This window comes from Cornus florida, unplaced genomic scaffold (assembly GCF_030987335.1).
Source record: "Cornus florida cultivar Cherokee Brave unplaced genomic scaffold, ASM3098733v1 CherokeeBrave_3.0.0_Hap2_Chr11, whole genome shotgun sequence".
Lineage (NCBI taxonomy): Eukaryota > Viridiplantae > Streptophyta > Magnoliopsida > Cornales > Cornaceae > Cornus > Cornus florida.
The window spans coordinates 70,381,579-70,442,102 of NW_026775581.1; the positions used below are offsets into that span (position 1 = coordinate 70,381,579).

Sequence of the window (60,524 nt, forward strand, 5' to 3'; positions counted from 1 at the left end):
CACTATCTTGCAATTACAACTAAGAATGAAAATAGAAACTACCTACTTATCGAATTTACTCTTTATTTCCAGAATATCAAGCTTAACGATCACAAAGCAGTATCTGTTGACTCATTATGTTTCATGTTGGTCTGGTTTATTCTCAAAACTTAATATATTTCCAGCGACTCCTCCAAATGGCTAATTTGTAAGTTCCGCGCACTTTATCTAGTAATTACAACTAAGCATGAAAATAGAAACTACCTACTAAGAGAATTTACTCAGCAGGAAAAGGAAGTCAAAACTTAATATATTTCAGGAATATCAAACTTAACGATCACAAAGTACATCCTGTTGACTTAATAATATTGTATCATGTTTCATTTTGTTATGGTTTATTCTCAAAACTTAATATATTTCCAGTGACTCCAGTCAAATCTATTTTCTAGCACAGAAACCCAAAGTTATCTTCTCATTTACATTGCAAGACAGAGATGTCCCACCTTGCACACAGTTAATGTACATGCTCAGGACTTATGATTTCCTCAAAAAGCACCAAAACAGCTTCAGATAAAAATTTAGTATTCATTTCCAGTTAATTGACAAAACCAGTCTATTCTATTCTGTTAAAACCATAAATGAAGTTCTCCTTGGGGAGTTTAAGCAGAAGGAACATCCCCACCTGCCCAGCCACTACTGCTTCCCGCCGCTGTGGCGTAGAAGCGTACCAATGATATATTAAAAGTGATTAGGAATTAAAGTAGGATCCACACTGATTAGCCAACAATTTTCTAATTCCAAGCGCAGAAGTGCATTTGAGATTTCAGATTAACATCATGAGCAAAGTTCTTTTTGACACAACAAACATGCATATATAAAGTATATACACATAAAGCCCACACATATACATGAACATATATGGGCATTTCAAAAAGTATGATGAAGACGAGGATTTAATTATTTATCCATGAAAAAACTTGTCACTTCAATAACTCTATTTCTTTGAAATGTTTCAGACTTCTAGTTGAATTGATTTGTTCTCTTAACAAAAACTCTTAAAGCTCAATGCTATACAAAGAGAGAGACCATGTAATTTTTCCTAAGATTCATCAGAACTTGCATTCTCCATTGATTTAAATGGCACATCTAACCCTAGAGTTACTAAAGGAATTCAGGGTGACTGGTAGAGAACTTTATGTGAAGAAAATCTAAATCCCTTCCCCTCTTCATTTTTTGGTATTTCTTGAAGATCTATCAACCTCCAAGGCATGCTAGTTTTCAGTTATACTGCAATATTTACAAGGTTTTCCTTATTTAAATACACTAATAGTATATTTAAGGCCTGTTTGGTTGACAGATATTTAGTTAAGGTAAGGTAAGGAAACCACATAAGAAAGGAAAATTTGAACACTTCCATTCATACTAAAATGAGAACTAAAAAAAATAAAAAGTCAAGATTGGTTTGGGAATTTCAAAAAAAAAAAAAAATAACAGATAAGTACAATGGAATTAAAAAATGAACATTTATCCTTACTTCCACATTTTCATTTCGTGTCTGTTAGGCCAACAGGAGTTACAGGACTTGGGTTGGCAAATTTCTGTTCAAAACTAGACTGTACTACTTTGTTTTTGCTTTCAGTTAGAATATTGAATGATAGTGTCGGGTTAGTTTCCTCTCATCCATGAGAAGAATTGGTATTGAAGCTACATTCAAGGGCAAAAAGGTGATCTACAAAATCAAGTTATAAAGGTAAATTGAATGTATGCACACGCCAAATAAGGGTTCATGCATTCATCAGTTAAGGTTTCATAGATTTTGTGTTTGATTTACAAAAATCTTTTTTGATATGCATTATGAATTCTTGAAAACTTCTATTTTTAAAATTTTCTAGGTAAAACAAGTACGGAGGACTTCGACCAATCAAACGATTAGTTGAAGACTTCTGGACTAGTGTCAATCGATCAACGCTCTATCTCAATCGATCAAGCAATGCAGAATTGTAGTTTCCTTCTCAGATTAAAACTATAAAACCTAATCCGTCAGCATCTCTATTTTGTGTATAAATAAACATGTACTTCACAGAACCTATTATACATTGAGATCAATAGTCAGAAAGACATATATTGAGAGTGCATAATGTTTCAGTTTTCATTCATCAATAATCATATATTCTAGATTAGTGAGTGAGATACATGTGTTGAATAATCTTCTGTTGTTGAGCTTATTTAAATTTCAACACGAGTCGATCACTCATCAAAGATTGGATTCGATGACTAGCCTAGAAGATCAAAGTACTAGTGCAGAATCAGATTGCATGAAAAAGCATGATTTATTCCGAGAGCAGACTATGTGCCTGAAGACTTGAGTAAAAAGTTGGTGGGTCAGTCTAGGTCAAAAGGTAACTAGGGTTCTAGATATATGAACTTTTAACCTAGTGTTGTCTCATTTATACAATGGATTCTGTGGCTTTTTCCCTTGGGGTTTTCCCGTAATAATCTCTTTGTCCATTTTGTTTTACTTGTACTGCTTTTACATTATATGTTTGATAAATTAAATTTGAATTGCAAGATGGATTGAGTGTGTTCACATTTACCCTATTAAATTGGTTTCTGAATTATTGATAATCAAAAAATACTAATTTAGTTAAAACTTACAAAATTAGTTGAAGTTAGTTGTTTAAGCTAACCAGACATATTCACTCGAATCACTCCTTCTTAGTCTAGACCATGGGCCTTGTGCTAACTCCACGTCAAAGACTAACGTTACGGTCCTTTATTTCTCACTCTCTAATTTCCATGGTAACCAAACAAAGGAAAAGATCTCCTTTACATTGTCATAATTACCTTACTAAATCCTTGAACCAGACAGACCCACTCCTCTTATTGAACTTCATTTTCTTGATATCATCGTGTTTAATTATATTAGTTTTGCAGTACAAAATATTATCCACATGAAGTGATAACATCTATCTACAAGGTACACAACTAACTCCTAGTGAGAAATCAAGAAAAGGTGTAAGAAAAAACAGTAAAATAACTCACTGCATTCCTGGCTGACAACAAATCATTTTCCTCCTCAAAATGTAATACAAATGACAAAAAAATGATGGAATGAACAATCAATAATGAAGCTTTATTTATTTATTTATTTATTTATAGATAAGTAACAATCAATAATGAAGCTTTAAAGTGCTCGAGCCTTGAGGGAGACTAAAAGAAAATTCTGAGTCCATACAACCCAAAAAATGCTCAACTATTTACAAGTGTAATAAAATTTTGGGGGAAAATAAAACCAAAAAAATCAATCTTCCAAGTAAAAAAACATTTTGCTAATACCAATTATAAAAGCATAAATCCTAATAGAGCACTAAAGCCATTGATCAAATGCAATAACCATTAAATTTACATGAAAATACAGATCTCAATTCGATAAATTCGTATACATGTTGCTTTAACGAGAAACAAAATCTCAAAGATTTCATATACACCCCACAAGGGTAGAAGCCTGTCATATGCACTATATTCAAAAAGTTAAGTGTAAGCATAGACACATATTCACCATAAGGGTACTTATAAAAAAATTTATCTATTCCCATAGGCTTATAAGCCTGTTGTAAGCATTATGGCAAACAGTTCAGTAAATATACTCTGCATAAGGGTACAAGCCTATCATAAGCATTGTTTCCCAATAACGCACTATAGCATAGTTATCAACATGCACATACAACTAAAATTCAGTTTCCATGAATATATATATATAATTTTTATAAAAAAAAAGCAGTTTAGCTGATAAACATAAATGCCATTCCAACTAGAAATAGGATCCAAATGCCAAGTATATATCACCATAAGGTCATGAGTTTGTAGTACAAACTACATAGTACAAACTACATTCAAACAAATTAGAAAAAGAACCAAATTCGGCATACAATAAAAACAAATCTACATATAAATACAATCCTATTTCACTCAATTCACACATGTCCTTCCAAAATAACATTTATGATCTTTCATTTCCCTGGTAGGTAACATAACAGAAATTATAAAACACCACAAAACATATACACGGACAAGATGGTACTTCCTAATAACATAAATACACAACTTATGAATATAAACCAGTCCTAAACAATATGCGCAAACAAAATTTATCAAACATGTGTGTGTGCGCGCGTGCTCACGCAAACAAAGCTTAGAACACCAAAATTTAGATTCAATAAGCATAAATTCAACATCAAGTGAAGACCGCAATTCAGCCAAATTCATAAATTTGTAGAACATGAAATAGTCCCAGCTTCACCTGCAACTTGGATATAACAAAAGGGTAGCAATTTGCAACAAAACACTATATTCATGCAAATTAGTCAGGGCATCAATATCAGTACAAAATAAAAGCAAGTCTAAATATAAATTGAATCCCATTTCACTCCATTCACATATGTTCTTCACTCTTTTCATAATAGCATAAGATTATGTTTAATTTTTTTTCCCTCAATAGACAATAGAACTCTATTAATTCTCTAAATGTACAAGCAGGTCCTTTATAGTTTACCAAATCTTATAGAAGCACAACTTATAGCGTCCAGTCCTAAACAGTATGTTTAATCAAAATGTATCAAATGTGTGGGCGCGCACAAACAAATATTAAAAGCGTCAAAATGTAGATTTATTGTGCACAAAGTCAACATAAAGCCAACAATTTTCGTCAAATTTACATAGTAGTACGTTCAATATGAAATAGAATTCCAGATACTATACCACACATATTAATTCAAGACTATCCAGTCAATTCTCTCACCCACGGGCCTTGAGCTCGGCCAAGCGCCTCGTCAGGTCGTCCTCGTCGACTTTCTCCGAGCTCGGCACCGACACGGCGTGTGCCGCCGGCTGAGGCAGCCCCACCGACACCTCCAACCCATAATCATCCGCCACCTGCTGCATCAAACTGTTCACCTCTCCCTCCGGGGTCGACAGCGACGTGCTTCCGGCCATCGAGCTCTCCATAAACTCGGCCTGCACCTCCATGTTCACGAACTGGCGCTCGAACTGATCCATCGTCTCCGACATCTTCTGCAGATTCCCGGTGGCGAGCGTGGACTCGAGCGACTTCACGATCGAGCCCATCGACTTGCTGATCGTGGTCATCTTGGCCTGCGTGTCGAGCCTCGCCACGACGGCGTCGAGCCGGGAAGCCAATCGGAGATAATTCATTTGCTCGCTGCGCTTACGGATGGAATTCTCGGCGTAGATTCGAGCTCCGTCCATGTTACCCTTTTCTATGGCTTTCTTGACCTTGAGTTTCTCGGATTTCTCTTCTTTCTCGCACTTTCTCGCTTGGCGTTGGAGGCTCTTGGAAGTGAACTTGAGCTCCATGATCTGGTTCATCAGTTTCTCCGTGTTCCCCATCGCTTATTTAGGGTTTGCACGGAAATTTGGAGAGACAGAGATTCAAATCTAGGGTTTAGAGAGAGCGAATTGGGGATGGAATTGATTGTTTGATCCTTGACTCTCTCTCGGTCATTCCCGTTATGTACCTGACGACAATCGAGTGACCGTTGATTTGTTGGTGGGCCGACCTTGAGCGGGTCGATGTTAATGCAGCTCAACCAAGGCCCAAAATAGTCGTAGCCTAGTCAAGGCCCATTTCTGTAAATCTACCCAAACAATTTACTAGATTCGGGCCCATATATTCCCCAAACCATGAGTCACCTCAACATCTACAGAATAAAAAAGACCCTTTCCCGAGTCTTTTTGGTACTTCCTTTGTCATGTGTTGCACTGATGGTTTACTAAAATAAAGAATGAGATTAGAACAAGAGAAATCTAGGTCCTAGCATTTCTTTGTTGGGTAAAATCTGCCAATTGAGTGTTGGAATATCTATCAAGTTTTACTTTTACGAACTTTACCTATATTTAACCCAATCAACCAAAATTTATCCCAATTAAAAATAGATTAAAAAAAATTTTTAAATTGTAGCATTCAATTTCATAAATAATGTGTGTTAATCCCAAATTTTCAACCTAAGGTATTTCGATAAATTTGATGATAACAAGTTATTAGTGTGAAAAATGTGATATTTTACTTAAGGGTGATTAAAAATTCAAATGATAATTAGACTCGAGCAATCCAAAGCTCAATAGGAAAGCTCAAATGGCTCATGGTCATGGGACTTAAAACCTCAAAGGATATTGAAGATTAAGTCAAGACTATGGATGGTATAGCTAAGACTTTTCTAAAGTAATTCATGTAGCATTTGTTTAATTTGAAAGCTCAAGTCTAGGAAGTAAAAGAATTTAGAACCCATCCCTTGATTGAAAATACCATCTTAAGGTCTCTAGGATCATTGACTTGGTCCAAACGATTCACCTTGTAAGGGCAAAGTAGTCTATTAACTTAATCAAAGTCAATTTAATCCTTAGAAATTTCAAAGACTTGGGGCTCGTTTGTCAACCGCTATTATTTCGTGTTTTTGCTATGATCCGAAACATAAGCAATGTTTCTTCTTTAAAGTGTGTTCAACATTATTTCTAAGCTTATTTGATAACATAAATTTACTGTAAGATTTTTGAAAGCAGAAACATGAAAGCATGTTTGGTAAAAAGTGTTACAAGTTTGAAAAATTGAATAGTTAGTTAAAAACGTTATTTTATAAAGAATTTTTTTTTCTTTTTAATAGAGATTTGCTACCGTGCGAATACAAAAAAAATAAAAATAAATAAAATCATTTTTTATGATTTTGATTTTGGTTTCAATTTCAAAAGCGGCTAGGTGCTATTCAAATGACAGTAAACATTACCAATACACTTGCTAAAGCTAGCCCGTTAGATGTCTATACGACCAAAATTGCAAAGGGGTTTATGCCAAAGGAGTCATATACGTCTATATGGTTCTTACAGACATCTATATATATGTTCATCATCCGGCCTTTAACTGAAACTGAGTAATTTTTTGTAAATTAAAAAAAAAAACAAAACAAAAACTTTTGAGAACTTTATTGAATTGGGAAATTCTCTTAAAAATCATATTGAGCATTTATACATTCGTGATCTAGAGTTAGAAGTTTCATCTTTGGTTCATCTATTACTCTGTTTATCTATCCATTGAGGGGATGGATATTCGTTGTTGTATTAAAAAAGTTCTCCATATTTGAAAATTGTTGTAAAAGGGTTGGTGTAACTTTTGAAGTCTAACTATTTAAAAAAACTAAAAATTAAGTACTGAATAAGTTGTTTTTAAGTGGTAATTAAAAAATAAATATTTTTTAATATTTTTTAAAATTTTTAGTATTCAGCAAGTGATGTTTCTTTCACTTAAAATTTTATCATATTTTAGGCGGTGCAGCATTTTAAGTAATATTCAAATTACGTTATCGAACACACTTAATTGAATAAACGCTTAATTCATTCAAAATTAAGCGTTAAATTGAATTATCAAACAACACCTAAATGAAGAGTTCACTTAGTAAAGAGAGACAAAATTCTGAACCTTTATAAGGGTTTCTTCTTCACCCATGAAGGAGATTACTATGGTTGATTTGATATCCTCGAAAGATATTCTTGAGCTGTGGGGATAGGTAGAGTGTCAAACCACGTTACTATTTGGTGTTGCTTGCGTTTGCATTTTTCTACCCTTATCTCTCTTTTTTTTCATAATTGGTACTCACACACACATGTCTCCACTGAGGTTTAAACCCTTGACCTCCCTTTGAAAAGTAAAGGCTAATACTGCTAGGCACCGACCCGTTAGTACCCTTATCTCTCTTTACTTTTACCTTGTTTACTTTTAGTTTACTTACCCTTATTTTTTTAATACAAATGAATATAAAAATTTACATAGTTTCCCAAAGACCCAATTCACCCTCCTTAGGTCATTGTTTGGGTAACAATGTGATTTACTATTTTTAACTTTTGGGGTAGCATAATGGAATTTGCACAGGCTCTAAATTATTAGGAGAAGTTATTACATGGTTTCGAATGATTCATTTAGAACTGTTCACTATTAAGCATGTAAACAATTGTGTTAAAGGTGTGCAATTTATTTATTTATTTAATTATCTGTTTTGTTTTTCAATGATGATTAACTAATACTCCGACTGCATTTAAAAAAATTTCAAATCATTTGGATTTTGTCTTTTTTGTTTTTTTACATTGAGAAAAAACACGTGCTTTGTAAGATTATTTATTAATTGTGTGGCCCACATGATTTGGACATGTGATATATTTCATTAATTAGTAGTTAAGTAAATAGATATCGGATTAAAATTATATTATTTGGTCAACTTATGAATGACCTTTATGGTAATTAATTATGTTTTCCTATTTATTTCTTATTTTGATGGAAAGTGAAATTAAGATTACTAAAAGGAAAAACTGACCATCTCTCTGCCTTTATAAAAGTGCATATATCCCATCAATTATGTACGCTAATAAAACAACACGCTATAATTTTTATGTGTGCAAAAGGCCAAGAGAGATAAATTAGTTTCCACGCTTTGCCTAGTGGCAGTTTAGTTCGTTGTTAAAGAATCTCCACGTTGGACTTGATCTCAATGAGATCTGCAATTACAGATCGAGATATTTATATCTAACTATTTATTTATGCATTATAGGAATGCGAAAATAATGAAGTTCTAAGATTTTGGGGATTCATGTTTATTTGTGATAAATGCTTGATACAAATTATTAAAGTTTATATGTGGTATCAGAGCTTATAGTTTAGGGACTCGTTATTTTCTACTAAAGTTTACATAAATAATATATATACAAATTTAAAATAAAATTAAATATTTGTACTATGTACAATTTAGTTTTTTGGAATCATTGTGTAATATATGTTTATTTATTTGATCTGGGACTATTTGTGAAGTGCAAGGGTATTGTCATTGATTCCTGCTTCTGTGAGGTTGTGTTGTAAACTTGTACTTCATGAACAAATATATATATATCTATATATATATATATGTATCCAAATGTCCTGATGTATTTGATTCCATTAATAAAGTCTTGTCTGTATATCAATTATTGTTGGATGATTATACATATTCTATTTTATTAATTATTTGAAAAATTAATAAATTTTTATTTTTTATTTTTTTTTATGACCCAGAACTCCTTGAGGCAGGGCCCTTTGGACTTACCCCCATGGCGCCCCACAACTACAGTACCAGGTAAGCCGAGGAAATTGGAGACTAGGGAAGAGTCGAACACTGGCCAATTGGGTGCCAGCCCCGAGCCCCTACCATCACTGCCAAGCCCCCGGGGGCAAAAAATTAATACATGTATTTATTTATTTTATTACAAATTTAAATTTCTGAAATAATTTGTAAGTCTAGAAATTTAATTGAATATTATTGGACATACAAATAATTTATTGTTTTGTATCCAAACATACATACATGAAGGAAAATCAATTTTAAATTGATTCAATTATAATGTCCAAATCCGAAATAAATAAAAATATATATATGTTTTATTATATATATAAAGTAAAAGAATATTTTTTTTGAATTTTCGGACTATTAAGTTTCTAGATCGAACTTAACTAAACTTGGATCGATCAGTATGAGTATGTGTGTATAATGTTAAATGGGTAAATTAATAATTAATTAGTTATTAGCTAATTTAATATTCATATTATGTGAGGGTTAGTAGCTACCAAAGTGGCCCAGCCATAATAGTTGATGGATATTAATTTTAGTGGTACACATAATTGCAATATTTCATGAATTACAATACTTATGATTTTTTGTGATATTCATGAATATTGAGTTTATTTAATTATGAGAAATAATTCCTCAAAGGAAATTGATTTTCAAGTAATTAAATAAAAATTAAGGAGTTGTATGTATTTTTAATTGGGTAGATATAAGATATCCAAAGATAACTTAGCTGTTTAATTAAATAATGCATTACCAATTAAGGTATAATATAAATACAAATAAGTATCATTATTAGTGTTTTATAGTTGCCACTCAAAGGGGTACTATAGTTATACATTGTATTTATATTTTAAGTTATATATACGTGTTGTTAACTCAAAGCATTATTGTTGTGAGCATTTTATCCTATTATGTTTGTTTTATTATATCTCTTAATTCGCATGCTATATCTGTTCTGATTCTTAATAGAACTAACTTCTCATAATGGAATAGGTAAGTTAAGTTCAAAATTTAGGTGTGTTAAATCTTAATTTAGCATTTTAAATTGAGAAACATATTGTTATTATTGATAAAGACAGTGAGGAAGAAAAGATTCTCCATAAAGTTTGGAAGAAATCCAACAGATTAAACATTATGGTTATGCGAATAATTGTTCTCAATAGTGATAATGCTAAGGAATATTTGACTATAAGAATGTTTTCGAATTGTAGATAAATATTTAAAATAAAAATTATTAATTGATATCACTACTATACATTTTTATTAGTACTCGTACCATGTATAAGCATATTTTTAGATGACTAATGTTGTTACAAAATTGAGAACCTTATGGATGATTATGGATGAGAATTTTCTTGTTCAATTTATTCTCAATTTCTTGTCCGCTCAGTATGGGTCATTTCGAATTAACACTATTAAAACAAGTGGAAAGTGAAAGAATTGACCATTATGTTAATTTAGTAGGAGACAAGGCTTAAGCAACAAGATAATCATTATGTTCATCTCATGACTTAAGAAGTTATAAAGAAAATTGGGAAGAAGCTTGAAAGGGCATTAAGTGAGGAACACCCAAAAATAAAAGACTTTGATTAATCTATTAAAAGAAAGGAATGTAATAATGCAAAAGTATCATTTATGTATTGAACACTTTAGAAAGATTAAAGAATGATTCGAAAAGAAAGGCAAGTCTTTTAACTTTTGTATATTTCGAATCATTTATTAATATTCTTTCTAATACATGATAGGTTAACTTAAGTACTAATGTTTATATTTCTAAAAGATGCAAGGATTTCTTATGACCTAAACCACAAATTCAAATAAGAATTTCTTATTTATAAGAATTGGGAAAAAGTTTTGTTGAAACCATTGAAACATTTTGTTTAGTCTTAGATAATGAATTTTATTTAAATTGTTTTAAATTCTTTATATTTCTTCAATTTCCCATAATTTGATTTTATTTCAAAAAAATTATGTTAATGGTTTTTCCTTTAAATTTGATAATGATGTTTATTCAAGCAATTCTAATTTGTGAGTAATGTTATTCTTTTAATAATTTCTTTAAATTCAAACTTGATAGTTTATTTATTAAAACTCTTTTGATCTTCCATCATAATGTTAGAATTAAGCGTAACTCAATTAATGAAAATTCATTTATCTTGTGGCATAAAAGGCTGAACAATATTCAATGAAAGGTTAGGAAAATTAGTAAATGATGTGATTCTTCTGATCTAGATTTACTGATTCTATTGTGTGTGCGGATTGTATTAAGGGTAAACAAACCAAACACATAAAGAAATGAGCCACAAGAAGTCAGAATTTCTTAAAATTATTTATACAGACATTTGTATACCTTCTAATGTTCCATCTTTTGGTAGAGAAAGTATTTTATCGCCTTTATAGTTAATTTTTCACGTTATGGATATATCTATTTGTTGCATGAAAAATCTCAAACAATGAGTACTCTTGAAGTATACATAAATGAGGTTGAAAAACAACTAGATAGAAAAGTGAAAATCATAAGATCATATAGAGGTGGTGAATATTATGGAAATTATGATGAAACGGGTTAATACTCTAACTGTTTGCTGAATTTATTGAAATATATGGCATTTGTGCTCAATACACTTTGCTATACATGTCACAGCAGAAGCGTGTAGCTGAAAGGCGTAATCGTACTCTTACGGATATTGTTAGGAGTATGTTAAGTAATTTCTCGTTACCCATAACGTTGTGGATATTAAGTAATCTGAAGGGTACAAGTTTCATTATCCTAAACATAATACGAGAATTGTTGAAATCGGAAATGTCAGATTCATTAAGAATTGTGAAGTCAATGGGAGTGATAAAAATAAGAATGTGATCATTTAAGAAGTTAGGGTATAAATTTCTTTATCCATAACTTCTAAGGAAATAATTGTTCCTTCAGTTGTTGAACCGTATAACAAGGAATAACAATTGAATGATCAATAACTTCATAATGAGATTGTCACCAATGAATAGATTGTAGAAGAATCATAAGAAATAACATTAAGACGATCTCAAAGAGAAATGAGATTTGCTATTCCGGATGACTATGTGACATATTTGCAAGAATCTAACTTTGATATATAGTGAGATACACACGGATCCGGTTACATATTCACAAGCCATTAACAATAATGATTTTACTAAATGGATTAGTGCTATGAATGAAGATATTATAAAAAAACCTTCTTTCCAGTATCTAAGAAGGAATCTTTTAAAATATCATGCCATTAGTAACTTATTATGATTTAGACTATAATCTAAAAAAAGAAAAGAAAAATCTACTCTTTAAAAGGAACCCATTTCTTACCAAAAATTTTCTACCCAAAAATTCTAAAGCCAAAAAAAAGAAGTTAAAAATAAAAAGTACCATTTTTTTTTTTTTTGTTTTTATACAATTCCCATATGATTCATACCTCATTAACATCTCATTAAATTATCTTTTTTTAAAAAAAGTTCCATTATTTAAAAAGGAATCCATTCATTCCCAAAAATTAGTCAAAAAACAAAAGAAATAAAATAAATACACTACCAAATTCACGCCGCAAAAAAAGTTTCTTAATAAAAAATTCTAAAGCAAATGAAGTCCATATAGAACAACCTAAAGGCTTCACATTAGAGGGTAAATCAATATATGGATTTAAACAATCTTCCTAACAATGGTATATTAAGTTTAATGATACCATTATTTCTTTTGATTTTAAGAAAAACATTGTTGATCAGTGTATATAGTAGAAGGTTAGTGAGAGTAAGTTTATATTTCTGATTCTATATATTGATAATATTTATTTGCTAGTATTGATCTTAGTTTATTATATGAAACTAAAAGTTATCTCTAAGAACTTTGAAATGAAATAGATGGATGAGGCATCCTAATTGATAGGAATATAAATATTTCATGATAGGTCACGTGGATTTTTAGGATTGTCTCAGAAAGCTTATATTGAAAGAGTTCTAAAAAGATTTGGTATGGAACATTATTCAATCAGAATTGTTCCATACATAAAAAGAGATAAATTCAGCCTAATGCAATCCCAAAGAATGAGTTAGCTAGAAGGTAAAGAAACGAAAAATATTTCTTATGCATATATTGTGGAGTTTGATGTATATACAAGTTGGTAGGGAATAAAAGATTATATGCTCACACTTAGGAAGACATTTTTAAATGGTTATTTATTCCTTTTGGCTGGAGGAACAATATTATGAAAAAGTATAAAGCAATTTATTATTACTTTGGCCCTGTTTGGATTGGCTTTTCAAACGCTGCTTTTAGCTTTTTGGACTTAAAAGCTATTCTGAGTAGTATTTGACTAGTTTTTTAAAGAGCTTTTGGGTTTTGGAAGAGCGTTTTGGAGAAGCTGGTACCCCCCAGCTTTTTCAAAACGCTCTTTTGAAACAATACGGGAAGAGTTCAGGCATTTTAATGAAACTTTTTAAATGACAAGCGTACCCTTTTTATTACTTAATAAAAAAATGTAATTCCAAACGTGTCCCTATAAAAGTTCCTTTAATTTTCTTTCCAAACCCTAATAGTACTCGCCGCTGCCTTGACTAATCTGATCGAGCATTCAACGGGAAGGAAGCCCAGAAGAAGATTCTTATTTGGGCTCTTTCTCTTCTTTGTTTTTAATTTTGATAAATAGAAAGAAAGATCATGGGATTAATATGGAACCTACGAGAAAACACATAGATCTAATATGTGTATCCATAGCTACAATCTTGTCCAGAGTTGGAACATGAAAAATCACGTGCTTCAGCCCACAGAATGGGATCATAGTTCTTTGGTGGCAGGGTTAAGAATTCTTCAACCTCTGATTTGGGATCGGTAATAGGTTGGTTGGGATTGGAGTTGCATAAGGGCTTTCGCCTAGGTGGATCTCTGCGTTTTCTTGTTCTTGTAGGTTCCATACTCCCCTCATGATCTTTCTTTGTATTTACTGGAGAAAAAAAAAAGAAGCAAAAACAAAAACAAAGAAGAGAATCCCAAGGAATTATATATATATATATATATATATATATATATATATATATATATATATATATATCGCTGTTGCAATCATAGCTATATTTTGATTCATTCTTGGTTTTGATTTTTTTGTTTTCTTTCCGTCTTTAGCTTTTTTTTTACCACAAAATTGAATTAGAAAATAGGTAAACATGTATGTAAAGCTTCCTCAGTAAAGGCCACAGAATGAAGGAAAAAAACCTTTCCATCTTTATTCTTTAACTATTTTTTTCACCTCAAATTTGAATTGGAAAATAGGTGAACTTGTAAGGAAAAAAAAAGTAAAAAAGAAAGGTGAACTTGTATGTAAAACGTTGTATTTAATTTCCATCAAAGAATTTATAAAATGAGTTAATATATATGATGTTGAAAAATAATAATAATAATAATTAAATAAATAACTGTTGGTTAAATTATATTTGTCAGTATCATAGTTTTGATTGCAGCAGTATGTCGGTAAGTGTTTTGGACGCTTATTTTATCGGTTCATATGGTAAGAATGCTTATTTGATTGATTTTTTAGGTTTATTTATTATTATTTTTTCAATTTAGGTTGATAAACACTCCAAAAAAAAATATCATCTCCCAATATATATATATATATATATATATATATATATTTCATCTAAGGGCAAAATAGTTATATGAGTAATAAAAGAGTTTTAGTAAATATTTTGCCAAACAGAGAGAAAAATTCTTCTACCATTAAAAGCTCTTCTAAAATACAGTTCCACACACTACCATAGAAGCCAAATAGAAGTGATAGCTTTTACTTCTCTTTTTCTTCTTTGTAAAAGCAGAAGTAAAAGCCATGCCAAACGAGGCCTTTGTCTATTATGAATATAGGAATAGTCTTGGAAAAGACATTATACTTCTCATTTATAAACTATGTTGAATAGGTTATTAGTATTGTGGTACATGGAAGGGACTGTGTTATTTAGTGATATACAACCCTTATGACTCACATTAGTAATTTATTTACCATGGTATTTATGATGACCAACTTAAGGACTCAATCTGATTTATGGTGTACACTAATGACTATTTTACTAAAACACTATGGAAAATGATTTAGACATGTAATATATTTAATTAATTAGTGGTTAAGTAAATAAATATTGGATTAAAATTATATTATTTGGTCAATTTATAAATTACCTTTATGATAATTAATTATTGGTGAATATTTTTTTATTTATTCCTTACTTTGATGGTAAGTGACATTAAGGTTGTTAAAAGGAAAACTGATCTTTTTTCTACCTTTATAAAAGTGCATATATCCAATCAATTATGTACACTAATAAAATAACACGCTATAATTTTTATGTGTGCCAAAGGCCAAGAGAGATAAATCAGTTTTCACATTTTATCTAGTTGCAGCTTAGTTCGTTATCTCAATGAAATTTGTAATTACATATCGAAATATTTATATTTAACTATTTATTTATACGTTATAGGAACGAGAATAATGAAATCTATTTATTTGTGATAAATTCTTCTCACAAATTATTAAAGTTTACATACTTTTACCCACAGTTGGTTTGTTCAAACTCCCAAGTCGTTTATATTTTTGATTAAAACAAACTTTAGATAGCACTTTATTAATCCTTTTAAATAAAGGGGAAAAAAAAAATCCTTTTAAATAAGCAGACTCCCTTGTGTGAAAGATCGAAACTACACTTTGATCCCGACCTCCATCTTGCAAATACATCTGGTCTTACCCTATTCAATTCATTTACTTTCCCAAGGTCCAATTATTCTGTTCTTTTGGGACCATGAGCATTACCAGTGTGACCCCCAGAATTTACCTGATCACACACAGTTCCCAGCTAACCTGTCGTTTTGGTATTTGATTGGAGAACCTCCTGCCAAAACAAAGAAGGAATCAATATTATGCCATTTTACACAGACATTCTCACCCCCATCAAGTCATGGCACATTATATTCCTCCCGCTATTATGTTTCAAGGGATAATTTCACTGACATTTCTAAGATTTGGTCAAATATCAGTCTAAAACATCTTTCGAAAATAAAACATGACATATTATATTCTTTTTGATATTTTATACTGATATTTGACCAAATTTCACGGGTGTCAGTGAATTTCAAACTTTCTATTAAAGCATCTCTTGACCTGCAACTTGCAATTGCGCAGGTATATTATATATATACATACATACATATATATACAGACACTGATAGAGAGAAATGGGGTCACAACCACAAGTTGATGAAATGCCACTAGATTTGTCACAGAGTCCGATGATGCATAGACACTCGTGCCTCGCGACTCACTCGAATGATTACTTCTCAGAGACCAAACCTCGCAATTTCGCAAATACTGCCAACCACACCACGTGTCCACCTCCTTCTACTTCTTATGTGTCGATCACAGATAAAACTATTCCTCAATTTCAGTCTATACAGACATCTGTTCTCTCTCTCTCCCTCTATCTGTTTGAAGAAATGCTTCTTTTTGGTTCAACACAAATCGCCAATTCAGCAGAAACATAAGTATTTTGGTTGATTCAAGCTTCATTTAATTTCAAACAGAGACACCCAAATCACTATTTTGGCAGAAACTCATATTTTGGGTTGATTCAAATACACCCATTTGTTTTGTTTTGTTTTTTTTTTTTTTTTGTAGTTGTTCTGTTTTTTTTCTCTCTTGTGGGGTTATTGTGGGGTGTGAGGTGGGTGCGTAGGTTTGGAAATGAATGAGCATGGTGAGGAAGAACAAACGGCTTTTGAGATAGTGGTGGTGGTTCCAAAGAGGACTGTGAAGGAAGGAGATGAGAGCTGTGATTGTGTTGAGGTTCTTGTTGAAGAGTTCAGGAAAGTGGGGTTGATTGTAGACAGAGTTTTCGGCCTTCAGGATGAGTTTATCAAGGTTCAATCTTTACCCTCTTTTATATTACATGTTACATTTTCTAAATTGTAATCGATGTGTTATATATATAAATATATATTTATATATCTTTACAGCATATCTATGTAATCTTATATTAGAGTCACATGTAATAGTTTATAATATGGGTACTCTAGTTTACTCTTATGCGAGTCCTTGGCATTGCTGAAAAGGAAGATCTTTTAATTCATTCCATTTACTTTATTTGTGCCTTTGGTGTATAATTATGATGATTGCTAGGTTTAGGTGGCTGCCTATTCAACTGTGGATGAACTTTGTTCCAACATTGATAGTGTTCCTTTTTGCTTCCAACTAAATTATATATATATACACACACACACACACACACACACACACATACACCACTGGATGCTAGCTTGAGCTATATCTCCTTCCCCGAAGTAAGGTGTATGGTTCAAGTCCCCATTGGGTCTTAGGTGTTTGCAGACTGCAGGACTCACTACAAAAGAAATGGTAAAAAAGAAGTTTTGATATCAATCATCAGATTATTTCAATCAGAAGAAAATTAGGATTTTATTATTTGTTTAGCAATATAAGTAAAAATATTGGATGCTGTGTATTTCAAATGCTAAAGGCATGCAGCGTGTACGATTCAGCATAACTTTTCTTATTTTCAATTGCTTTCCCGAAGGCAACTTCAATACTTAATGTGGAGATTGGTCTGTTATAATCCTCAAGTAATATGGGAATTTGTTACTTTATTTTATGTTGTGAGTATCTTTCTTTCAGTTGGCAGCCCCGTTGGAAAAACTGGGCAGGGCTGCAGCCGAGTTGCAGATAAAGAAAAGAATTCATATCGGTAATATTTACAGAGTTCATTTAATCTTTGTTCTTGTGGTTATTTGATTTCAATTTACCTGTTGATCTTGATGTTTTGTTGTCCTTAACGAGTATCCCATCACTTTCACCAGAGAAGTGTCGTTGCTTTTGCTTATTTACCAATAAGATGATATTGATTTCAGGAGTGGATTTACCATTTGTGTGGGAAGAGTTTGAAGCTTTTGCCAGACAACCTGATGGTTTGTTGTTTAATTGGTGTGAACGTTTTCATTGCTACCATCACATAATATACGGCATTGTGAGTGACTCTCCATGTACCAACTCCATTGTCAATATTTTTGCATAAGCTTATTAATTCAATAATTTTAGTGTCCCAGATGAGCTCTGTGCTTGATTCAATCGCACAACACTAACACGGTGTTCCTTGGCTTTTCTAACTATGTGGGAATCAAAACAAACTGATTTTGTCTCGGAATTCTCTAGTTTTTTACTAATGTTTTTCCTGTTTTTCTTTCTATTTTCTCATGTCCAAGAATGACCCAAGGCTACATATTCATGGCATTCTGAGAGTTATGAATGAATTTGGAAATTAAGAGTTAAATTCGGAATAGGAAACCACAATCCTTTCATAAACTTATCTACAATGGATCGAGAGAGAGAGAGAGAGAGAGAGAGAGAAATCAAATTTTTAGAGCACCTTCAACTGGTTGGCTCTTTATTTGATTGATTGAGGCCATTATTGACCACTCTATCGGCCTTTAAAATCTTAGTTTGATCAATCAACTACTATATCAGCCTTTGCTCTGCTGTTTAGAAAGGGTTGCTTTGCCTCGAGGATAAATCAGTAAATATCATTTCATATTGAACTTTCTGATTAGTTTCCTAAGTAGTTCATTTAAACTTCTACGTCAAATCATTGAATGAAGTGACACAACGCTATAGACTTATTTAAGGTTTTTTTTCTTTTTTTCCCTATAAGGTAGGATTAACTTATTTAAGAGCTCTGTTCATGAAAATATCAAATATGATATTGTCCTAACAATTTATAATTAGGCAGTCAAATAAAGTTTTGCGTCTTTAAAATGAAGTCGGTAGGTCAAGGATACTCGATTACGCTGCTGCTGCTGTGCAGCTAGTTCCTGTTCTATGTTTCTGAGCTTTTAGTTGGCTTGAATTTTGGTGCTGGAAGCAACTTCATAATTTGCATTTATACATTCTACTAATTCCAAGTTCTAATAATTGGATATTGTTCGTCTACTCTGCTCAACTCATTTACATTGCTGTTTTACGAAGAAAAAGACATTATAGAACTAAATTTATGTTTGTCTATGTACAATTGAAGCAAGTGCCATAGAGGTAGAATTAATTCACTGTGGTACTCCTGACATTGAGTTATGCTGTTTACCATATATTTTAACCATGCTTCACAATGAACTTAAAGACTCAATTTCACAGGTGAACAAGAGCCAGTCAGTTATAACATTAAATTTTGATGGCAAAAAGTTCCACTGGAAGATTGGGGAATCTATACTGCAGAAGCTGGAATCAGAGGGCATTGTTAAACAAGTCTTTCCACTGCATGGTATGCTATCTTTAATATGTCACAAAGTTTCGTACTAGTGGCATGCAAAGTGAGATGAATACTATTTTTGGCAGATGAACTAACGAGGAAGCAGCTTTTGAGAAATTGGGCACTGAACTGGCGGGACATCACAATGCAGCCTATTGATGAGATCTATTCATATTTTGGGACAAAGGTGATTGTAATAGTGGTGCTAGATGCAAATGTGTAATCCATATTTAATTAAAGTTCTTGATAGAAAATTTCACAATCAAAATTTTTTAGTTTAATCATTCAATAGCTTGATATATATTGTAGATTGCAACCTATTTTGCTTTCCTTGGAATGTATACACGGTGGATGTTATTTCCAGCTGCATTCGGACTTGCCTTGCAGTTGGTTGATTTCGGGTGGGCTACATTACTTTTTAATCTTTACCATCTCTTAATTTATTCACATGCAATTTTGCTCATAAATCAACTCTCTGCTTATTGTTTTCATCAGATCATTGCAGTTATTGATGCTTCCTGTTTTCCTCGTAAGCATGGTACTGTGGGCCGTATTATTTTTTCAATTCTGGAAACGTAAAAACTCCGCCCTTTTAGCCAGGTAACTTAATTTGTCCTGACTGTTTTTGTGGATATCACAGTTACCTTTTGATGTACCTAGGCTAAATCTTTATTTATTTTTATTTCTGGTTGATATAGGTGGCAGATTAGTCATTCAGTTGGAGCAGACCCTGGATATAAAGGTTTTGATATGGAATGGAGTTCTCTTCAGTCCCCTGTGGAACTCATTAGAAAATGGTCAATCGATCAAACAAAAGGCAAAGAAGTAGTTCAAAGAGAGGAATGGTTTGGATGTCTAATGAGATTCAGAAATGATGCCATTGTTATCTTGAGTATCATATGTCTTCAGCTCCCTTTTGAGTTAACTTATGCTCATCTCTATGAGGTTATCGGGTCTGATATTTTGAAGTAAGCATGTAATCATATTGACTTGTATTTTTTCATGTTTCTCTTTATTGCGCTCATTCTTTTTGCAACTACTTAATTTCTTGATTTTTAAGTTCTCTCTCATCTTCGTTATGCTTAAGGTAGCATATAACTTTGGCTCATAAACTTGGCTTTGTAAGCCACTTGTTCTGCATTATATGATGTTTAACATCATTAGTAAAATAATTACTATTTGCATTTGAAAGAAACTACGCTGTCAAGCCCAGGATATAAGTCAGGGTCTGGGGGGCTCATTTGAGCTTGGTGAGATGTTACAATACGGGCCACCCATGGACCATACTGTAACCCAAGGAAGCATGGCATGGGTTTGCAGAAGTAGACCACGGGGTGCAGTCAAACCCCCATTTTGGCCAAGCGGACAGGCCCATCAATGTATTGAGGGTTTACTACTTGGTCAAAGGAGCGGTAGCCACTCCATGGCAGTATCTCAAACATGACCTATAGATCCTTTAATGACCATACCAATCTAATTGCTAATCCACTCTATCAAATTCATCAGCTTATAACAATCTAATTGCTAATTCACTCAAAGAACCTCATTTAACATGACCTATAGATCTTTTAATTACCATATCCAAGACAACTTGGAAAATTCTCCTGTTGTCAGTTCCAAGATGATTTGTTGTAGAAATCTACTGTTTCTGGAGACTTGTTTGTAAATGCACATTCTCACTCTAATTGATTTTATTTTTTATTTTTTTTGTGTGTACATGTCCTCCATGATGTCTAGATATGTACTTTGATAGACTTTGAAGTGTTGTTCTAGTGCAATAGCTTTCTTTTATAACTTTATCATATGCTTTCCTTTAGTCAATACATGCCATGTGGATGTCTTTCTCGTTTGATCCCTTTTCCTTTCCTTTTCTCTTGGTGTCATTCTTCGCAACGTACTTCATGACTTGTAATTTATGTAAGAAGATGGCTCTATTGCAGACCCTCTGGCATGAAGACAAATTTTACTTTATTTTTGGACTGAAAAAGGATTTTTATATTGTTCTAATATTTTCTTTATCACTCCGGAAGCTTTTCTATTGTTCATACGATAACACTCAGTTAAACCAAACAAAAGATGAGTGTGGTTTATGACCATGGCTCAGTTGTGCAGTTCCTCTCTCAAGCAAACATGTGCATCTTTTTCTTTTCCTTTTTTTTTTTTTTTAAAAAAAAATTTTCTTGGGCTACAAATGCATAGACGTTCTTGTGCAGTTCTCTACAAACATCATTGTCAAAGCACATTTACTATTCAATGTCTTTAAGCTCCCAACTTAAGCGGTTGGTGCTGGAAATTGTCAACCCCCTCTGTACTAAATATTTTTCTCTTATGAACCTTTATGAAGTTATTGCATGAAATTGTTCGACAGCATGACACTTGTGATTTCTTTTTTCAGGTTTGGGTTGACAGCAATATATCTTTTTGCCATTCAGTATTTTACAAAGATTGGGGGGAAGCTATCAGTCAATCTTATTAAATATGAAAACAATGAAAACACAGAGTATAGAGCTGACAGCTTAATTTACAAGGTAATAAAAACAGATTTGTACAAATGTCTAATCCTGAATGGATCTGAGGAATTTTACTTGACTTTTAAGCACTCTCTCTGCAGGTGTTTGGCCTTTATTTTATGCAGTCATATATTGGTGTTTTTTATCATGCACTTTTACACCGCAACTTTAAGACCCTACGCCAAGTCTTGATTCAGCGTCTGATTCTGTCTGAGGTAGCAATGGTTGATATATTATCTTTTCTATATCTAGGTTTGGCCTTTTGTGTTAATATTCTCTTGTGCTGGAAATGCTTTCCAGGTGCTGGAAAATCTGATGGAAAATTCTTTACCGTATCTCAGATACAGCTATAAAAAATATAGAACTGTTCGGTAAGCTTCTTCTGCAATTATCGTTTCTTCATCACTAAAGATTGTAGATTATATTGTTGGTTTACCTTTGTCATACATTAGTGGAATGTGGGCTGATGCATTGTTTCCTGTGTCAAGGACCAAGAAAAAACGTGATAAAGGATTATCATCTGGGAAGATTCGGCTCACATCTAGGGTAGAGAAAGAGTACCTGAAACCTGATTATTCTGCAAGTATTGGAGAGGAACTTGAAGATGGGCTTTTTGATGGTAATTTGCATTTTTTTCTTTTTTGTGACTGTCAACTAACATTTTGGGGAAGAGGAAGAAAAGGAAAAATAAAAAGAAAAATAATAAAAAGGAAGCGTTTGAAATCATATGAAGGTGTATTCACGCTCCAATGACTAAAAGTAGACGCCCTTCTCAAGTTGTAGCCACGAGTCTAAAGGATGCCTAGTTGGAATGGTTTGTTGTTATTAAAAAAGAAGAAGAAGGTGTACTCCATAGTTCATTGCTCTGTCTATTTGTGATGTTTTTTCAATTTGTTCTGTTTATAAGTCTCTCTCTCTCAAACACGCACACACACATTGCTTTAATGATGACTTCAGCTTACTTGATGTACTTGTGTGTTCCAATTCCATGGGTTTATATATTGTTTCAATATTTTGTATTTTAAATCACCCTGTGAAAATTCTTACTCATTTGCATTCATTAACTAAATACTCAAACCACGTGCAGACTTCCTGGAGTTGGCGTTGCAGTTTGGAATGATCATGATGTTTGCTTGTGCATTCCCCCTTGCCTTTGCCTTTGCTGCATTGGTAATTAATGCTTTCAGCCCTTTCATTCTGCAAATACTATTTTGAGCTGAGTAAATAGAAGTCTGGTTCATTGTGGCTGTGTTTGGCAGAACAATGTTACAGAAATCAGAACCGATGCACTAAAGCTGCTTTCCATGTTTAAAAGGCCCATTCCCCGTGCTTCTGCTACAATTGGAGCATGGCTAAACATATTTCAGGTACTGATTGTATTTTGTTGGTCTGAAAAGCACTCCGATGTATTTCCCACTTCAACATGTTTACTTTAATAAATTCCCACTTTAAAAAAAAAAATGTAATCACATGCAAACTAGAACTAGCTTAAGTTAAATTCCTATCGTCAATCAATGTTTTATGTTTTGTGTAATCTTTTCTTACCATTAATGATGCTTTGTTGGGTTGAGCTCCAAATTACAATAAATGTGTGGATAAGATTGGGGATTGTCTTCAAATTCTGGAAGCAGAACAGCTAGGTTGGAGGAGATGGGCTATTCCCTTTCACACAAACATAAAAGGCATGTTGCTGTCAAAATTTAACAAATCCATGGGCCAAAGGAATTAATTACACTAGAAACTAAGAAATATTAACATTCTTGTCAAGAAACACACACACCTACTTTTCCCCTTATGGAGACAACCCTCAAACCATCTTTCAAGAGGAAATGCCAGTATGTTATGGCTCCTGCCATTGCAGGGTCTCCGCATGCGGAGAGGTTGTTTCCTTGTTTCGAATCTGCGACCTCCAGGTCATGATGGAGCAACCTTACCATTGCACTGAGACTCGCGTCGGCTACGGCCTTTGGTGGTAAAACATATTAACATTCTAGGCTTCTCTTTTTGCTTTTTGTGGCAAATGGGTACAGTATACATGATAGAATAGTAAAACACTGTATTAGCTAGCAACATTTGTAATTCCTGTCAACAAAAAATTTTCACCAAGGGAGTGACTGATCCACCCCTAGCTTGATGGATGGGTGGTCCGTGCAAAAATAATAACTTTTGGTATCATGCTCTTATAACATATATCCTAATTGGCACGCTAAGGGCAGATTATATTTTCACCAAAAGTAGAGCTCCAATTTTTTGTATTTATTTATACAAGATCCTATCTTTTAAAAAAACATTAGTTGTTCTGCATTAAGTGTATTCAAAATTTTCTAGATCTTCGTTTTCTCCATTCAATTGCTTAGTAGTTCCCCTGTATTTCGGTTTTTCAACTCTTTAACAATGGGCTATGTTCTGAATACCAGTTTCTGATAGTGATGTCTATCTGCACCAACTGCGCACTCTTAGTATGTTTATATGATGAGGAAGGGAAATGGAAAATAGAACCCGGACTTGCAGCAATCTTCATCATGGAACACATCCTCCTGCTGATTAAATTCGGATTCTCTCACATTGTTCCTGAGGTGATCATTTTTACTCTTCCTCTTCACAAAGTCTGCGATTCAGGCCTGCATCTTCTAATGACTAGGAACCTTTTTCAATAATACAAAAATGATTATCAAGAACATGTGAAAGTATAATCTTTTCCCTCCTTGGCAGGAACCCGCTTGGGTAAAAGCCAACCGAATGAGGAATGCAACACAAGCTCAGGACATGTGCTCTAAGCAGCTTCTGAGAAGCATTTCCGGCAATGAAAAGTTGTTTGCTGAGGTAGCGAAGACCGAGTGATGAGATGGACTTGGGGACGTATACGACACTTCCCCTTCTCAACTAAGCCTTGGTAGAGAAGCTCTCTCGAGAAAGAATCAAGAAGCTGATGTTGGACGTTACCATGTCTAACGTGGTTTTTTGGTATTTCGGGTATGGTATTAGCACGGTAGAGAATCGTGTTGCAAATGTTTTTGTTTTAGCATGAACCAGTGTTGTATGATCAAAAATAAAGTAAGAACAGTTCTTAAAAGATCTGTTAGCTCTGACATCGGTTTAAACCAACCGAATTTATTTGACCTTGCTTCAAGTATTTCTACTGTAAAATTAATCATCTTTCAATTGATAAGCCAATGAACTCCAAACCTGGTTTTTATTTGTTTTGAGTATTTGAGATTGTTTACGCAAATTTAATTTGTATTTTCACTTTCTTGGGAAAAAAAAAAAAAAAAAAAAATGAGAAACCCCATTTTCGTCTAGAGTTTTAACATTTATTCCACAGTGATGATAATGTTGTCTCTGTTGTTGTTGACCAGAGAACAACTAAGCAATTGAGTTTTGGGAAAGCAAAAAAACAGGTAAATAATGTGATATTAATGTAAACTGAAGCCTTTGTGTACCTCCAAGGTCTGGTTGCATAATTTTCATGCATACATAAACCTCTCAAAAATGCTTTCAATCTCTCACTCTGCAAGCCAAATCTTACATCATCTGAGTTTGTATATACGTCAAGTGGGACTTCAACAATGTGTCTCAAATGCAGATAAAATAACTCCATTGTCATCGACATTCGGTGGCTTGCTCCCACCGGAATCTGAATCAGCGACCAGAGCTTCCGTAGCCATGAGAGCTTTCAGAGCGACAAGAACTCTCAGAGCTCTCAGAGCGGCGGGAGCTTCCAAACCGTTTGCTGACCTGGCGAGCATAAGCCACAACAGCTTTAGCCCATCTCTTGATCTCATTCTTGAACTTCTTCGAATCAAGATGTTTCAGCGATTTTATCCCTGGCTCTACCGAAATCTCCATGAAGGAGACAAACCGGTTAACACGTTGACGCTTTGCAGTGTCTTCCCGCTCCACAACCTCGCCGCTGCTCGGAGACGAAGCTTCTTTAACGGACATGTCTATGGAGTTCTCTCCCATTTTCTGAAGCAGCAGCAATGTGGTACATAGGTTGCTACAAAGCAATTTATACAGAAACATCATGGTATTCCAATGCGTGTAGGGAACAACTCCATTGACCATGACTTTTCACCATATTCTGCACATTGGTGCTTTTGAATTAAAATACCTGGGAAATTAGTACCAATTTCAAACTAATTTTCTTTTAATTCTATTTCCAATGTCACAACTTTTTTGAGATGGCAAAAGTGTAAATATATTTTGGAAAAAAGATATTAATGAGAACTTCCTCCTTACCTATAATAAGGAACCTCCTCCTTACAACTGACTTGTTCATGATTATATTAAAAAAATAAAAATAACATATTTTTATAGATATCAAATATATTATCAATATAATTCGATCATATCATGTCACGTGAGGAGGAAGAATGCGATTTCTCCTTATAAGTAGAAGGAGGGAAGTATTGTTTATATATAAAGATATATTTGTATATATACATTATTTTATATGCAATGTTTTAATTCAATATATCATATAATAATTAATAAGCTTTAATAAAAGTAAAACCTTATGTATATGGTACTACTAATACAAGATAATAATAGTCTCTTGAACAATTTGGCAACATGTTGTTGGGCAAGTCACTCAATCGTAAAATAAGAATATACTGTAATTTATAATTTTGACTTGGACTACTTTTAAAACCATGTGGGCTATTAGGTTTTGTGCACGATTGGATATGAGAAACTTCGCGAAATTGACTTACCTTCAAATGCCTTGTTCACCAAGTCAATAACCATTTGATTAATTTTGGGGAAATAAAATAAAATAAAATAAAATAACCATTTTGATTAAGTTCATAACCAATCTTCATCAATCAAGTTTTGGAGGTGGACATGAGTGTCATTTAATACAGAAAAGGCTGATGCTGAATAGGTGCCAACAGGGTGCATACCTTTGGTGGATTAGAAAACATTTGAAGATTAATATAAAATTTGTTAGTGGTATACTTTTTATTTTTTTAATTTTATTTTTGGGTAGCAATAACTTTTTTGGGATTAAAAAAATAGAAAGATTATGTGTAAAGTGAAATATGATAAAACTGGTGGGGACGAGGACGACGAAGTTCAATAATTTTAATGAAACCAAGTGCGACAAGAACGAGTTTTGGCCCACCGAAACAATAAGACTTCCTAAACATTTCAACACACAATTTAACACGTTTTAAAGGTTTGTAAGCCACATACTCTATTTTTAGATGTAATATTTTTAAATGTAATTAGAATATATTTATTTCAATTAGGAATCCAACCAATCATGGGAAGAAAATTCGCATGATGCTATCAAGTATTTCTCTCTTTGCCCTAAAATAATTGAGTACATTAAAAATTATGTGAAAATACAAAAAATTAAGTTATTTTATCATAACACTTACATAAAACAAAAAAATAAAGACATTAAGATTAACGATCAGTTTCATAGACTATATCTTAAGATCATTATGACTACTCCACGTTGAAAGTTTTTTATGATTACTATTTTTTTTTTTATTTTATAAAATAAGAAGTGTTAAAATTTAAATTAGTAGATGCAGATAGTTAAAGTCTGATATTTTAAAATTTACTTCAAACAATAATTCACTAACTATCGAGATATCCACTATTCCACTTTAAAAGTGAAACCGCACCTGATGACGTAGATTGTTCTGTTTTAGACTAACATGAATAAATTATTGCCCTCGAGAAGAAGACATTCCTTTCACTAAACCAGATGAAAAAAACGTTATTGTCACCATCAATGCTATTGCACAAATATTATGTTTTAAATCACGTTTGAAGTGTGATAACTAAGAATTAAAAATTGTGCACCAAAATGAATACAACTCTTGCCTCTTGGTTTTATAACATTTGTCTTTTATTATGCTAAATATAATAACATATTTATTGGTTGATTTACTTATTAAATATTGTGTTTTAAATCATATGTTTGGGACCAAATGAATATTATAACCCTTGCCTCTTGATATTATAACTGATATCTCTTAGTATATTAAATATATTGACACACGTATTAGTTCATTTACTTGTTAATAACTAAAAACTGTAATTCAAACAAAAATAATAATATACAAATATATAAAAATAAGAGAAAACTATAACCAGGTAAAGTTAAGAATCCTAAATAACAAATTGATTAGTTTGAAAAGTTAATTTTTTTATTTTGATTGAATTAAGTAAAATAATTATAAATACATCAATATTTATTGTTCAAATTCAAAATATCCTCGCACTCTTATTTCACAATACCAAATTATCCTCCTTAAAATTATATAATTTTAATATAATAAAATAGATAATTAAAAATTAGTTTGACTAGCTAATAATAATTCTCTATCACTGATTCACTTATCTTCGTCGTGAATTAGCCACCAACGTATAAGGCACCACCCACCTCGTACGTCTTTTAGGCCTCCCTCCCTCTCTCTCCCTCTTCACACACACATATATTATATAATAATAAATATGTAATCATTTTTGTTTAGGAGTTTCAGATCTATGACTTTGCAGACTTTAGAAGTATGTTATAACTTATGAATTTAGAATTCTTACTGATGGTTATCAATTTGGCATCTCAAAATTTATTGTGTGATTTTTAATAATTGATTGAATTAAGAAGCAAACAACGTAACAAAGCCCTCTAGACCAAAAAAAAAAAAAAAAAAAATGAAGAAGAAGCAGATGGATAGTTGTGATACCCCCTAATTTTGGAACACGGATTGATCAAGTCCGCGCACAAAATCAAGGGATATCAAAACAATTTAAGTATTTAACAAGCACAGAATACAAAGATGAATAATAAAGAATAAATAAATCGCTGAAGAAAACTAATAAATAAATATTACTTAATGATTCTCCAACAATTACAATTCGGAAATCCCATAACTCAAGGACCCCTTAAAACATTATCCAATAATCCAATACTATTTAAAAGTACACAAGATGAATAGACGAATGACAGTCTCCCAGCTGCGGATCTTCGACCTCGAGACTGGAACCTCTAATAACCTGAAAAATAAATCGTGGGTTAAACCCTACGAGCAAGTTCACTCTACCAGGCCTCTGAAAACCAATAAGCAGATCATCTCTGATCAAAACCAAACCTAATAAAGTTTTAACTTTAATAAAGCACGATATACATGTCTATATATAATTATATATACTATACTAATCACATCCATTAATAGGTTTATTAAATTTCCATACCTATTAAATAATTATTAAAATAATATTCATACCTAGACCAATCTACCATTTCATTTTATAAAAACTCCTTTGACCTTAATCCCATCCTAGTCAGTTGTTTAATCATTTAAACAACAAATTATAATAAAAGAAATACTCTATTTAATCCCAACCCGATAATGATTTTAATTGTTTAAATCACATATCCAAAATCCAAGTTTTGACAAATCATCCACGTCTTCCCCAATATTATTTTATTAATGTAAAATAATACACTAACCAGTAAGTACTAAACTATTCTCATTTAAGAATATCTAACCCTAATCCAATCCATACATACAACAACCATAGATGATATTTTAATCATCTAACACATAATAACGTAATTATGCTTTGGCAAATCAATCATGCCGTTACAAATATTTTTATTTATATATTGGCAATTCAACCATGCCTCCACAAGTATATATATTTATAAATTGGCAATTCAACCATGCCTCCGTGTATATATATTTATACATTGGCGATTCAACCATGCCTCCACAGGTATATTTATTCATACATTTAATTAGCAATTCATCCATGCTTTCCATATATGTATTCTATTCATACAAATATTTAAGTAATATATTTAATCAATTTACAATTCATCCATGCCTACACTTTAACCATGAATTAACTTTAAAATTAACAATACCCTAAATCATACATAGGCATCATATGCATATTATACGCATATCATTAATTTAACAACCAGCCTATTAAGATATGCCAAATAAGAATGATAATATTAATCATCTTAAATGATTTATATATATATATACCTACACATATGTTATTTAATGTATATATGTGTTTAACACCTTCTTTAATAATCCTTGATTATTTAAAATCAATATACATACATACATACATACATACATATATATATATATATATATATATATATATATATATATATTCATCCTTCCATACAACTCATAGACAAATTCCTTCCATACAACTCATAGACAAATTAAACTATATATACATATATATAAATAATTATATATATATATATATATATATATATATATATATATATATACACTTCCTTCCATAACAAATTATTAATTTATTATATTTACACAAATTAGTGCAACTAAATATGTCAGAAATAGTTTCCTTTAAATACTCCATATTGGTTTAAATAGTTTTCCGACACTTTCTCACTAAAACATAAATATCTCCTAGTAGGATGGGAATCTGATAATGAAATTGGGACCATTGGAAAGAAGACGAAAAATCCTTGAATTTGAGCTCAAGAATGACCCAATTTCGATTTAAAATGACTAAATTATGACCGTTTTAATTTCTAGTGTCGAATTAGGCCAACATAGTTTCCCACGCGCGCCCACGTGCTTACTATGCACTTGCACGCGCTGGATTCAAGCCTCCTTGTGTGCTGGTATTGGCTAAGATCTTTCAGCTACCGTGAGCTCACCACACTGAATCCATCACTTCCTTTATGCCGCATCCAATGGTCATAAATGAGTGCGCAAATGAACACGCTCACACTAGATTATTTTCTATTAACTATAATAGATCTAAGGTCCAGATCAGCGAGTGCACCATCTTCTCATGGTCTGCAATACACCAAATAATCCCATAGTTGACCAGACCACTTCTATGGTCCAGATACACCTGCGCACCAAACTTTTATGCGTCGCGATGCACCATATCAATTCACATAAGTTTAATTAATCAAATGGCCCTAATTGGCGTATACACCCTATTATCCTACACCGCGCTGCACTGGATCAATTCTTTATTGTGCCGCCGCTCCACATGCGCCAGTTACCTAGTATATATATATATATATATATATATATATATATATATATATAATTATTTTCCTAACAAATAATATGAAAATAAATCCTAATAAATTCCTAAAAATATCAGAAAAATTCCAGAAAATTACAGAACAATTCTAGAAAATAAAGAAACCATAATTAACTCTCTTGGGTCACAAATCCACCTATAGATTGATTTTAAAATATACATAACACCTATATATATCAATTAAAATCCAATAATCTAAAAATCAAATATAATAGTTTATACTTTTTAATTATTCCGATCTAACCATAATTTTTAAACAAATAAATTTAATTAAAGCCTTGATACTCAAGGTGAAATCCTTATGAGTTCTAAGAGGAAAGTTAGAGAAAACTCGCCTGAAGGTTTCGAAACGAAACCGACGCTTTAAGCTTTAATTATCTCTTCCAATTCCGACGTCCTCCTTTTCAGATCCGACCTCCTCCTTGTCAGCCCTTCTTCTTCCTCTCTCTCTGTCTGTTTTATTTTTCTAACGTGTAAAACCTTTAACCCTAAAGCCTTATGTGTATTTTTATACACCTTAAATTCCAAATCCTATTCCAACTAGTATTATGAATTAAAATAATAACCTTTAAATAATTTATATCTATAAACATATATTATATTACATATATATATATATAAATATATATTCCTTCCATAATTAACCCATTAGTTAATTAAATCATATATACATATATATATCAATAAATATATATATCTATACATATATCTTTCCATAACAATTATGAATTAATTATATTTATATATAATTATAAATAAATAAATAAATATATATATATATATATTTATAATTAATACAAAAGTGATCATTTAAATAATTAAATAACCACCGGCCTTCATTAAGTAATCCAATAAGGTTTCATACAAACCCAAGACCACATCTTTTGGTCCAACTTTCCTTAAACCCAATCCAATTAATTTAAATAAATAAGGTAATTAATTAAATACTAAAATTAAAATAACTAATTACATGAAGCACATAAACAAACAAGAATTTACAACTAAGTTACACAATACCAATAAAATCAACACACCAGTAATTCAATCAATAATCAACCACATAAACAATCAATCATCACACATAATCACGAAATATAACTTAATTAAAATAAGATAATTAATCTAGCACTCAATAAAATAAAATAAATCATTGAAAAATAAAATAAAATAATTAATCCTAATTAATAAATCCTTTAAAAATATTCGGGGTATTATAATAGTCCAATACCTCATTAGTCATTACCCTATTATCTAACATGATATGAGATCCTTAATAAATTTTATTATAATTTTGACATCTTTTAATATATTAACAATAATAATAGTTTCATTTAAGTAACAATTGAAAAATCTTATATCCCATATACCATCACTTAGGAGCTTCCTTTTTCTAACATCGCTGTAGAGCTTCCTTTTTCAATTCTTACCTTTTAGGTAAGATGACATCAATTCCAATGGACAGTGCAATGTAGATGGATAATAAAATATTTGAGAGGTTATCTACATTAAACCTAATATGATCCAAATTTAATTCTTTCTCTCCTCTCTCACACTACTTTGGTTTTTTTTTTTTGTCCTAAGGGAGTGAAATGAGAGACAAAAAAATATATGGATAATAAAATATTTGAGAGGTTATCTACATTAAACCTAATATGATCCAAATTTAATTCTTTCTCTCCTCTCTCACACTACTTTGGTTTTTTTTTTTTTTGTCCTAAGGGAGTGAAATGAGAGACAAAAAAATATATATATTTTAAGCTAAAATTCTTCAATAAAATAATATTACAAGATACAAATAAAGCTCTGGACGATGAATAGAAACAATAACTTTCATAGTTATAGTTATAGTTATAGAAAGAATAACTATAAATATAAATGTAATGATACATAAATATTTGTTATATAATGATACATAAATATTTGTTTTCCGCCAAAAGAAAAAGAAGAAAAGAAATAAGCAATAACAATCTATACTGCAATCAATAAATCTATCAAACCAAGTGAACCAGATTTTATGTAATTGAGTGTACTTTGGATAAAAAAGAATTGATAAGCATATATAAGGATTACACATTATACCATGAAAGATATAACTCAAAACTTCCAGTATTAGCAAATTAGGGTTTCGGCGGAGTAGCTTAAGAAAGAGAAAGAGAGGGAGTAGTTTAATTAGGATTTGATTTGCATTTTTTTGGGTTGACCCGGTAAACATTCAATTTTTTTTAGTTTTATCATTTTCTATTGTAGGGATACTTGTCACGTTACTTTTGAGTCACATAAGGGGTAAGCATGAATTTCCTACTTTTGAGTCACATAAGGGATAAGCATGAATTTCTTAATCATCAGTAAGTAGCTAAGTATTGTCCTTTGTATTTTGTTATAAGTGTGTCAGGGCATTTTGGATCTTAATAATAATTCTTGATATATTTGTAATTATTTTGTTTAATTCAATCAATATTAAAAAAATAACTTTTAAAATTGATCATTTTGTTATTTAGAGTTCTTAATCCAATTTATATGTAATTTTTTTTAAAAATAATCAAAATTACTTACACTTTTAATAAGTAGTATAATATAAATATATATTTATGGAAACAGAGGGATTAGTTGACTCGTGCGGCAAGGTTCATCTTTCAACCACATCAAAATAATCATGATTCACAAATATCTATCATTGTCTTTAAGAATTTAAGAAGTGTATTTTAAGGCAAATCCGGATCCCCTCTTGTTTAGGGGATTCTGTGCACTTGTGCAATATAATTATATCACAATGAAATATGATTACATGACAGAATGTAACGCCAATATGATAATGATTCAATATTTATACGACACCTTTATATCAAAAATACAATATTCATGTCATTACATTGTATTATTAAAACATCATTAAATCAATAATTTAACACATTAAAATAGTTACTCGATTACAGATGTCTCGATAATTCAGTGGGTTAGTGACTCCTATAAATTTTAGAGGGTCAGACTTCTACTCTCTCAATCTTCTAATCTACATTCTCTTAGTTTATAATTACATCAAGTGTGGGGTGTCTCAAATTCTCGTGTTTGTTTTACCATTCGAAAAGGCAATGAGTGTCTCAAATGCAGCAGATAAAACAACTTAATGGTTATCAACGACGCTTGCTCCGACCCGCTGCTTAACGCGGAGAGCTCCCCACGGAGCCATGAGAGCTTTCAGAGCGAGGAGAGCTTCCAAACCGGTCGCTGACTTGACGAGCATAAGACACAACAGCTTTAGCCCATCTCTTGATCTCATTTTTGAACTTCTTCGAATCGAGATGTTTCAGTGATTTTATCCCTGGCTCAATCGAAATCTCCATGAAGGAGACACACCGGCTAAACAGTTGACGCTTTGCAGTGTGTTCTCTTTTTATAACCTCGCCGTTGCTCGGAGACAAAGCTTCTTCAAAAGACATGTATGTGGAGTCATCTCCCATTTTTGCTAAAGAAGAAGCAATATTGTGGTGGTTGCATTGGTTGCTACAAAGGCATTTCTGAAATTTATAAGGAAATACTAAACATGGTATTGCAATGTGTGTAGCGAACAACTCCATTGACTATGACTTTTTACCATATTCTCCATATTATATGCTGAGAAAAGATCAAAACTTTTAAGGAGCGTGTTAGTTTTAATAGGTGCTTTAGAATTAAAATATCATGAAAAATTAGCACCAATTTCAAACTCATTTTTAAAAAAAATTCTAATTCCAACGTATGTTAAACACAACGTTATAACTTTTAAGATGGCAAAAGTGTAAATATATTTTGATATATATATATATATATTAATATATATATATATATATATATATATATATATATATATAATTTTATAATATTAAATATAAACAAATAAATAAATAAATAACATACTTTTTTTTAATTGGGTCAAACTTATACTAAATGTGTTATGTCACGTGAGTAGTAAGGAGTATATATATATATATATGTAATGTTTTAATTCAATTATATAATAAGCATTAATAACTAAAAGCTTATGTAGATGGTAGTTAATTAGTAATACAAGATAGATAATAGTCTCGTGGCAATTTGCTTAACAGGTTAATTGCTAGGCCGGCAAGCCACTTAATCGGAAAATGAGAATATAAATAAAAATTTTGACTTGGTTTACGTCAAACCCATGGGTTTGATTAGGTTTTGTGCACGATTAAGTAATGCTCCTTAATTTTACCATGGGTTTTATTAGGTTTTGAGTGTCATTTTTTGGTACACAAAAGGCTGATGCTGAATAGGTGCCAACAGGGTGTATACTTTTTGGGAATTAAAAATTGTTAGCTTGTATACTTTTTGGTAGCGTATACGTCGTTTTCATTTTTCCTTTTTTGTACCAATAACATTTCTTGGATTAAAAAAATTGGATGATTCGGTGTAAAGTGAAAGATGATAAAAGTTGTTGGGACGACCAAGTTCCTTGAATGATTTAATGAAACCAAGTGAGACAAGAACTAGCTCAGCCACCACAAGTTAAGGACTTTCTAACATTTAAACTATCCATTTAACACGTTTTGAGGAGAAACTTCTTTTTATTTAATTGGCAAGAAAAAAAAAAAAATACATATTTTATTTCTTTTCCTTTTTTGGTAATTAAAAAATTTACAATCCTAACTCATTCAAAAATAAAGATTTTGTACCTTCTAAGTCAGATAAAACGGGAGCATGAGTAAGAGTGAGTGCGAGAGTGGAAATACAAAAGTGCCAAATCTAAGACGAACTGAGTGGGAACAAGAGCAAAAAAAGCTCGCAAAATGTGATTTGTGACGGTAGATTTTTCAGATGAGGAAGAGAGAAATGTTACGGTTGCAGAATAGGGAGATTTATGTGGGACTTGGGCCAAAATCCTCTAAAGTGAATTGCCTTGTTGTCCCATGCGCAGGGCTGCAAATGAGACGAGCCAAGCTTTAGCTTGCTCGGGGCTCAGCTCGCCTTGTTCAAAGAAGTGCTCGAGCTCAACTTGGGCTCGGCCGAGCTTGGCCAAGCCAGGCTTAGGCTCGAGCTCGGGCTCGGCTCAGTTCGGCTCGTATGTGTATATTTCAAGGCGGTCTGATCTCTAATGCATAAATTTGTGCTGTTCTTGGATTGTCGACTTTGAGTTTCCCATCTAATCTCCCATATTCATTATCCGATTCCAATCGTAACCATCGATTTCCATCTCGAGTTTCATCAAAATATTATCAGAGTGAAGAAAGGAAAGAGAAAAGATTTGTCAGCTCCAAATTCCATAACCATCGATCTCTAGTTCCATCACAATATTATCAAAGTTGAGAGAAAATGAGACGAGGGAGAACTAACCTTGTTGTTGCCTATGGAGTTTTGTGATTTTATTGTCAAGTGGTTGCCATCACAAGGAAACGTTGCCACGCCTACCGATTTAGGGTTTCTATCTTGTTTAAGTCTTGATGTAAGAAATTTATTCAATGACTGAGATTAAATCATGAGTTGGGCGGGGCTATTTAGTTAATAAAATGGGCTTCTAATCTAAAAAAAAAAAACAAAAAAACAAAACAACAACAGGCTACTAAAGATTATAATATGAATTAGGCCCATGAAAGATATGTAATATGGGCTACACGTGCATGGATGGGCTAAGTTTTTACATATATAACAATTTAAATATAATTAATTTTATATAAACGAGCTTGTTCACGAGCCGAGCTTACCATTGCTCAAGCTCGACTCGTTTACTAAACGAGCCTGAAAAATGAGCTCAAGCTAGGCTCGTTTAGTTAACGAACGAGCCCAAACCAAGCTCTTAATGAACCGAGCCCGAGCTATTCATGAACGGCTTGGTTCATTTGCAGCCCTACCCATGCGATGAGCTTTAAGTGATTATATTTGGTCGTGTTCTTCTTCATTTAAGAGACATTGAGAGCAATTACAAAAAAGTAAAAATCACATTCACCCTCAAAATAAGGTATTCACATAATGCCGACTAAATAATGTCACACATAAATGTAACTTAATTGAACATATTATTTATGTTATTATTTGAAATTAAATTTTACCACAAAAATGTATAACATCATAAAAATCATTGTCAGATGTTAATTTAAAGAGTTCCATCACAAGGTTAAAGTCGCTTAGGATAACTTTAAACAACATATAAAATACTCAATATTTAGAAAATAATGAAAAGAGTCATAACCTTCTTTTTTTTCTTCCATGTATCAAAAAATAATACAATTAATTATTTTCTAACAGTGAATCATGGAATTCTTTTATAGATTTCCGTTACTTTCATACCAATATGTTATCAATAAGACTTGGCAAAGTTTGAGATTAATTGCTATTTGCTCACTCAATACCTTCACCCTCAAACATAGGTATTCACATAGTGCCGACTAACTAATATCACATATTAATGTAACTCAATTCAACATATTATTATGTTGTTATTTGAAGTTAAATTTTACCACCAAAAAATTAGAGCATTGTAAAAACATTTTAACATATTAATTTAAAGAATTTAAACCAAGATTAAAGTTACTTGGACTAACTTTAGATAACAAACAAAACACTTGATGTTTCCAAAAATAATGAAAAGAGCCACATCCTTTCTTTTTTTTTTTTTCCTTCCAAATATTTAAAAAGTAAACACTTAGGTACGTATCTTCTAAAAGTGAACTATGGAGTTCTTTGATAGAGTTCATGTTACTTTCGTACCATTGTGTTATGAAAAAAAGTTGGCCCCACTCACCACCTTCACTATTAAAATAAGGTATTTACATAGTGCTGAAAATCTAATGTTACACATAAATCTAACTCAATTCAACATATTGGGCTTTCTTCTTTTCTTTTTTTTTTTTAAGTTAAATTTTATCATAAAAAATAGAGCATCAAAAAAAAAAAGTCACATGTTAATTTAAAGAGGATTTTGAAGGGGATTATGAGGTATTTAGCTATCAACAACCTTCACTTTTTAAATAGTAACTTTACCCTCTTATAAATGGTGATATTACTTTTTAGACTTTTATGATGTTACTTATAAATGGTGGTCGAAAAGAGCTTACTCAAAGACCAGTGTGACATTTAACTTTTCTATAATTACCGCATCCAAACGTGGGTCTCAAGTACTATTAAATGAAGGACGTGGCCAAATATATACCACTTAAAGCTTGCTTAAGAGAACTGCAAGGGAAGCTTACTTCAGAGGATTCGCGCCCGTGGGACTTTCTTCGTTTTCTCAACGTGCTATGATGGGGGATAGTGTGTGTATATATATATATATATTAAATCATGGAAATTTTAGTAATTTACCAATTGGATACTTACATCAGCTAAGCATGCTTCAGTGGTTTCCAAAGGGGCACTAATTCTGAGTGATTTTAATTGGAGATTAATTTGAAAGTGAAAAGTATACCTCAAGTAATTCAAAATAAATTTACCTATATATTTATGTATGATCTTTAGTTCATCGGTAATATGAAATTTATTCTCACCAAATATGATGACAGTTAACTTAACAAAAGTAGCAAAGCATTTAGCCGCGTTTATAAACAACAAAGGATCTATCAAAGGTGCTTAAAAATCTCCTTTCCATTGCAAGCCAAGTGAAAAGAATATTAGTAGTTATCTTTCTCACTACTATAAAGAACCCTGCCTGCAAAGTTCGATCCTGTGGTGGCTGCAATTGAAGAAAAAAGAGTGAGTAAAATTATGTTAAACTAAATGAGGTGTGGCCAGGGGTAAATAAAAGGTCGTGCAAAATGGGAGATGGCACGGGAGAAGGAGAAGCCTGCATTAATTAGGATGGAGTCCAAATGACGGAGTCCCCCTATGGTGAGGGTAGTGGTAAGGAATTATGTTTTTTCTTTCTTTCTTTTTTTCAATGGTAAAACAAACACATATACTATTTTGCTCACCTTTAGGCTCGAACCCTTCCTTCCTCTTTAAGGATGGGGAGGTTATACTGTTTGGCTAAAGGCCCATTGATAATAAGGAATTGTGTTCATTCTTGAAGTTTGGGATGAGGAAAAAAGTATTTGAATATGGAGGGAAGATTAAGTTGCGCAAAAATTAAAAATTAGGCTATCAACTTTGTTACTTGTTCCATGGTCCATATCACGAATAAGAATTCTAAATTTAAAGAAAAAAAATTTTCTTTATAAAGCTCACCAAATTACTTCCCTTGGTACTCTATCACATATTTTCTCTAATTCTCTAAGAACTAATGCTGTGTTTGGTGTGGATGAATTCAAGTGGGAATGTAATGAGAATGGAAATGGAATGGAATGGTCATTCTTATTCTATTGTTTGATTGCAAATATGAAATGTGTTAGAATAGAATGATAATAACCATTTTAGTGTTTCATTGAACCAATTTAAAATTTAGGGTTAATTACAACGACACCCCATGAGGTTTGCTTTAATAACAGCCATATACAAGTTAGGCATTTTTTGAACAATGACACCCCCTGTCAAAAATTTCAGCCAAACAGTCCCTAAAAAAATCCTAAAAGACAAGATTGCCCTTCAACATTTAATTAATTTTTTAGTGTAAAATATCTAAAGACGTAAATGACAGAATTGCCCTTGATGTATACTACCCAGTTGTAATACCCCTAATTTTAAAAGGATAGTCTCGGCATTTTTAATATTAATTGTATTGCATTTTTATTTATTTTATAGTCTTTATTGCATTTTTATTTATTTTATGGTTTTTTCATTTGTTTAATTGGTTATTTGAAATTTGAATTAAATTGGTTTTATGTGCATTATTTGGTTTATTTAAATTCTTAATTGTTGTGTCTATTTTCGTAAATTATTAATTGTATTATTTGTATTTCACTGTTTTAAACTTAGGAAATTAACTTACTATAATTCTTGTAATGTTAAAATTAAGTTACGTGAGTTTTTAAATACATTAATTGACTCACAGTTTCTTTTGGGCATCAACATAGAATTTAATCATAGGTTTTGTTTATGGGCCGACTAGGATTAAGATTAGGGCTCTGTCTCTAAAATTACAAGGATTAGGGTTTTAGAGTTAAACCTATAAATACAACCATTATGCTTTAGCCTAGGGTTAACAATCATAATTCAGATTACATAAACGTGAAATAAGTTCTTAGCACAGAAGGTTGTGAACGGAGGCACTGTAAGAATTGTCAAGGAAAAGAACAGTGAGTACCAAGGGAGGATTTTGGTGGATTAGACTAGAACCAGAGGAGGCTAGAAGGTAGTCTGTGGTTGCCGGAAGCTAGGACGACGGCGACAAGTTTTGAGTCTAAAACTACAGGCAAGTTCTTCTCTTCCTCCTTCCATCTGGCTTGTGTTCTGTGCACCTAGATAATCTCTAGGGTTTAATTAATTATTAAAACCAGAACTTAAATGCTTACCATATAAAATATTGATGATCTCTGCGTGTTAAAATAAATTCTGTTAAATGTTTGCAAGTCTTGTTTCAGTTCTCTATTTAAGCATGTTTTGTTGTTAGCAATTTTAATTTCTGTAATTGTTTTTAACCTCTGTAAATAAATCATGGGGATGATTATGGGGTGTTATAGGACTCTAAAGATCAGTAGTGAAGAGGAACAGAGGGGTTGGACTAGAACTGTTAATGCAAAATAGTAGCAGATTTGTTCCTAACGCGTGTTAGTTCGGTAGCCAATTTAACCTCTGTAATTGATTCTAATGGTTGTTATCAAACCTTTGGGATGCTCATGGGTGTTAATAAGATGCTTAAAATCTATTTTAGAAACCAACAGAGTGGTAGGAATTGATCAGAGAATGAGAAGATGGACTGAAACGAAGCAACGGGGACAGAGGCTCTCAAAGGAGGTGAGAGCCGGCTCCATGGATGTGGGAGCCGGCTCCCACAACAAGTAGAGCCGGCTCTAAGGACTCCTAGAGCCGGCTCTAGGCTGAAAGAGCCTGCTCCCAAAATTTGGAGTAGGCTCCATTTTGCAATATACGATTAATTTCGTTTTTTTTTTTTTTTTAAGTTTTAAGGCACTGTTTGGTAATTTGGACACTGTTTGAGCCTTGGGATGTTTTTAATGGATTATGGGGACTTTCCAGAGGATCTATGATGAGCACTGAAAAGTGCGCATTTAAACCCGTTAAGCTTAAGCATTCTAGTACCTTTATCTATCTTACTTTGCCGTTTTAGACTTATTACGTGTTATTTATATTTTCAGGCACTAATCCCAAAATTGAGCTAACTCAGCCAAATAAGAGCTTAATTGAAGCAATTCTGAGATAAACCAAAGGAGGGAGCAAAGTGGAGAAAGCAAGGAGCAAAAAAGAATCAAAGTTGTGCAGCTGAAAAGTTCGATCGATCCAACTTAGAGTTCGATCGATCGAACATCTATGATCGATCACAGTACTTCTTGATAGATCCAACCTTGGCCTTTGCTGAAATTCCAAGTTCGATCGATCCAACATCACCTTCGATCGATCGAACCCTATTTTGTCCTATTCAAATGATTGATCTTATCCACAGCTGTACGCCTACCAACCACTTTTGTCCTTTTCCCCATAAATATCTTCGAAATATCTCAACCTTGTCCTTATCCGGAGGAGTCAGACCACTTCGATCGATCCAAGATGCAGTTCGATCGATCGAACCCATCTTCGATCGATCCAAGTTAAGGTTCGATCGATCGAACTTCCTCCAGCGAGAAAAAGTTAAAGTCCAGCTCATTTATTCCGTCCTTCACCCAATCATTGGAGAATATGCCTTGCACGACCACAGCTCATCATAGGGTGTATTTGACCTACCTATATAAGGAATATGATACACTTTTTGGAGAGGAGTCTAGAGTCTCTTGTCACACATTGAAAATCATCTTGGAGGCTCTCCTTGGAGAGGAGGAAGGAGGGAAGCTAGAGCACCATTGGAGGAGATCTTCACCAACAAGGAACAGCCATGGAGTTAGCCCTTGAGGGTTGGATCATCACTACCATGAGTGGCTAGACATCCTCTTGGGGCTAGAGTTAGCCCCAAGCATGCTTTCTATACTCTAATCTTGTGTATTATTGAGGGATTAGTGTTGTATGATACATCTTGATATTCATGTCTATATAAATCTTGATTATTTCATGGTTTGTATGGTTTAATGCTTCCAATTGACTATTTTATTTTACCCATATGTCTATGTATGCTAGAGTAGGATATTCATGTGCTTATCTCTAGATTTAGTGTTTTTGATGCATGTCTATGTGTATTGATGCTATAGATCTAGAGGTTATCAAGATGATATGCTTAATGAATGCTATTTTGGTTCATTTGATGGTTTATGCCTATTCTTGATGGTTTGTGCCTCTCCCCTAGTCTAGATAGCTTTATTTTCATGCTAGTAGTGTAGATTTAGTGTAGTGGTAGTATAATGTTAGATGGGAGGACAATCTACTCTTGATGTTTGATGTTCCATGCTTGTGAGTCCAAATGGCATATTCCTCTAATATTGTGTTGGACGTGGATTGTGAGCTTAATGAAGGATTAATGACTAGTTATGATATGTTGTATCTTTCACGTGTGTTTAGACCATTTATTCCTCTCCCAATAGATAAATTGTGGCCTCTCACATGATGTTTAGATAATGCATGTTAAACTAAGTCATCCTTATGGATTGCTTGGACTATGAGCTTAATGAAAGGTTCAATGACTTGATTTGATATTTTGTTCTCTTCACATGATGTCTAGACAATATATTCCTCTACCAATAGATGTATTGTGGCCTCACACATGTTGATTGAGACAATTTGCACTTGTTGAGTCACCCTTACCAATTAAATGTCTTTTACACACACAACATTGTTGCAACACATTCATTTCCCTCATTAGTCACTTGATTATGGTTTGGAATAGTATTGGTTGGTGGTGATCTCTACACCCCAAGACCTTTCCTTCTTACTTACTCTTTATCTTAATGCATTTTAATTAATTCTTTTCTAGAAGTAATCAACCAACCCAATTCTCTTTTGCAATCATTTGGTACGCTAGAGTCGAAGTTGAAATTCCAACACGTATAATCCCTTGGGACGATCCCTACTCACTCTTGCTACGTTAGTAATAGTGTTGGTAGTGGTTTTTATAAATTTAAATTTGACATAAAAGGCTTTTCTTGAACCACACATTCACTACATTCAGTTTGGCGTATTGGAACGGCCGTCGTCAGATCTAATTACTTGATTCTAAGTGTGATTAAACTAGTTGATGCATGGTTGAAGTCTCTAAGAGAAAGGATAAAACAGTATAAAAGCGTATGACTTAGTATACTGTTATTGGATGGGACGAAACAAATTGTTTAGGTTAATTTAGCAATTTGTTGGACTATAATGGGATTATAGAATTTGTTCTAAATGCATGATAGAGTCATTGATATATTGGATTGGGTCTATGCATGCTTTGGATGCTAGTTGTGTAAACTATTAAACTGTTTCCTACAACTACATGGTTTAATTCTGGGATTTAAATTGCTGAAATCTTAAATACTTTTCTGCAATTATTTGGATGGTGGTTTTGGACTGTAAATTACTTGTTCATTATGTATACATTGTAATTTACCTGGATATAGAGGATAGTATGCACCGGTATGGGACGGTGACATACTGGTGACGGTTTAGCTTCAAACACCTAAACCTAACCTAACAGATTTAAGGAATGAATTTATAAATGTTGAATCCTAATTTTGGTTACGACATGTCAACTGCAACTACGTTGAGTGGCTTCTTGGATTAATGGACGGAGGTTAAGTCACATCAACTGAATAAGTTGGGTGACTAACCAGTTGGTTTGTTGTATTTCAGTTTATTAAATATTTGAACTACATACCCTGGATTTGGATGGATGTTATATATATGTTTATGGTACCACGAGTTGAGCTTGATTCTCAGACTCGTTGGTTAGGGTGCGTATATGCGGTGGATGCGTAGCTGGTTATAATAGGTTGAGGTGTACCCTGTTAGGTCTAGGTACTCATGCCCACCTTTGGGTGCGTATTCGCATGTTACCTTCTATTCAGGTTGAGACCCCTATTATAGACTAGTGAATGTCCTTTAGTGTGGATATATTTATACTTATGGACTAGATAGCTATTGTGAGGTGTCTACGGTGTATCTGCGTATCGGGTCATTGTATAGATTGCAGTTAGATTAGAACTTGCTCGTGGGTCTGACCCACTCCTTTATTATTCTTTTCAGGTACAGGACGGTTCCAGCCTTAGAGCTCGATCGTGCTTGTCAAGGACAGTCTCACATTCATCTGATTACGTAGGATTTTCTCGATGTTTCTAGCATTTTCTATTTTAAATTTTCAGTTTCAGTTTAACTTTTGGTTAGGGGTCCACCAGTGGATTCCCAAGTTGTAACCTTGAAGTTTTGGGAGGATTGGAGTTTTATTATTTTAGTTATGCATGGAGGGTTTTATAATTAATGTTTCTTTCAGTTTTATTCCATCTTTATTATTTCATTTTGTCATCTGTGTTCGCTTTAAAATACTTTAATTGTTTTGATATTCCCTCGGGTTTGGGCCTGGGCCTGATCAACCCGTGTCTCGGATCCGAGGGGTATCACAGTTGGTATCAGAGCACTTCAGGTTCAAGTGTCTCTAGGACGTTTCGTATTAAGATTTCCGCGTAGCGTTTTTTATTTATTTATTTATATAGAGCTCATGTTTAGGATTCGTTGAATTCTTTTACGGTTCGTTTAAACTCGTACTGATGTCTGTCTTTCTATGTTAACAGCATGGTTAACACTAGAAGAGGACAGAACATGAACAGTCGACAGAGGAGAGCGGCATGTAGACAGCAAGAACGTCTACAATGTCGGCAGATGGAAGAAGAGCAGAAAATGCCAGGGTTTCAGGAGGAGCAGGAGGAAGTTCAACAGACTCAGGGTCGGGTCAGAGATCCAGAGATTCCTCCACACCTCAATGACCTTATTGCTCGAGCTATAGAGGCTGGGGTAACAGCTGTACTCCGGAGCCAACCACAGGTTCAGCAGGCACCTGTACCAGCACCAGTGGTTCAGACGGATTCTTGGGGAAAGGCTAGGAGCTCTTTCACAAAGGGGAGTCCACCTGTGTTCTCAGGCTCAACCGATGCGAGAGCAGCTCACCAGTGGAAATAAGAAATTGAGCGTCATCTTCGTTTGGTTCAGTGCACGGAGGTTCAGAAGCAGATGTTTGCTACTTTCAAGCTAGTTGGGGATGCACTACAGTGGTGGGAGTCAGTTACCACCCCAGAGGAGAGGATGACATTGTCTTATGATAAGTTCAGTGCTCGCTTTGACGAGAAATACTTTCCCTATGCAGTCAAGGCAGCTATGAAGACCGAGTTTCTAAATCTGCAGCAGGGAAACATGACAGTGGCGGAGTATGAGCAGCAATTCACACGCTTGTCTCTCTTTGCACCGGAGGAGGTGGATACAGAGGAGAAGAAGCGTAACAGTTTCGTCAAGGGACTGATGTGGTCTATCAAGAGAGCTATTACAGGTAGTCCAGCCTATACTACCTATGCTCAGGTGGTAGACGCCGCTCTACAACAGTATCAGTTGACTGTGGACATCAGACAGGCTCGTGGTGAGAAGCGGGGTGATAAAGACTCTACTAATCAGTTAGCTGAAAAGGGGAATGGCAATGGTCACTGGCAGAATGACAAAGGCAAGTTCCAGGGACAACAGCCTTGGAAGAAGCACAAGGGTGGTTCAGATGCTCACCGGAATGGAGCACCTATTCAGAGGCAATAGAATGGGGGACCACAGGTAGGACAGGGTCAGCCACAGGCTAACCGACAGAGGAGGCCATTTGGTACTTTCCAGGGTAGTTGTTACATTTGTGGAGAGTATGGTCATACCACCAGGCAATGTCCTAAAGCAGGACAGGGACAGGGACAGGGATAGGGACAGTATGTGCAACAGGGACAGAGGGTGCCAGTGCCTCTACCAGCTCCACAGGTTCCATGGATTCAGGGACAGACACATCTGGCTTTATCGGCACCGCCGCAGACTCTGGGACAGGCACCACAGCAGTTACACTATGGCAGGGTGTATAACCCCATGCCACAGGATGTTCAGGCACCTCAGACTATTGAGGGTAAGTTTCCTATTCATGGTTTACATAGACGTGTTTTATTTGATACGGGTGCTACACACTCATTTGTAGCTAAGACTTTTGTTACTTTATCTGGGATGAGGACGAGGGTATGCACTAGACCTCAGGGTATTTCTACACCATTAGGCGATACAGCTATTATACATGAGAGTGATGGGCCTGTGACACTAGATATTGGCAGACTCAGATTTCTAGCCAATCTATTGGTCCTGGACATGCACACTTATGATGTGATACTTGGGATGGATTGGTTGTCTCACTGCCATGCCCAAGTTGATTGTTTTGATAGATCTATTATTTTTACCATACCTGGTCAGGATATGTATGTAGTAGATATGCCTCGTTCTAAGGGGGGTGGTAGCACCTATTTGTTCCATATGGAGGAGGAAAATGAGGAGGGGATTACTGTGTCATTGGATAACATACCGATTATACAGGATTTTCCGGATGTATTTCAGGAGATTTCGGGGTGCCACCTACTCGCGAGATCGATTTTGTGATAGACTTAGCTCCAGGCACTGCGCCTATTGCTAGGGCACCCTATAGGATGGCACCGGTGCAGATGAAAGAGCTGAGGGATCAGATTCATCAGTTACTCAGCCAAGGTTTTATTCGTAGGAGTACATCACCTTGGGGAGCACCGGTTCTGTTTGTGAAGAAGAAGGATGGTTCGCTTCGTCTGTGTATAGATTACAGGGAGTTGAACAAGGTTACGATTCGTAACAAGTATCCTTTGCCCATGATTGATGTCTTGTTTGATTAGTTAAGGGGAGCCACATACTTCTCCAAGATTGATCTGCGTTCTGGGTATCATCAGCTGAGGGTTAGGGAGCAGGATGTTCCTAAGACAGCATTTCTCACGAGATATGGTTCTTATGAGTTTCGTGTTATACCGTTTGGGACGACTAATGCACCTGCAGTGTCCATGGACTTAATGAATAGAGTCTTCCAGGCTTATTTGGATCAGTTTGTTATTGTCTTTATTGATGACATCTTGATCTATTCTCGGTCGGAGGATGATCATGCTAGATATCTTCGCATAGTCTTGCAGACGCTTCGTGAGCACCAGTTATATGCAAACTTCGAGAAGTGTGAATTTTGGCAGCGGGAGGTGAAATTTCTGGGTCACGTGGTGTCAGAAAAGGGGATAGCAGTGGATCCGGCCAAGGTTTCAGCGGTGGTTGAGTGGGGACAGCCTACATCACCTACTGAGATTCGGAGTTTTCTCGGTCTGGTAGGATATTACAGGAGATTCATCCAAGGGTTCTCCAAGATAGCAGGACCACTCACTCATCTGACCAAGAAGGGTGTACAGTTCGTGTGGGATGAACACTGTCAGCAAGCTTTTGATGAGCTGAAAAGGAAACTGACTTCTGCACTGGTTCTGGCTACTCCGCAGAGTGGGATAGAGTATCTTGTTTACACGGATGCTTCGTTGCAGGGTCTTGGATGTGTATTGATGCAGGAGGAGCGACCGATTTCTTATGGATCTCGGAAACTTAAGCCTCATGAGCTTAATTATCCAACACATGATTTGGAGTTGGCAGCAGTGGTCTTTGCCTTGCGTATTTGGAGGCATTATCTATTGGGTGAGTCCTTCAGATTATTCAGTGATCACAAGAGTCTGCAGTACTTGTTCACTCAGCGGGAGCTGAATATGAGACAGCGCAGATGGTTGGAGTTTGTAAAAGACTATCATTTTTCTATATAGTACCATCCAGGGAAAGCGAATGTGGTGGCAGCTGCACTCAGTCGCCGACCTGTTGGTAGTCTTTCTGCTCTATTCACTACTGAGTGGAATGCTTTGAAGAGTGTGGATAAGTTATCGGATGCTTTTATGGCTTGCATGGTGGTTACACCTTCTATCATTCGCAAGGTTTTACAAGCACAACTCACCGATCAGCAGTGTGTCGACAAGGTTGCAGAGATAACTTCCGGAGAGGTTCCCTTCTACTATGTTGGGGCTGATGGAGGTTTAAGGTACAAGGGACGGTTAGTAATACCTTCTGCTGATGGTTTGAGGAAGGATGTGATGACTGAGACTCACCACTCTGAGTTCTCTGTTCATCCAGGAGACGATATGATGTATCAAGATATGAAGCAGCAGTTTTGGTGGGCAGGTATGAAGAGGGACATTGCTCTTTTTGTTTCTCAGTGTAGTACTTGTCAGATGGTTAAGATTGATCATCAGAGGCCGCCAGGAGCTCTACAGCCACTACCAATTCCGGAGTGGAAATGGGAGAGCATATCTATGAATTTTGTGGAAGGGTTGCCAAATTCTTTCAAGGGGCATAATTCCATATGGGTCATTGTGGATAGGTTGACCAAGTCAGCTCATTTCTTACCTATTTGCACTGATTACACTTCGGAGCAGTTGGCGAGGCTTTACATTTCAGAGGTTGTGAAGCTACATGGCATTCCATTGTCTATTATATCGGACAGGGATTCGAGCTTTGTATCTGGATTTTGGAAGAGTTTTCAGCAGGCTTTAGGTACGGAGTTACACCTTAGTACTGCTTATCATTCTCAGACTGATGGACAGACTGAGAGGGTGAATCAGATTATGGAAGATATGCTTCGGTCGTGTGTTCTGGATTTCAAGGGCCACTGGGAGGAATATTTGCCACTTGTGGAGTTTGCTTATAACAATAGTTTCCAGAAGACTATTGGGATGGCACCTTTTGAGGCGTTATACGGTCGACCGTGTCGATCACCTGTTTGTTGGATGGAGGTTGGAGAGAATCGATTCTTAGGTCCTGAGTTCATCAAGGATACCTCTGAAAAGATTGCTCTTATTCGAGATTGCATGCGTACTGCCCAAAGTAAGCAGAAGAGCTATGCTGATCGTCGCACTCATGCTTTGGAGTTTCGGGTTGGGGATCAGGTTCTTCTCAAAGTATCTCCTATGAAGGGTATTATGCGCTTTGGGAAGAAAGGGAAGTTGTCTCCGCGGTTTGTCGATCCATTCATGATTACGGATCGAATGGGAGCTGTGGCTTATCGGTTGGCACTTCCGGATAACTTGGATCGCGTTCACAACGTGTTTTATGTTTCCATGTTGCGAAAATTTCTGTGCAATAAGGATCGGTATCAGCATATCGATGTTGGGAGATTGAGTTGCAGCCGGATGTAACTTATTTGGAGCCACCATGTCGTATTATTGACCGTCGGGATCAAATCCTTCGCAATAAGGTTATCCCTTTGGTTCGTGTGCAGTGGAGTCATCACAATGAGGCTGAGTCCACTTGGGAGCGGGAGGATGTCATTCGCTCACAGTTTCCTGAAATATTGGAAGAAGGTAAGTGCGAATTCTGATAACGGAATTCCTTTTGTTAGGGGGGAAGAATGTAATACCCCTAATTTTAAAAGGATAGTCTCGGCATTTTTAATATTAATTGTATTGCATTTTTATTTATTTTTATAGTCTTTATTGCATTTTTATTTATTTTATGGTTTTTCATTTGTTTAATTGGTTATTTGAAATTTGAATTAAATTGGTTTTATGTGCATTATTTGGTTTATTTAAATTCTTAATTGTTGTGTCTATTTTCGTAAATTATTAATTGTATTATTTGTATTTCACTGTTTTAAACTTAGGAAATTAACTTACTATAATTCTTGTAATGTTAAAATTAAGTTACGTGAGTTTTTAAATACATTAATTGACTCACAGTTTCTTTTGGGCATCAACATAGAATTTAATCATAGGTTTTGTTTATGGGTCGACTAGGATTAAGATAAGGGCTCTGTCTCTAAAATTACAAAGATTAGGGTTTTAGAGTTAAACCTATAAATACAACCATTATGTTTTTGCCTAGGGTTTACAATCATAATTCAGATTACATAAACGTGAAGTAAGTTCTTAGCACAGAGGGTTGTGAACGGAGGCACTGTAAGAATTGTCAAGGAAAAGAACAGTGAGTACCAAGGGAGGATTTTGGTGGATTAGACCAGAACCAGAGGAGGCTAGAAGGTAGTCTGTGGTTGCCGGAAGTTAAGATGACGGCGACAAGTTTTGAGTCTAAAACTACAGGTAAGTTCTTCTCTTCCTCCTTCCATCTGGCTTGTGTTCTGTGCACCTAGATAATCTCTAGGGTTTAATTAATTATTAAAACCAGAACTTAAATGCTTACCATATAAAATATTGATGATCTCTGCGTGTTAAAATAAATTCTGTTAAATGTTTGCAAGTCTTGTTTCAGTTTTCTATTTAAGCATGTTTTGTTGTTAGCAATTCTAGTTTCTGTAATTGTTTTTAACCTCTGTAAATAAATCATGGGGATGATTATGGGGTGTTATAGGACTCTAAAGATCAGTAGTGAAGAGGAACAGTGGAGTTGGACTAGAACTGTTAATGCAAAATAGTTGCAGATTTGTTCCTAACGCGTGTTAGTTCGGTAGCCAATTTAACCTCTGTAATTGATTCTAATGGTTGTTATCAAACCTTTGGGATGCTCATGGGTGTTAATAAGATGCTTAAAATCTATTTTAGAAACCAACAGAGTGGTGGGAATTAATCAGAGAAGGAGCAGATGGACTGAAACGAAGCAACGGGGACAGAGGCTCTCAAAGGAGGTGAGAGCCGGCTCCATGGATGTGGGAGCCGGCTCCCACAACAAGTAGAGCCGGCTCTAAGGACTCCTAGAGCCGGCTCTAGGCTGAAAGAGCCTGCTCCCAAAATTTGGAGCAGGCTCCCTTTTGCAATATACGATTAATTTCGTTTTTTTTTTTTTTTAGTTTTAAGGCACTGTTTGGTAATTTGGACACTGTTTGAGCCTTGGGATGTTTTTAATGGATTATGGGGACTTTCCAGAGGATCTAATTACTTGATTCTAAGTGTGATTAAACTAGTTGATGCATGGTTTAAGTCTCTAAGAGAAAGGATAAAACAATATAAAAGCGTATGACTTAGTACACTGTTATCGGATGGGACGAAATAAATTGTTTAGGTTAATTTAGCAATTTGTTGGACTATAATGGGATTATAGAATTTGTTCTAAATGCATGATAGAGTCATTGATATATTGAATTGGGTCTATGCATGCTTTGGATGCTAGTTGTGTAAACTATTAAACTGTTTCCTGCAACTACATGGTTAATTCTGGGATTTAAATTGCTGAAATCTTAAATACTTTTTTGCAATTATTTGGATGGTGGTTTTGGACTGTAAATTACTTGTTCATTATGTATACATTGGAATTTACCTGGATATGGAGGATAGTATGCACCGGTATGGGATGGTGACATACTGGTGACGGTTTAGCTCCAAACACCTAAACCTAACCTAACGGATTTAAGGAATGGATTTATAAATGTTGAATCCTAATTTTGGTTAAGACATGTCAACTGCAACTAAGTTGAGTGGCTTCTTAGATTAATGGACGGAGGTTAAGTCACATCAACTGAATAAGTTGGGTGACTAACCAGTTGGTTTGTTGTATGTCAGTTTATTAAATATTTGAACTACATACCCTGGATTTGGATGGATGTTATATATATGTTTATGGTACCACGAGTTGAGCTTGAGTTTCAGACTCGTTGGTTAGGGTGCGTATATGCGGTGGATGCGTAGCTGGTTATAATAGGTTGAGGTGTACCCTGTTAGGTCTAGGTACTCATGCCCACCTTTGGGTGCGTATTCGCATGTTTCCTTCTATTCAGGTTGAGACCCCTATTATAGACTAGTGAATGTCCCTTAGTGTGGATATATTTATACTTATGGACTAGATAGCTATTATGAGGTGTCTACGGTGTATCTGCGTATTGTATGGATTGCAGTTAGATTAGAACTTGCTCGTGGGTCTGACCTTAGAGCTTGATCGTGCTTGTCAAGGACAGTCTCACATTCATCTGATTACGTAGGATTTTCTCGATGTTTCTAACATTTTCTCTTTTAAATTTTCAGTTTCAGTTTAACTTTTGGTTAGGGGTCCACCAGTGGATTCCCAAGTTGTAACCTTGAAGTTTTGGGAGGATTGGAGTTTTATTATTTTAGTTATGCATGGAGGGTTTTATAATTAATGTTTCTTTCAGTTTTATTCCATCTTTATTATTTCATTTTGTCATCTGTGTTCGCTTTAAAATACTTTAATTGTTTTGATATTCCCTCGGGTTTGGGCCTGGGCCTGATCAACCCGTGTCTTGGATCTGAGGGGTATCACACCAGTACCCACCATTTCTCTCTAAGCTCTCATCTTAGATGTTGGTGGCGGCATCTTAGTTGTTGGTGGCGGCGGCGAAGTGGACAGTGGTTAGCCCAGTCGGAGGGATTATTGGGTGATGAAGATGGAACTGGGTGTGAAGAATATGTTCAAAAGTACGGTTATGACGCTTTTACCAAGGTCTTGTTGGGAAACGTGCTAGTTTTAAAAACTTTTCGAGGGATTTAAATTCATAGATCTTGATTCATCACATAGAGACAAGTTTTATGCAAAAAAAATAAAATATGATGTATTATTCAACTAAAAGATTGAATACTTACATCAAGGTTTGAGTAAACCTCAGATCTCTCCTCTAAAGTGAATGTTCTCACTTATTGTAGATCCCTTTTGCTAGACATCTTTTCCATGGATCTCCATCTTCTTGGTAATGGTCTTGCCTTTAGGAATCACTCATAAGCCTCCATGAATGACCTTGGAAAACTAGGCTTGTGGGAGCCTCCATTAGATGAGAACATAAACCCTAATTTTCTAGAGAGAGAAAATTTATTCCTTTTTCCTTCTCATAAAAATCACCCCCTAAAATATACATAGACCATGTATATTTATAGGCAACATAAAAATAAAGAAAAGGAAACAACAAATCCTTCTCCATCTCTAATTCATATGTCTCAAATCTAATATGATTCCAATATCAAGTTGGGCTATGAGTGAGAATCCATTGGGCCTATTATTTTATTGGTTACAATGAATTAATAATTGGCCCGGTCCATGGACCCAATTCAATTAATTCATAAATTAATTTCTACTCCACTAAAAGAAATTAATTGAACTCCAATTAAATAATAAATAACCTCTAAGTCAATATTGCACTTTGACCCCTCTATGCATAATTAGTTATCGGATAAATATAGCCATCAATCCGACTACTTAATTAATATATTTATTTTGGTACCTTTGATTATTTCTGGCTCGATCACAATAAAACATTTGTTTGACAAAAATAATAATTTAAATAAATAAATATATAATAAATCATTTTGTCTAAAAACACACGAAGGCCTTCGAATTTACTTTGTGATCAACCATAATCAATACAAAATAAATACAAGTAGCAATGATGCAAATATTGAAAATATAACCCTCTAACTATTAATTACATAACTACCCAAAGTGTCGGTCTAAGGATCCCGAAGAATCCGCCGAACAAATCAAAGTAATTATTAATTAATAAAAGAGTCTATACTTTTCTCATGCTTAAGAGTCAAATGCCATGACGGTGATAGGGAGTAATTGCATACGACGGCTCTCGCAATATATCTCAACCTAACGCGGATCCAGTTCAAGTCTTAATTAATTATGAGTCCATCCATAATTACCGACTATGAACAATTTATAATTACTATTTATATATCATGCATTGATTGTCATCACATACATATATATAAATATTTCTTGTAATTAACTGGACACTATCAATTTCATAGTGAATTGAAACATAATACATTGAATTCACCAATTATATAAATCATAAATATTTCAGATATGTCAGGAACATATGTCAATACAATCCAGATAGGAATTTGCTATGCCAGGGCATATAAATCCCAACAGGTCTACCATGCTTGGGACACCACCATCTATCACAACGTCGCCGTTAAGATCATCAACAACAATAAGATCGACGGAACTAGCTTGATGTCCTTCAGCCCCAAACCCACATATTGGAGCATCAAGATCAATTGAAAAGGGGAGAGATAGTTGATTTTAACGGCGTTGTCGAGCGTGACAGTGATCAACATTGTGGTGGAGAAGCTTGGGAAGAAGTTTGAGAAGCCAAAGATGAAGGATTTCATGGTGAGATCTCTCTTTACCCTCTTCAATTTTCGCACCTATAAGCCCATTTCGACAATTTTGGCAAGGAGAAAATGGTCGTTGTCATTAGTTTCGCCGCCGTGGGTTTTCAATAGGGGTTCCGATGGTGGTGATTTTGTTGTAAAAATGGCTGAATCTGAAGCGGCGGTGATGATCTGTGACGGGGGTGCGAATCTGCAACCTGCGGTGGTGAGGAAGTATGGTGGCCGGCAAAGATATATGCCTACTGATTTATGCCAATAAGTCTGATTTTGATTCCAGTGTGCGATATGTATTGATTTATGCCTTTCTTCGCGCTGGATGGTGGTAGTCAACGCTAAGTAATTGTACGGGTATCTGTCGGCATCACTGGTGTTGGGATGGCGTAGGCCCAGTAACAACTAGTGCGATTGATGCATGGTTTCATTAGCATCACTGCCAACTCGAAAATTGGTTGTTTTTGCCGCTGATGTGGAATACATTGTGCACCCCTTAGCGATTTTGTACTGGTTATACCAACAAGTTGGACCTTCATCGACCCATGGTTTTGAGACTCCAAAAAAAGGAGTAGATCTCATAGGCATAAACATAAATCTTACTATTCGACTTAGATTTATTGCTATGATCCGCTTGCTTGTAATCTGTAGGGCCTTCACTAGATGCTGTAGCTAAAATTGTTAGTGTTGTTATACACTTGCTTAGTGCATGTTTCTCTAGTCCTACCAAAGAAAATTATCAGCTGATTTGTTCAAAACCAACCACGCTTGGGCTTAGTCTGTCATTTTGAAGCCGGCTCATCAGCATTGGTGGAATGGAAAGTACATAAATCCAGTGTGCGATATGTATTGATTTATGCCAATAAGTCAGATTTTGCTTTAGAAAGAGAGAAGAACAGAATAAGGGTGAAGATTTATATGTATATTATAAATCAAAAAATTCATATTTACCATCCTCTATATATATTTATATACACATATATATATTAGCATACATTTGGTAGTGGAGGTGGCCGGTGGATGAGGTAGAAGGCAGTGCTGGTGGGTGGAGGGTATTTTTGTTCTTAAAATGGGTATAGTTTTTTTTTTTTTTTTTTTTAAATTTAAATTAAAATAATTAAAAAATGATGCAATTGAAAAGTTAAAGGGTAACAACGTCATTTTAGCTTTTGTCAAAGGTAGGAGGGGTGTCTTTGTTAACTTTATCAAACTTCAGGGGGTGTCATTGTTCAAAAAGAGGCTAATTTGTATATGACTGTCATTAAGACAAAGCTCAGGGGGTGTCATTGTAATTAACCCTAAAATTTAGAATGGAAAGAATTTCAAATTGAATTCTCCAAAATACCCCTCTTATTAATAAATAAATTAAATTAACAAAATAGCAATCTTCTATAATTGTTTTAAAAAAAATGGTGGTAGTGGAGGTTGAAAGTGGTAGTGGTGTATGTGGTGGTGTTGGAAGGCGAAGGTAGTGGAGGTGACGGTGGTGGTGTAATGACCCAAATCTGGGGGTCCGGATCATTATCTGGGTCCTTACCTGAACCCAAGGTCATCTAAGGGCATTACGGTCATTCCTAATGTCAAGGCGTAGTTTATACATCATTCCAAGGTTTTTAGCGTCCCATGGCATCATTAAATAACTTGGGTTTGGTCACGAGGAAAGATGAAATAAGAAGAAGGGAAACCCAGAAACCGGTCGACGTGTTCCTTTTTCACGTCGACTGGTTTAGCTTCTAGCCCAACCCCTAGCTACTGGCCACATACCGGTCGATGTAAAAAGGCTAAACATCAATCGGTTCACCCTGTTGTGGCCTTTTTGGCCTGTTTTAATGGTCTTGAATCCCTGACATCCAATTTAGTTCATTTGTGACCTTAGATGAGGTCTAAACTTGTCCCGAGAACATGAATTAGATAGCATGCATCATAAATAAACTCCCAATCATTTAATTGAAGCATAAATAGGCTTGATACACTCCGTGATGTTAAAACGTGTCCGGTTATAACTAAACATGGTCGTGTGGCCTTACATGAAATCAAATACTAAAGAAGCCTTTTACATCAATTTTGCAACATCAAAAATAGACTAAAACCTAGTCTACAAAAGAGGTCCCTTGGACTATCACGGGTGGTGTTGTGGGTCATATACTACCTCCATTTCGTCTCCTGAAAATGATAAGGAAGGGGTGAGCACAATGGCTCAGTAGGAAGCGCCTGAAATGCACTCCTTAATGATTCTGTGATCCAAACAAATAATAGAAAATAGAGAAGGGGATCATGCTCATTTGGGAGAAATAAATCACCTTACCAATCCAACAAAACTCACAAAAATGCAATGCCATGAAATACAATGTCAATGTAACGAAATGTCACTCCCTATTTCCAAAACCTTTTCCAAACCGTTAATGTAATCCGGCCCATGGCAACTCCATGGCGTCACGAGAGAAAGATTGGTTAACTATCCCTGACCTAAGGCAGCTCCTTAACTTCACTGGGCCCTAGGTGGCTTAACCACGCTAGAGCAGTCTCCCTAGTTCCCACTAGGTTCTATTAACACCACAGCCACAAGGCAGCTCCTTGCCGACCAGGTTTTTGCAAATAACTTTCCAAATCATTTCTTTCCAAAACCTTTTTCCCTAAAACAATTTCTTTTCTTTTCAAAATCTTTTTTCCCTTTTTCTTACCCAATGCCAATGCATGAGTGCTACATGCATTTCAATGCCATAAAACTCTTATATTTAAACCTTAATCATATAGCATAATTTGAAAGGAAATAATTACGACATTACTTATGCTATCATTTACACAATCAAAACACTTTAGGCATGTAAAGCATGAAGTCACTAAGTTCCAACATACATCTTCAAGGTACTTCACTTAAGTAACAAATTAACACATCATTCATGGCGTTTTAAACATATAAAACATGTAATAACATCATTTAAATATATACCTTCACAATACAACAATTAACACACAATTTTACACATTATCATGTAAACATGGAAGTCATACTTTAAATAAAGCCACAACTTAAGCATGTTATTACTCAATTTAAAGGAAAAACTCACAAAAGACCCAAGGTTGAGAGTTTTAGAAACCCCTACCTCAACAAATCTAGCCAAAGCTTCCAAAGCCCCAAATTTTGAAAATGGAAAGGTGACCTAAATAAAAATCTGTTCCGATTAACTCAAAGCTCTCGTCGTGCTCGTTAACTATGTCTTCAATGGCAAAGTCTAAATCCAAAAGGGAAAAGATGAAATCAAGGCTTGAAATAAGCAATTTTAGAGAGAGAATGAGTTTTGTAGAGATAGAAAGGAAAACCACGTTTTTGGAGGAGGAAGAAGAAGATGCAGAATTAAGCCAAAATATGGTCCTTATAATGCCATTTGTACGTCCTTATAGGGTCCACTTGACCCAAAATATCCATTTTGTCTCCTTATATACACACACATATATATTTATGCCCTATATAATGAAATTATTCCCATAGCCACACAAATATACCCCAACTAATAATATATGAAGTACAATGACATCGAAAAATACTCCTGTACACTAAAAATCTGGTTGTGGGTCCCACCCTGAAAATTCAAAAAATACCAAAATGACTGATAATGCATTTTTAAGAATCCCAAATTCAAAGAAATGCCCCAAACAACTCTCGGAACTCTCACGGCATACCCCACTTGTCCGACACGTAAAACGAGATGAGAAAATAATACAGTTCGAAATTTCAAAAAATGCCCAGAAAAATAAAAAAATAAAAAAAAAATTGCGAAACGTCACAGGTGGTGGTGGTAAAAGTCAGTGGTGGTGGTGCAAAGTAATGGTGTTGGAAGATGGTGGCAGTGGTGAAAGTCGATTGCAGCGGTGGTTAAAAGCAGTGGCGGTGGTGAAAGAAGGTGGCGGCGGTGGTGGTGGTGGAAGACGATTGCGGTGATTGAAGGCGGTGGCAGTGGTGAAAGTCGGTTGCAGCGGTGGTTAAAAGCGGTGTCGGTTGTAGTGGTGGAAGACGAGTGTAGTGGTGAAAGTTGGTGGTGGCGATTGTGGTAGAAAGTGGTGGTGGTGGAAGGCGGCGGCAGTAGAAGGTGGTGGTGCTGGAAAGTGGTGGTAGTGGAGGTGACGATGGTGGTGGTGGAAGTGGAAGGCGGTGGCGGTGGCGGTGGTGAAATACGGATGTAGTTGTGGTGGAAGGTGGTGGTGGGGGTTGGAAGACAGTGGTGGTGGTGGTGGTGGGGGGGAGAGGGGGGAAGACAGTAGTGCTAGCGGCGGCGGTGGTGGTGGTGGTGGTGGTGGTGGTTGGGGGGGGGGGGGGGGAGGGAAGACAATAGTGTTGGCAGCGATGGTGGTGGTGATGGTTTTTAGACTTGGAATATAAGGGTCTCTTTGGAAATTTGATTTCTTTTAAAAATATTACTTAGAAATGGAATGGTCATTCCATAGGTTTAGTTGTGGAATGAATTTTCATTTTAATGGAATGACTATTCCCACTTTAAATTACATTCCAAACAAATGAATGATTAGAATGAACATTCTATTCCATTCATACACACCACACTCAGCATAGCATGGCGTATTTACAATTGTCTTTTTAACTCTTTTACCAAGTAGATGCCTTCCATACTGTATCTACCTTGTATAAATCCAAACTTAGGTTTGAATTAAAATTTGAATTGAACTACATTTTCTCCTACTCCAATTCTCATTCGGTGCTCCCAAACGTGTTGATAATGCTATCTGTTGTTGTTGACCAAACCAATTGTAGCTTTGTAGGAAAGCAAAAAAAAAAACATTTAAATGATAGGAATATTTAGGACACTGCATTGTAAACATGTACTGAAGCCTTTGGATACCTCCAAGGTTTGATTGCAATCATTCAAAAACCTTCAAGTGAGCATTCTCACTCCCACATCAATCTCTCAAACACCCTTTTATGCATATCCAATCTTTCACATTTCAAGCCAATTCTTACATGTTTGTATATACATCCACAATCCTGTGGGATTTCAACAACGAGTGTCTCAAATGCAGGGAAAAAAACTTGGCTTGCTCCAACCGGAATCTCAGCCACGAGAGCTCCCCATGGAGCCACGAGAACTTTGAGAGCGACGAGAGCTTCCAAACCGATCGCTGACCTGACGGGCATAAGACACAACAGCTTTAGCCCATCTCTTGATCTCACTCTTGAACTTCTTCGAATCGAGACGTTTAATTGATTTTATCGTGGGCTCTATCGAAATCTCCATGAAGGAGACGCACCCGTTAAAGCGTTGACGCTTTGCAGTGCCCTCTTCTGCAGTGTCTTCCGGCTTTACAACCTCGCCGTTGCTCGAAGCCAGAGCTTCTTTAACAGACATGTCTCTGGAATTCTCTCTCATTTGCTGAGGAAGCAGGAATGTGGTGCATAGGCTGCTACAAATCATTTTCTGAAATTTATACAGAAAACACGTTAGTCCAATGCGTGTAGGGAACAACTCCATTCATTGACTATGACTTTTCACCATATTTGCATATCTATGCTGAGAAAATATCAAAACTAGCTTCTAAGGAGCGTGTTACTTGTAATAGGTGCCTTAGAATTAAAATATCAGGAAATTCAGTAATAATTTCAAACTAATTTTCTTTTAATTCTCTTTTCAGTACTCAATTTCATGCTAAGCACCATGTTACAACTTCTTAAAATGGCAAAAATGTAAAAATATATATATTTTAAAAATCAAATATATAAAAAACAAATGTTTGTCTCCTTACCTGTCAAGGAGGAACCTCATCTTTAAAACTTGCTTGTCATGATATAATTGAAACTTGTTCCAAATATGCTAATATAATTCAATGATATCAGGGACGTACCTACATAGGTATGAGGGAATTTTTTGATACTTAATAATTTACCTTTGTAATTTATTTTCTTCAATTATATACCTTTAAAATATTACCATTGCCCCCTTGAAATTATTAAAAATATTATTATCGCCCCCCAACATAATATCCTAAGTCCGTCCTTGAATCATATCATGTCACGTTAGCTCAAAGAAAAGAGGAAGTTTCTCCTTATAGGTAGGGAGGGAAGTATAGCTCATATAAAAATATATACTTGTATATATAAATTATGCTATGTAATTTTTTAAAATTTAATTATATAATAAGCATTAATAAAACTAGAAGCTTATGTATAATAGTCTCGTGACAGTTTGCCAACAGGTTATTGGACAAGGCACTCAATTGGAAAATGAGAATATAAATCATAATTTTGACTTTCCAATGGTTTTATATTAGGTTTTTGTGCACCATTGAATATGAGAAACTTCGCGACATGGACGAAGCCTCAAAAAATGCTTGTTCACCAAGTTGTTGCTAACCATTTGATTCCTTCATAACCAATCTTCTCCAATTGC

At 34.5% G+C, this 60,524-nt stretch overlaps 3 protein-coding genes across 3 annotated transcripts; 1 reads left to right on the plus strand and 2 right to left on the minus strand.

Annotated features, from left to right (window-relative positions):
• Positions 1-4,623: 4,623 nt before the first annotated feature.
• LOC132284594 (ESCRT-related protein CHMP1B-like) lies at positions 4,624-5,496 on the minus strand. The gene has a single exon (XM_059786706.1). It carries the CDS (start codon positions 5,383-5,385, stop codon positions 4,774-4,776), a length of 612 nt encoding a protein of 203 aa, XP_059642689.1. The 5' UTR covers positions 5,386-5,496; the 3' UTR covers positions 4,624-4,773.
• A 10,925-nt stretch (positions 5,497-16,421) lies between these two features.
• On the plus strand, positions 16,422-25,153 carry LOC132282862 (anoctamin-like protein At1g73020). Its single transcript, XM_059784673.1, has 16 exons — positions 16,422-17,056; positions 17,825-17,894; positions 18,058-18,173; positions 19,331-19,457; positions 19,532-19,632; positions 19,755-19,846; positions 19,941-20,045; positions 20,144-20,413; positions 21,841-21,973; positions 22,057-22,170; positions 22,256-22,326; positions 22,444-22,574; positions 23,043-23,125; positions 23,215-23,322; positions 24,373-24,531; positions 24,668-25,153. Exons 1-16 carry the CDS (start codon positions 16,880-16,882, stop codon positions 24,794-24,796), a joined length of 1,986 nt encoding a protein of 661 aa, XP_059640656.1. The 5' UTR covers positions 16,422-16,879; the 3' UTR covers positions 24,797-25,153.
• A 205-nt stretch (positions 25,154-25,358) lies between these two features.
• On the minus strand, positions 25,359-25,917 carry LOC132282863 (uncharacterized). The gene has a single exon (XM_059784674.1). It carries the CDS (start codon positions 25,895-25,897, stop codon positions 25,595-25,597), a length of 303 nt encoding a protein of 100 aa, XP_059640657.1. The 5' UTR covers positions 25,898-25,917; the 3' UTR covers positions 25,359-25,594.
• Positions 25,918-60,524: the final 34,607 nt, after the last annotated feature.

Bases quoted from the DNA above. Each gene is read 5' to 3' on its own strand.
- LOC132284594 (XM_059786706.1), bottom strand. From the start codon at position 5,385: ATGGGGAACACGGAGAAACTGATGAACCAGATCATGGAGCTCAAGTTC.
- LOC132282863 (XM_059784674.1), bottom strand. From the start codon at position 25,897: ATGTCCGTTAAAGAAGCTTCGTCTCCGAGCAGCGGCGAGGTTGTGGAG.
- LOC132282862 (XM_059784673.1), top strand. From the start codon at position 16,880: ATGAATGAGCATGGTGAGGAAGAACAAACGGCTTTTGAGATAGTGGTG. The intron at 17,057-17,824 runs GTTCAATCTTTA...TCTTTCTTTCAG, and splicing joins TTCAGGATGAGTTTATCAAG to TTGGCAGCCCCGTTGGAAAA. The intron at 21,974-22,056 runs GTAATAAAAACA...CTCTCTCTGCAG, and splicing joins CTGACAGCTTAATTTACAAG to GTGTTTGGCCTTTATTTTAT.